Genomic DNA, 70,773 nt, shown 5'->3' with positions numbered 1-70,773 from the left:
AGAAACATTATTATGAGGATAAAACTAGATAATGCATGTAAAGGGTCTTAGTACAGGGCCTGACATAGAGTAAACATTTCACAAATGACTGTTGTTGTTAATACTGTAACTAGTGTGCCCACTGGGGATAAGGAGCTGGGGACAGTGCAGCTCTGTCTAATGTCAAAGCTGCTCGCTATCATGATGGTCAACTGATTTGCCCACTGGCAGTGGGGACCCTGGAACAATTTTGGGAGGGGGAGATTCTGGGATCCACTGGAGGAACAGGAAAAGTCACTGAGGCAGGGAGGTATGGATGGGAATTGAGATTCATTGAACACTTTAGACACAAGGCCTAAACTCAGTCATTTTGCACAGGAACCAAAAGAATATTCTGAGACCACTTTCTGGCCAGAGGATTTTGGTTCCAAAGACAGATATCCAGGAGGCTCAGTGGGTGGGAAGCCCAAACACAGCATTGGAGCTGTACTTTGAATTGGTGGATTCCCAGCAGAAGGTGTGGTCCTGGGAAGGATGGGTGTTCACACACTTGCTCTTTGTTCCTGGGAGTCACCAAAGGCAGGTGCTAATATCCATAATGCAAATTCTCCTGCCAGTATAGAGGCAGATTTCTGGGAAATGCGGTTCCAAACCCAGAGGGGTTTGAGTGTCTCTGGTGAAAATCTTCCTCTCTTAAATATGTCACTCAGAACCACCCCAATGAGTCCTTCATTTCCACTCAAGACCAAGTTTATCTTTTATGTCTCCATGTTCCCACATTGCATACCCAGGTCACACAAGAGAGAAAATAATCTTTCTAAACAAACATACAGACTCTCAGGAAAAGAAAATTCTCTGTTGTGTGATATACGACTGCTCATTTTATTGTTACTGGGCATTTATTTGAGTAGCTTCAAGTTTTTGCATTTGGGGCTATTACAAATAATGCTGATATTATTGCTCTTGTAAATGTTGCTTTGGGAGCATGTGCGTGCATTTGCGTGGTGTGTGTATCCAGGAGTGAAGTGCTGGGTCATCGGTGGGTGTCGCTCAGCTCTAGTAGAAATTGCCACTCTGTTTTCTAAGATGTCCGTCCCACCTCCACACCCACTAGCCACAGATGTGAGTTCTGGGTGCCCAAGGCCTCTCCGGCACCTGGTATTGTCAGTCTGAGAATTGACAGCCACAGCTCCACGCAGCAGTACGGCAGATCTCATAAACATGACATAGAGTGAAAAAAAAAGCCAGACATAAAGAAAACATGCATTCTGATTCCATTTGTGTAAAACTCTGAAACAGGCAAAAATAACCTAAGCTGTTAGGAGTTGAGGTAGTGGCCCCCATGGGAAGCGTGAGGACGGCGGGGCAGAGGGCTCTGCGGTGCAGGTAATGTTTCGTTTCTTAGTCTGGGTGCCCGTGACACAGGTTTATTTATTCACTTTGTGAAAATTCATCAGGCTGTATAGGTACGATTTGTGCACTTTTGCACTTTTACATGTTATACTCAAATTAAAATTTAAAAAATATTCTCTTTCAATCTTCCTCTGCCCCTTTTTCCGTCACCGTTCCTCGCAGCACGTGCCCCGCATGGCTGTGCAGCCGGCACAAGCGGCACAGGGCCGCTCTCAGCAGGGCCTGTGACTGGTTTCCTGCTCCGCCATCTCTGTCTCAAAGTCCTTCACACTTTTTGAACAAGGGGCCCTTCCTTTTCATTTGGCTCTGGGCTGCGCACATCATGCAGCCAGCCCTGGCCACAGGCCAAGTGTCTCCGCACAGATCCCTGCCGAGGCTTGGTCTTTGACGGTCAACTGGAAAGGGCCAGGCTGCCCCTCTGCCTGGTTAAGGCCCACGATGGCCCCAGGATGGCTCTCCCTCCTGTGAGCACCTGTGGATGGTATGGCTGGGCCTAGGGCAGGTCCATGCACAATGCTTCCCACCGCCCCCACTGCCCCCAGTGGCTCTCTGCCCTGCCCTTCCATCTGATTTCTTTTTTTAGTTGGGGTAAAATGTGCATCACATGAAATTGACCGCTTTAGTCATGTTTAAGTCTACAGTTCAGTAGCATTAAGTGCATTCAGATTGTTGTACAACCATCTCCACCATCATCTCTAGAATTTGCCCATCTTCTTAAGCTGATCCTCTGTACCCACAGAATAGTAACTCCCCCTGACCCTCCACCGGCCTTTCTGACTTCTCTGGGTGTCTCTCCTCCAAGCCACACCATAGCCCCATGAGGGCCAGCAGGGTCTGACTAAGAAGGGCCATGTATGATGAGCATGGGGCTTGGAGGAGGTGGGTAGGAAAACAAAACTTTGCTAAATAAATGAAACTAGGGGTCTACTCTAACCCTTGTTTGAAGCCCATGTTGGCTCTTGGGCTCAGAAATTCTCTAAATTCTGTGTTGAGATGGTGTCCAACACATAGCTGGACCCAAACCTGTTTGCTGACAGAATGAATGAAGCATTAATAACTCTGCCACAAAAAAACCCACCATGTTGGCTCTTTAGGGAGCACTAACAAGATGTTAAGCACTCTGAACTCAACAGGACTTAGAAAGAGCCTGGCACTCAATACATTGTCTTCTTTTCATATAATATAGATACATATTCTTATAATATAGACAAGAGGACTCATTTTCTGAGTGAGAAACAAGCTCAGAGATACTGTGTCTCCTGCTGGAGGTCACACAGCTGGCAGACAGCTCCAGCTGTGGGCAACTCTAATGCTCAGCACCTTCAACATTTTCTTTTGAAACATTTTATAAATAAATCAGTATTAACACTCTGAAAATTATAATTTATAACGCCTCCCCATGTCAATTAACCAAAACAAAATTTCTGACTTTTTTGCTCTGGTTTAAATAAATCTAGTTCTTCTTTTCTGAATATAAACATGTATGTACTCTAAAAAAAAAAAAATTCCAGCACCACAGAAAGTGCAAATGTGATTTCTAAAAGACTCGTTAGAATGTTCTGTCAAGATTCATGACAATGCTACCCAGGGTAGCAGGATTTATCAACTCCTGCTGAGATTTTTTTCCAGGTTAAGTAACATTTGTGTTCCATTTAATGACCTTTCTTTCTAGATCCTTCTTTCTTTGGCGTGCTTCAGAGAGAACTGAGGGTGTGGAGATGATAAAACTACGTCCTCACTCTTCCCCCAACCTGAGTTTCAGTAAGTGCTTGTTTTTCATTCTGAGGACTGGCCTCCAGCCAGGCCAGTGTTGTTTTCTGAGCGTCAGTTTCTCGTTGGGTTTGAGTGTAATAAGGAAGTTGTCCAGTGAAACTGTTTTTCCCGGGGTAGCTGAGGTAAGCCTCCTATCTTTGGCGGAGTGAGAAGCAGTCTGGGGACAGGTCAGGCGGGACAAGGCGCAGTGGGCGGGCCCTGGGTTGGCTGCCCATGAGCTCAGCTCCTGGGAGCCACTACATATGACTGTGACCAAAGCATCTTCTGAGACACTCTGGACATTGGCAGTCGCAAGAGCAGCATCTTCTCTGGGAGAGCTGGGCCTACTCTTCCTCATTGGATACAACTTCTGGCAGACAGGGCAGTGCTCAGCCTCTCAGCATCCCAACAGAACCTCCTGGTCCGGAGTTCCTGGCCAGCGGTGCCCTGGGACAGGAGCGACTTCCGTGGTCCAAGGTTAGTTGAACAATACTCTTTCCTCAGTGGGGTGGAGCTGTTAGTAAGTATCTTGGGGTCCTGAAAGGCGTGTAGGCCCAGGAGTCAGATCCTGAGTCCAGTCCCAATACTGCTTCTAACTCCCCAGGCCCTCCCTAGGCCTCAGTTTCTTCTTCTCTAGAAAGACAGAGTAGGGTTCAGTGATGTGACCTCAATCGGGTGTCATGTGAAGTACTCTGAGTAAATCTGGACCTATAAGCTCTGGACTCAGGTCCTAGCCCTGCTGCTTACTAGCCCAGCAACCCCGAGCAAGGAACATTACTTTCTTGGGACTCAGTTTTCTCGTGTGCAGAATGGGACGGCATTCCATACTTCACTTGCTCATTTTTCTATAGGATGTTGTATAGGTCAAATTATAGACTTTCTGTGAAGATACTTAGTAAAGGGAAACTCTATATAAATGGGAGGTGATGTTATTATATATGGTTGGATTAAGATTTAGATTTTAAGGTTTTAGAAGTTAGTTCAAGGACAGGGAGATCTTATGAAAAGAATCCTGATGGCCTACTGCTCTGACTGGGATTGGAGGGGGACCATCACATCGACTGGAATCTTGATAGAAGACAAAAGCAGGTGGGGATGGGGTGTGGGCACCCCCGGAGCACAAACTGCAGTGTCGGGTTGGGGGGCGGTGGTTGTTGCTGACATTCTCCGGCTTTGTGAATGACACCCCGCTGCCCCACTCCGGGTCTGCCCACTGCTGTCATAGTGCCTTACATTCTACCATTAGGAAGGGAGTTCATCCTTTGGAGTTTTGAAAAATCCTCAAAAGATGCAAATTCCCGACCTTCTGGAAACTAGGCACCAGGTGGGTGATTGTTTTATGATGACAATAAAGAATAGGCAGAGCTGACACCCTCAGTGGTGCCATGTGGCTGCTCAAATGACTGTGACCTGAGGCTTCGTGTGCAGAGCCCAGTGGGATCTGGAGGCCTCCCTCTGGACCTCAGTTTTTAAGTGGAAAAGGACCCAGGAAAGGGTGACATGTCTAGAAGCAATGTGACTCGAGAGACCTGGACAATCAGGGCTTAAGGACGGGAACAGGGAGGACGCAAGGGGTGATGAGACCTCTCCTCAGGGGTGTGAGGACTTCAGCTCAGTCTGCGGGGGATTTTCCGTAAAACCCACGCTGGTGGACAGTGCAATGTTCTGTCTCCAAGGGTGCTGAGTTCTCATCGCAGGAGGTGCTCCAACAGGGGTCGCACATCTTCCTTCCAGGGATGTGGCAGAAAGGAGTCCTACGCTGCGGGAGGTGGGGCTGGATACCTGTCAGGTCCTCTAAGAGCCTGTTAGTGGTTCCGCAAAGGAGAAGGGATACGTCAGATTGTTACCATCTAACACCTGGGAGCTGGGCGTGGGGGCAGGACGGGTCCAGTGTTGAAGGAAGAGATGACTACCTTGTCCCCCACGAGAGTCAGGCCAGTGGAGGCTGAGTGTCTCCTCTGCACGTGGGGAGGTGTGACATGTGAGGGGATCCACGCCACTGAGGGAGCCCAGGTTGAAGGCTTTGAGCTCCAAAGAGAATGGCTTTCACTCTAGGGATGTGGAGTGTTCTGGGGCCGCCTGTGCTGAAGAGAAGTAAACATGAGCTCAGGGTGCAGCCTTGACCCTCCAGCCCAATGATTGGCCTCCCGCCCAGGAGTCTGTGAGCCCCACCCTGTGTTGACAATGTCTGTCTCTGGGGCACAGGTGTGTCTATATCTGGGCACGTGTGGCGTGTGAGTCGGTGTGTGCAGGTCACAGCAGGTGTGTGTGTAGATGTAGTTATCTCCATCAGTGTAAAATAGCAGATTTGCTCACGTCTAAGTCTGTGTGTCTGTATTTACTGGAGGTCCCTTGGTGTCGGAGAGAGAATAAAGAATTTAGAATCCAGAGAAGTGGGTTCAAGTCCCAACTCTCTCCACTTCCGGGCTGTGGGACCTTGGGCAAGTCCCTTAACCCTTTGGAGGCTACATTCCCCACGCCGCCCGTCTGACTGACAGGGCAGGGCCAGGATGGAATGGTATAACCCAGATGAAGGGGCATTCTGGATGCCGTGTGGCAGCACACGGGTGAGCTGGTCACATCTGTGCCTGTGTGTGTATCATTCATTTGTTTCTCAAACACCGAGAACCTCCCAGGCAGTGTGGACGTGGCAGGGGACCACGCAGGCTCAGGTCCTCTCTCAGGGACTTGGAGTGAGGAGGGTAGACGGCAAATAGATGCTCAGATAATTAGTTCCTTGAACTTGGGGCAGGGAAAATAGAAGGTGCTATGATATGAGTCCTTGTAGGTTTACGGTGTGTGTTGAGTGTGTTTCAGTGACACATGAGTGTCCTCCCCCACTCGGGCTGCTATTGAAAATGACCACAGACTGGGCGGCTTATAAACAACAAAAATTTACTTCTCACAGTTCTGGAGGCTGGAAGATTGAGAGTGAGGTGCTGGCAGGTTCAGTGTTCAGTGACAGTTTCCTGGTTCATAGACAGTCAGCTTCTCTGTGTCCCCACATGATGTAAGGAGCGAGGGGGCCCTCTGGGGTGTCTTTTATAAGGACACTAACCTGGTTCAGCAGGGCTCTGCTCTAATGACCTAGTCATGTCCCCAAGGCCCACCGCCTAACACCATCTCACTGGGCATTAGGATTTAGCAATGAATTTGGGGGAGACACAAACATTCAGTCTATAGCAATGACTGTCTGTGGGTGTTGATGCTGGGCCCACACGTGTGTGCCACACACACAGCAGCTGGTTATTTCATTGTGTGGAGTCTAGGGGTGGAGAAGGCAGTGGCAAATCTACGAAACACACCTGGTGCCCGAGCAGTTACAGAGTAACCCAGCCAGGTGAATAAATGAGAGAGTCCTATATATAATAGATGAGGTCAGTGTATACTAAGGTAATAAACCAAAAATGGTAGCATGCTTGGGAAAAGTTGGCAAACTTTGGTTCCATGGTAACTCAACATTAGCTTTGTGTACATGACTTATCAGAGGGCCCGTGATCTGTAGATCACTTGGGTATTTCTCAGCAGACTTGGACTTTGCTCTGAAACCACTTTGTGCAAAGGTGATAAACAAGTTCACAAGAGCAGCTGGGTTTCCATGCAGCGAGGGACTGCTGCTGGTCTGGAAGCACTTACTTCCTTGGCAGCCAGGTGGCAGGTAGGTGGACCCCCAGGCAAAACAGGGGCGCAGATCAGGAAAATAAAAGGAAGGAAAGAGAAAGTCTCATGTTGATGAATTCTGGACAGGTAGCATTTACAATCAAGAGTCTGGAAAGGCTTCATTTTAGCACACATAGAATTTGGTGTGTGTGTGAGAGAAAACACCATCTTCTCAGGGCTTGGAGACGTTCAAAGTCTGAGGACACATGGACCAAAGAGGGACTCTTCAAAGTGTGTACCTGGGGCGGGGAGGGGGGTGTTGCCCTCCAGCCACCTGCTCTTAACCTGGGGGGTCCAATACTGGAAGGCAGGCTCTTTGAAACTTTAAGGAGGAGGAGCTGTCAGACAGGTGGGTGGGGAACCAGGCTGAGCTCAGTCCCAGCTGCCCAGAGAGGAAAGGGTTTGCAGGAAGAAGGGAGTGGGTGGCCGTGGTAGCAAATGCTGCCGCAGCTTAAAGAAGGAGGGGGCATGGATTTGGAATTAGGAAGCTGTGGGGAATCCTGGAGTCTCTCTTCACCCTGGAAACACTCTTGTACGGCTAGGGCCTCACATCGCCTGTCCTGCCTCCCCTGCCTCTGGGGCTGCAGCTGCTCCTTCCCTCACCCCCTCCTCCCTCTGGGCTCAGAGCACTGCTGTTTCAGGGAGGGGGTGGCCACATCAAGACAGTCTTCTTGAAGAAATATCACTGTCTGGGACAGACTGATGCCCTGATTAGAAGCAACAGCGTGTCCTTCGAATGCAGCAGGACACTGCCACCATCGGAACTGGTAAAAACGGTTTCCAGAGCAAGGACAGGTTTTGAAAAGATTACTGCGGCTCTTTTCCCATTAGCTGGGAAGGATGCTCCAGCGCTTCACACCACAGGCCCCCTCAAGCCGAGTTAGTGCAGGAAGCAGAGGTGCTGAGCACAGGAGCATACGGGAAAATCAGAGAGGACCCTGACACCATTCAGTAAGCATTTCTGGCCCAGGTTACTTAGATTTTAAAGTCAAACAGAGCTTTGACCTAAACTTTTCTTCTCTTTAGACTATGTGTTACTAAAGAGAGAGTGGGTCAGGGAAAGGGAGGATTCCTGTCACCCCCACTCACTCACACCCCCACTCCCGCCCACGTGGAGGACACAGAGCTAATGGAGGGAGCCGCCTGCCTCTTGTTCACTATTATTTCCCTAGCACTGAGCATAGTGCCTGGGACATAGTAGGTGCTTACTAAATGTTTGTTGAAAGAAATAAATGAGAAGAAAAAAACATTTTTGTTCTCTGATTTCTTCTCCTTGTCCCACTCCACTCTGTATTTCGGAAGCGCACCCTAAGGCAGGCTCTGAGACTCTCAAGAACATTACGCTCAGATGTGTATTGTTACAAGTGTTTGTGTAACTCAGAGGTTTCTTTTAAGGGACATTAAGCAACAGATAAAGCCTTCCAAATCGCCTGCCTTCTCCCTGGCCCACGTTGTCATTTCCTCCAATGCTGTCCACATGTGGACGCCCAGCAGTGCCCGTGGTAGCTGCTGGCCTCCGGCCACCCTCCCTAGCCCTTCCTCCCCAGACCTGTGCTTGAAGGAGGGAAGAAGGCATCTGAATGTCACTCTCACCTTCAAACCTCCCTTTGTTTCCCCATGCCTTTTCTTCTCTTTCTTTATGTATCTTCCTCACATTCGCATGAATTCCTCCACATCTGAAATCACAATTACAGATTCTTATACTTATCTCTAAGCTGGACTTGGTAAGAGAGTACATTTTAAAATAAATGAACCAGTAAGTGCAGGAGAGAAGATGTAAATACATAATACATACATAACATATAATACAAATGCACTAAACTATACTTAGTAAATGCATGATAAGTCTATAATTACAAATCAGAGCAGGCAATCCATTAATCTAAACTCCACAGGAATCTCTGGGAGCTCGGGTTTGGGATTCAAAACCATGTTTTATTTTTTGTTTATCATCCACCAAAGGACAAATGGTTTCTAAACAACTTTGGAAAAGCTGGAAACCCCAGGAGTTTCAGATTAAAGACATACAAGTGAACTGCCCACGCCCGGGCTGCTTGATGTGCTGCCAGGAGGAGCTGGTCCCTTTGTCTTTCCGTGGGCAGTGCATTCTGGGTGGAGACCAGAAGGGCTCCTGCTGCTCTAAGACGGGACAGGTCCAGATGCATGTATTGTATGTCACCACACAACCAGAGATACCCTATGTGTTGTACAGCTTGCAGTTTGTGGTATACAGTTACTCGTTTGTTTAATAGGTGTTTACTGCATGCCACTGATGTATGGGCATTGTTCTAGGCACTCAGGATACAAGACCTAGTACAACAGACAAAGGGGAGGGTGAGAGACTCACACAACAAACAATTAAACATTGGGTGATAAGGTTAGGGGGGAGAGGATGTGCTAATAGGGGGGTGCGTGGGAAGGATCTCTTATGGGAAGGTGACATTTGAGCAGAGCCCTGAAGGAAGGGAAGGAGCAAATTATAAGGCCATCTAGGGGAAGAATGAATGTTCTAGAAAGAGGCAGAGTGGGTCTGAGGAGGAATGGTGAACAGGGCTGTCTGATTGGAGTGGAGAGAGTGAGAGGTGACTGTAGAGGTAATGAGACCAGGTCATGAGGTCTTGCCAGCCATTGTGAGGACTTTGACTTTGACTCTGAGCAAAAGGGGAGCCATCAGAGGTGGGAGAGTTACCTTCTCTAACCTATGTTGGAAAAGCCCAGTGGCGCTGAGAGAAGAAATCACTGTAAGGAGGACAAGAGTGGAGCAGGAGACCAGTTAGGAGATGGTTGAAACAGTCCAGGTGAGTGGAGGTGGAGGAGCTGAGGTCTGGACATGGTTGAAAGTGGAGCCAACAAGCTTTTCTGGTGGGTCAGATGTGGCGAGTGAGAAGGAAAGGAGTCAGGGATGACTTCAATTTTTTGCCTTGAGCAACTAGAAGAACAGAATTGCCATTTACTGAGCTGTCTTGAGAACTATTCTTAGCAGATAATGAGATAGTCAGGCAGGTTTCAGGCCCAGTACAGATGAGGATATTGGGCCAGAAAACCTGTGTGAGCTGCCCAAGTGCAGAGGCTGGTCAGGAGCAGCTGTGTTCCTCTCCTGTGGCCGCTGTAACAAAACACCACAGACTCAGCGCTTTGGAGCAAAATGCATTATCTTACAGTTCTGGAGGGCTGAAGTGTGAAATCCGTCTCAATGGACTAAAATCAAGGCATTGGCAGGGCTGCATTCCTTCTGCGCACTCAGGGGTGGGAGGGGGAGGGCACTGTGAGTCCCGGGGCATGACCTCCTGGGGCTCATTGTCCTCCTCTGGAAAACGGGGGCGAGGACACTCCTCCCTCCTAGGGTTGTTGAAGAATGAAAATGGGACAGCAGCTTTGCGAGTTGAGATCCCTCGAGTTTGTGGGTAGGGAGTATGGGCACGCTGGGCAGCCTGTTGGCCACCTGGCGGTCTCTAGCAGGCCTCTTCTAAGGGAGCTGTTTGTTTTGGTTGTAGCACATGGAGGGTCCCCAGGGCCCCAGGAAGCCTCTGTCGAAGAGAAGAGCCAGGTCTCTGGATAGATCTCAGAACCACAGGAAGGACTCAGAGTTGTGGGACAGCCAGTGCCTTTCCCTGCCTGCCACCCCCTCCGGGCAGGCGCTTCCAGGGAACGCCAGTGAGCGGAGCAGGCATTCCAAGAGCCCAGGGTCTTCGGAGGCTCCAGGCACCCCAGGCGTAGCCCACAGCCTGGAGGGGACCAAGGAGTTTCTCCCCAGGGAGCAGTGGCCTCTGCAGGACACCAAGAAGGACAAGACCCAGAGTCGGGCCCAGCAGGGGTTGCTGAAGACTGTGCTGAACTTCTTCCTGAGGACAGGCCCCGAGGAGACCAAAGAAAAGGCCAACAGGAGGGTCAAGGGGAAGGAGGGCCTCCCTCAGCCCGTGGAAACCTCTGAGTCACCGGGGGAGCCAGCTCCCAAAAAGAAAGCCCACGACAAGAAGGCCAGCCGCAAGAAACATGGTCACAAGAAACATGTTGATGAGGAGACCAGGGGTGTCCGAGATCAGGAAGCTGAAGGCCAAGAGGCAGCGCTACCCAAGATGGCTGCTGCCTCACGCTCCAAGGAGGCTGACCTGGGCCCAGGACCCCGGGGTGAGCAGACCATGCCCATTTCTATGGTAACCTCATTGCCTCACCCCTAAGGGATAGGGTGCTCTAAGCCAGCTGCTCAAACCTCTCAACAGAGGGGACATGGAAGGTAGGACAACTATCAGGAACTGTGAAACTTCTTTGGCTGAGAGCTTGATGCCTAACCTTGGTTCCCCCGCCAATTAGCTGTGTGGCCTGGGGCTGGCGACTTCCCTCTCTGAGCCTTAATTTGTGGGGGGAGGCCATGGCGCAGAGCTGGCATGTGGAAAGTGCTCTATAAATGATAGCTGTTGTTGTTAATTATTCTAAACAAGGGCCAGGGAGAAATGGGAGGGCAGGGATGGAAGTGAGGATGGAAGCCCCACCCTCCACACGAGTCCACAAGTGAGGCCTGGGGCTGGGTGTCAGGGAAGCAGGCAGAGCCAGCTGCTGGGTGCTGGTTCTAGACCTGGCTCCATCAGGAATAAGCTTGCTGTGTGATCTTAAGCAAGTTGCTGCCCCTCTCTGGAACTTTTGATTCCTCATTTGTGAAAAGAGGGAGCTGGTCCCTGCTGCGCCTTCCTTTTCTGACTCCTAATGCCCTGGCCCTGGAGTTGAGCACCCACAGGCACCTGGAGGGAGACGGAGCTTTGCCCTGTAGCATTCAAAAGGGACCGTGCTTTAATGGAGAGAAGAGACTCAAGGAAGATCCAGGATATTTTCAGGGGTGGAGGGAAGGAGGTCTGGGTTGAGGCAGCCTCTTTTCAAACGGAAACCTTGGTAGGTTTCTGGACTTTTCCTTAGGACTAGAGCTGGCTACAGCAGTGCCCTCCTGCTGGGAATTCTGGGCTGTTTCCTTGTGTCCATTAACAAAGTCAGAAGAATGTCACTGGTATACCCCCTTGCCCCCAACACCCACACTTGCTTTCATCTTTATTCCAGGCGGGGAGGATTCTGATCTCCACCAGTCCTTGCTCATTGAAGGCCGGGATGCTGGCACCTCGGCAACTTCTTCCCAAGCCACAGGCCGCTGTCAGGAAGAGGAGCTCAAAAAGCTTGACCGTGAGTCAGAACCTATTGTGCCCTCTTTGCCTAATGAAGTGGACTGCTCTGGATGACCACTTCGGTCTTAAATGGTCATCTTCAAAACACATGTGCTGATCTTGCCCCTGCTGGTGCTTCTGGACACATTTACTTATTTTAGAGTTTGACAGAACGGAGTCTCGGGAATTAGAATGGCTGCTAAGCAAATGCTCCCGCTTGTGTGTTAATAAGCATGGGACTTTTTTAAAAGTTTCTTTACATTTATAAAAAGAATTTAGAATAGAGATATATAGAATTTATATACATTTAAATACACTGAAGAGTGGAAAGAATAGATCTATGTACAGTCACATACTCACAGTTGTTAACAGTTGGCCATATTGGCTTTGCTTTGTGCACATGCGTATATACTTTTGTTGCTGAACCATTTTTAGTAATAAGACACTTCATTCTTAAATACTTAAGCATGGGTCATCAAGGAATAAGGAGAGTCTCATACACAACCACAGTCCTGTTATTGCCCCCAATAAAATTAATAATGCTCCATTAATCTAATTCCCTGTAAAGAATGGGCATATTTTTAAAGATATGAAACAGAGGATCTATCTGTCTGTCAAAGAATAACTAAAAGGCATTCAGTTGGTTATTGGGAAGGATGTTTATTTTACATGCTATTTTCTCACATGAGAGGGAATCAACAGGTAGACTAATTCAAGGAGTAAAAGCAAGCAGGATTTATAAATGAGAGAGAAGTGAGGGAGGCAAGTGAGGGGTGAAACAGTTTGCGGACACCCTGGGACACGGAATCTTATGTGAACTTCCTTCCATGTAAACTCATCAGCTAGCTGGCAGCTAGCAGAGGCCATTCTGGGCACATTGTCTTTGCAGAGGTGGACTGAGGTATCAAAGAAAACCGCTGATGTTGCTTGTGGCTTCTCTGTCAAGACTTGGTAGTATGGTTGAGGCATCCACGTGGGAGGTTGTCTGTGTCCTGTAGGCTAGAGTGCCTCTCTCCTCTAACCTCACCTTAGGCCAGGCTTCCACCATTTCTCCAGCTGGCATTTTGCAGATTGGAAAGTCAGCATTAGCTTTGCAAAGTGTTTCCAAGCACAGCCCCTTATTTGATGGCCGGATAGTCTTCTGGGGGAAGCAGAACAGGGATTATGATCCACAGTTCACAGAGGAAGAGATGAAGGCCCAGAGAGATTAAGAAATTTACCCAGCATCACACAGCTTGCTAAGCCCAAAGCAGATATTCACAGACCTGTAGAATTCTAAGAAAATGGTGGGGCATAAGTTTAATGTCTGAAGGACTGACCTGAAATTTCCTGCATGAAATTTTCTGCTTTTGCCCAGTACCCTTCCCTGACCTTCCAACCCTCTCTACAACTAGTCCCTGGAATGTAGTATTTCTGCCACCTCTGCGGCCTAAGGAGCTGTTTCAGGAGGACCCTCATTAACACAGAAGGCCCCAGTTGGTCTCAGAAGTCCAAGACAGTCTTCAGAAAGCATTCTCTGTGCATCTAGAACGATTAACCGATACGTTCACTTTCTTCCAGAGGAAACTATCATCCGGATGATAGTGCAAGTGCTCCGAGAAGCGGGAGACCGGTGGGAAGAAGAGGTGAGGGGCCAACTTCCTGTTAAGGTCCCCAGGGGCTTGTTTCCTCCCTGCTCCCTCTCCCCCTCCTCCCGCTCAAGCCCTACCTGTCCTTCCGGACCTCCCAGCTCCCCTGCTGGGGGCTCTGTCACCTCCCTTGCCTGGGCCCACCCTGAAGCATTTGCTGGCTATTGAGTTGCTTCTCAGGGAGCTTTTCTCTCTCAAGGTTGGGTCCTGACTCAGTTTCTCTCATCTCCCCCGCAGCAATTTCTAGCCTCTCATCCAGAGATGGCTCCACAAAACCCAGCACCAGTCTGCAGGAAGAAATCACAGGAGAAAAAGTCTAACCTCAGGAAAACCTCTTCTCATAAGAAACATGGTTCTGCGGAGCCCAAGAGAGCGGGGGCTGCAGATGTTTCCAGCCCGGAGTCCCGGCCGTCCAAGAGGCCCAGCTTTCTGTACCTGTGTGTTGGGGGCCATCGGCCCTCCACCTCCAGCAGCCTTGGTGAGCAGACTCACAGTTACCATAGCAACACTGTAGCAGCCTCCAACTCTGGAAGCTTCCCCAGGGCTGGGATTGGCCAATTGAAGAGCAGCCAGTCCAGCTGACTTTTGCTCTTCCCTGAGCAATACGGGGAGGGTCATGGGGAGGAGAAAAGGGACGCCAGCAGGCCACTGCCACACATGAAACCGCACTGTCTTGACAACCCAGCAAAGCCCCAGTGGAAATTGTATTCAGGGATCCCCATCGTCCTCATGTCTCTGCAACCTCAGCTTCCACACCCTGGCAGTGGGGAGCGCGCACAGGAAGGAACTGGAGACGGGGAGGCAGGAGACCTGGGCTCTGCATTGTGCTCTCTACGTTATTCTCCATCCCTGTGCCTCAGTCTCCTCGCCTGTGAAATCATCTCCATTTTACAGAAGAAGAAACTGATACTTAGGGAGGTAAAACAATGTATTCAAGGTCATGGTCCATCAGTGATGGAGCCAGAGACAGAGGGAGAAAGGATGTCCTGAGTGTCAGGGAGGAACAGCCTAGCAGACCATCCTGGGCAGGGTAATTTACATTTTAAAAAGGAGGGGGCAACACTTTATACCAAATAGTGGATTTTCATGCAGGGGACTCTGTCCAATGTGTTACATTATCCTGTGTCATTTACTCTCCACCTAGTGGATCAAACCAAGATGGTGGAGGGGTGAGGCTGTGAGGGGAGGGAGGCAAGGGAGCAGGTGTGTTGTTGTGCAAAGGCTTCACCTCCTCCCCGGCTCACTCCACCATGATCTGGCCGCGGAGTAGGTGGTGGAGGCGGTACTCACGTCTGTGCAGTAGTTAACAGACTCCGACTAACAAAACACACCACTTCCTTTTTCTTCTCAGATTTGGAAGAACCTGAAGTTCAAGAGACCTTGTCTACAGATCCTGGGGGTCCAAGTCCCTTCGAGCTTTCCACCCAGGCAGGAAGCCGGGGACCCAGAGAGGACGTGCTGCCAGACAGAGCCTCAGAATGCAGTCAGTACCCCTCTTTTTCCCAGAATCCCTTGGAAAATGTCTGACCTGGTCACTCCACTTGCTGAGGAGAAACAAGCAGAGAGAGGCTGAGACTTGCCCTGACCTCCCTCTGAGCACAGCGTGGGGTCCCCAGCACAGGAGCCAGCCAGACGGATGTTACTCATGCTGTCTGAGCCTCTGTGAGAGATGCCCTCCTTGGTGGGGCTGACATACGGCGCTGGAGGAAGGCACTGGCCCGTAGCATGGGCTTGGTAGATGGCGTGGTTTAGGGCCTGGGTTTGAATTTGGGCTCTGACCTCTTCCAGCTGCATTCACTTGGACAAATTGCTTCATCTCTGGTCTCAGTTTCCTCATCAGTATAATGGGGATAATAATAGTATCAACTTCACAGAGCAGTTGGAGGCGCTAAATGAGTTAATGTAGATAAAGCATTTAGAGCAGTACCGGTTATCAGCTAGTAAATGTTAGCTGTCAATTATTGTTATTATTATTGTTGTGTTTGTTCAGAGCTCCAGTAGGGGTAAAGAGGATAGGAAGGGGTAGGGGCCACAGAAGAGAAGCCCAGCAAATGATAGCTGGCATCATTATTGTTTTATCACTGGCAGAGCTGAGCTTACAATCATAATCACTGTCAGTTCCATGTGTCTGAAGATACTCTTAAAGATCTGCTTCCTCCCTGGCTGGGCAGCCCAGTTGGTTAGAGTGTTGGCCCCATGCGCCAAGTTTGTGGGTTCAATCCCCAGTCAGAGCACAAACAAAAATTAACCAATGAATGCATAAATAAGTGGAACAACAAATTGATACCTCTCTCTCTCCTTCAGATCAATTAAAAAAAAAAAAAAAATCTGTTTCCCACCCTGCCCCTTTCTGCCTTGTTTGCTTTTCACAAAAAATGTGCCTTGAAGGGGAATCGAGAAGGGCCCCTGTGCTGTTCCTTACACCTAAGGGTGGCACATCTGCGCCCTCACTGGGAATGGATACATGAATATGTTCCCTTGAAACCAGCTCTGCCCTCAGGCCAGGTGTGAGGAATCTGTGGGTCCCCAGTGGGCCAGGACTGGGACAGTCGCAAATGCAAGTCATTAGCAATCAGCCACCCAGAGCCTTAGGAAATGAAGACTGACCACAGAAAAGCTTTTCTCTTACCAGAGTGTAAGCAACTACTTTTCTTTTTTAGAGGAATTTATTCAGAAGATCATCGCCCTACTCCAAGATGAGGAGGAATTGGAGGGAGAGAAGGTGAGCGTGACATTCTGCCCTGACCCTCACTACGGCCACCCCCTGCCCCTGCCTGGCATAATAACTCCCCCCCCCCCCGCCCCCCAGTTCTACCTCTTGCCAGAGCCCCACTCCCAACGCTCCTCCCTGAAGCCTTCCTTGAGGCTGCAGGACTCTTGGTTTCCCATCTCTGAGCACCAAAGGCTCTTTTTTCTGGGCCACACCCTCTAGGCCACAGTGGGGCTCTCTTGTTTCAAGGGTTGCTTTCCCCAGATCACTTGTGATTTTCTCAAAATCAAGGGCCCTGACTCAATCTCTTTCATCCGGTCCACAGCAACTTCAAGTCCAGGAGCCAGAGGTGATTGTAGAAAACCTGGCCCAACCCCGCAGGAAGAAATCCCAAGAGAAAAAGTCCAGCTTCAGAAAAGCCTTTTCTCATAAGAAACATGGCTCCAAGGAGCCCAAGAGAGGGGGTGCTGCAGGTGCTGCCAGCCCGGAGCCCCGGGTGCTCAGGAGACCCAGCTATCTGCCTCTGTGTGCTGGGGGCCATCGACCCTCCATCTCCAGCAGCCTTGGTGAGTAGGGCTAGTGTTGCCATGGTAACAGGCTGCCTCTGACCTCAGGCTTCCTCCGGGGCAGGGGTTGGCCAGCTGTGTGGCCTCTTTTTCAGTCTTGACTTTTGTTCTCTGCTCTGAGCAGAGTGGGGAGGCAGGAGAGGATGAGGAGGAGGAGAGGAGCGGGTTGCTGGCAGGACCCACCACTCATAACACACTCCCCTGTCCCACCACACACACACACACACACTTAAAAACAAATGTGATATGAGAACAGTGCGCTGTATGTTAGACAAGTGCATCGGAAGTGCCTGGAAAGCTAATAGCAGAACACAGACGCAGGTCTGAGGAGGGAGCATGTGCCCTGGGCTGTCCTTTCCCTGCACCCAAGTGTGAGGCCCACTGGTTTACAGTGGTTACCCTGACATTTATGGAATGCCCACTCCCTGCCACTTTCACACATATTATCTAATTTAATCGGCTCACAAACCCGAGAGGCCAGTCTTATGACTCCCATTGGACAGATGGAGAAAGTGAGGTTCCGACAGGCTAGGTGACTCGGCAGAGCCTCGCAGTTAAAGGGAAAGCCTGCTTGCTTTCCTTCTGAGCGGAGAGGAGGCAGAGGGGGTTGGCGGGAGAAAGAAAGAGATTTCTGGAGGGGGCAAATAGGAGTCCTGTAAACTCCTCTGAGGAGGGGCCAGGGGAGCTGGGGGCTTCCCAGGAGCCTGGAAAACCAGAACACCTGTTGTGCCAGAGCCCACGGACAGCTGCTTGTCAGGACCTGGGCGCAGCGATGTGCTTGTGGACTTGAGACAGGTGCAAACACACTCACGCCAGCTTCTCTTTGCCCTCAGATCTAGAGGATCTTGAGTTCCAGGAGTCTTCACTTGCAGAAGGGGGACGGGTTGGAGCCTCAGAAGCACCCTCCCAGGTCAGAAGCCACAAGCCGGAGGGGAGACTTCTGCCGGATGCAGCGTGTGCGTCTAGTTAGTATCACCTGCTCTCACCTGGGTTGGTGCCCCACGGATTTCACAGGCCAAACCAGAGGCCCTGACTGGTGTGGCTCCATGGGTTGGGCATGTCCCACAAAGCGAAAGGTTGCTGTTTCGACTTCCAGTCAGGGCACATGCCTGGGTTGTGGGCCAGGTCCTCGGTGGGAGGCATGCGAGAGGCAACTGATTGGTGTTTCTCTCACAGGCCAAACCCGAGTAGGGAACTGGGAGGGCAGGGAGGAGATAGGGTTGGCCTTCCAACTGGGGCTGTTGGGACAGGGGTGGAGGTGAGGAGCCTTTCTCAGGTAGAGGACATCTGTCTGTGCTATGGGATGTAACTTCACCCCACCTCACCTCATTGGTTTGTTTCAATGTCTCATTAAGTTCCTCGCTTGCTCTGGGTCTCATAATCAGTGGCATACAGGCAAACAAGTTCTCGCGGGGGGCGGGGGTGTCAAGCAGGGAAGCCCCTATTTATCTGTAGCCCTTGCAGACTTCTGCGGCAAAAACATCCTCAGTGTGGCCAGTTTCAACTGCCAACAGTTGATAACAATAGGTCCACAATTTCCCTGAACATTTACAATTAACCTTTTGTACGAGCAGCTACCTGCACAGCACTGTTAATAGCCCCTGCTGATGGGCACGTTCCTGCTCCATCGGTAGGCATAGAGGTCCCCTCCCTGCGTTCTGATGAGCTGCCCCTGGTTCCAACTCCCACCCCTGACCGTTTGCAGCCTGGATGAGGGACAGCGGGAGTCTCCGTTTTCCCATCTGTCTCACGGTTACAGGTGAAGCGCAGCAGCCCAAAGGCCCTTCTGTTTCGATAAAGCAAACCTGAGAAAGCTCTCATGCTGCAGCTCTAGCTTAGGGAAGACTTTTCTTTGCCCTTCATGACCGTGTGCTGTGTTTAAGAGACAAACTAGTCTGTAACCCATGGGTGTGTTACTGCAGAACTTGTCAACAGTCTCAATTCTTCTCTATTTTCCTTAGAGGAGCTGCTCATCCAGAAGCTGGTGGCCCTTCTCCAAGTAGTGGATGGTCACCTGGGGAAGCAGGTAAGAACTACTTAGTTCTCCCAAGGTCTACCCCAGGGCCCTCATCAACCCACAGCTGAGACCTGAGTTCAATCCCCGTTTCTGTATCGGGGTGACCTTGGGCGTGCCCTTTAACCTCTCTGAGCCTTGTTTTCCTCTTGCAAAATGGGGGATAAATACCTACTTGACAAAGGTTAGTGCATATATATTTAGAAAATGCCACACATGTAGCAGAAGCGATAAATGTTAGTTTAAAATGATATAAAGCCCATGTGGCTCCCTGGCCAGCCAGGACCTCCCCCAATCCAAATCCTCCTTAAAGTTTTCCTCATGTCCCACCTCCCTGGAAGCCTCCTTCCCTGAGTCTGCATGGATTTGAATTGGGGGAGGTCCTGGCACACTCTTCAGCATCTGTACAGTTTCTGATTCTTTCAAGCTTTCAGATTTTCCTCCTCTGCTAGATAGCCTATAACAGACGGTTCCCTGCCCCTGAAAATCTCACAGTCTACTTGGAGAGACACACACATGTTGCATAGGAAGCGGTCACCAGGTGTGAGTGCAGGTGACAGATGAGTGATCAGGGTGGCAGACCTGTAGGTACCTTACAGTGTTTGGCCCAACTCCCCTGGGCCGGTGCCTGAACCCTTTTGCCTGAGGACTGACCCCCGAGCCGCTTTGCCACACACCTGGTAGGTTAGAACGAACACCCTCCTCCTCTCCTGGAGTAGCCATCAACCAGTGGCTGACAGGAGCTGGCAGACACACCCCGGCTCCTTGCCCTGGCGTCAGGGAGGACTTTGAGGAGCTGGGTCCTGGAGTGCCCTGTGGGGTCTGGGCTCCAGGTGCCAGCCTGTGTGGCTGCTTTCCCGTCCTTGTCCCAGGTCTGCATTTCCTATCAGTGTTCCTGGGTCACTTTCAACATACAGGAGCTGCGCCTCAGACCTTGGCTCTGGGTCGGCCTCAAGGGGAACCCAACCTAAGACATTTAAGTATTAAGACGAGGAGGCTTAGGGTGGAAACTAAAATTCATCCACTTCTACGGTGACAAAACATTTTACGTAAGTCACCTCACTTAATCCTCTCCCCCAACGATAATGTGGAGGGTGGGATATTATTCTTCCCATTTTTGACGTGACCAAGCAGAGGCTCAGAGAGGCCACACAGCTAGTAGTTGCGATTTAACCACAGTTGTCCGAGTCCGAAGACCTGCACTTTTTCCCCACTTTGTCCTGCTACTTGCAGCTGGAGATTGCAGGACAGATTCTCAACGGCTGTGGGTGGTGGAGGAGATGAACCTGGGAGCTCATACCAGGGACAATGAGGCGCCCCCAGCCTGGCCGTGGGTGGGAGGGTCATCTGCCAGCAGCACTGATGGCCTCATTTCTGCTTTCAGATCAGGCGACACCCCAGCTTTAAGAATGTTTTTTACCAGCTCCCAGACTCATCCCTCATAAAATTGACAGCCACCCTGCGCAGACAGGGCGCCTGCTCCTCTGACTCCAACAGGAACCCCTCTGAGAGGTCCTACCAGTTTGCCTTCGGCTTGCCTAACAAGTTTGCTGGCAACAGTCGTCACACTGCCCTCAGCCTGATGGGTCTGCGCTACCCCCACTTCCCATACAGGGAGGCCCAGCAGGTGAGAAATGGCAATGCTGCACAGGTGAGGGCAAGGCCATGGTCACAACAGGATCTGCTTCCTGTCCCCTCCCCTGCGTAGTTCAGGACTTGTGGGGTCCAGCTCAAGTGCCACCTCCTTGCTGAGGCCTTTTGAGACAGTTCTACACCACGGGGACCTTTTTCCTTCCCCAAACCTCACTGGTTTTACTTGCATCTTCTTTATGGGCTCTGGAGTCTGTGTGCATTTCACACTTTCTGACATCAGTATGGAATCTGGGCTGGCTGCTAGCTAAGCTCACCCTCTTGTTATTTCATGGGTTCTGCTGCTTGGCTTCCCAATTTGCGACTGTCATAAAACTTAAATAACAAAGCAAAGTTAAGATTACACTTGAATAGTGAGGTGTGGTGGAGGAAGATGAGAAGGCTCCATGGGCTCAGCTGTTTGCTTTAGGGGCTTCCCAGAGGTGGAGGTGCTCCACCACAGAACCACAGACCTCAGCTGATGGGTTAACAGCCTCTCTCTCCTCTGCCATTGCTCTCACTCTTCTGATTGCTTTCATGCTGTTCCTCTCCCCCAGGCTCTGAGATGTTCCCTTGGGAAATAATACTTACCACTGATTTTATATTTTAATCTGAGATTTCACATGTTTTCTGGAGGACCCTGATGAACAGTTTTCCCCACCCCTTTCAAATCCACATAAGATAACCTGCTTCCCAACAATGGACCCCGATCTCTAGAGCAGAAGCTACTGAATGAGGGTGTGACCTCAGAGGAAAGGAATGTGGTTTGTTGGTGCTGGGCGTGCAGAACCAGAACTTCTGTGTCCCTGGGAAACCAGAGCATTATTGCAGTGGTGTCACCACTCAAACCTGGTCTTCCCCTCCTGGAGGGACCTTTACAAGAAAGCTGGTCTTATTTCATGGTACTTGTACCTTGTTATTCTAATGCTCTGCACAACATTGGCTTGTTTTTCTACTGAGAATCCTGTGACCTTAGACCTCTCTTTTCTCAGCCCCATGGTCTCCTCCTGGAGAATAGGGATATTACCGATAATTTGCCCCCTAAAATAGATTAGGTCATAGTTTATCGGGCGATTTGAATTATTTGTGAAAGAAAGTACAGAAACATGAGTTCTGACATCCTCAGTAGCCCTAACTGTATCCTCTGGTTTCATTCATTCATTCATTCATTCATTCATTCATTCAATTAATAGATAGTGTACAAGGCACTGTGAGGGCCTGTGGAAAGTTCTGCTAGTGGAAAAGACAGAATATTTACTGATGACAAAATTAAATATCAGTTAAATGCCCAGTTAGTGGTAATTGAGGCCAATAAAGCAAATTGGTGTCCAGGAGGTGGCAGGCATTGATTTTGAGGATGGAGAGGCTGTAGCTGGGGGGGAAAGGACACTGTCGGAAGAAGGTGCTGTGTGAGCAAAGAACCAGGGGAGGGGTGAATTAGTGTGGTGTGTTGATGGGTTCATGAGAAGTCTGTTGTTATCAGAGTGGAACCCACAAATAATCAGGCCCTGGCTAAACTTCTGTTCTTTTTTTCCTCCCAGAACATCACAAGTCCTGAGATCCAAAGTCCAGATTGAAAGCTGTGCTTTGCATTCAAGCGCCCTTGAACAAGCCAAGCAATTGGTGGCTTCAGCCAGGACACCCTGAGGATGCTTCATGATTGTCCCAATCCAGGGCTTCACAGACACGGCCACAGACAAAAGAGGGCTGCTATTCTGCATCCTCACATCATCGTGGGCTTATTGAAACTGAGAATACACAAAGCATTCTTCCACAGAACGAGAGGCAGAGACTGTGAAGGGAGAAATAAGCACTGGACTGGGAGTCAGGAGACTCAGGAATCCAACTACTGACCTGCTTCAAACCTGTTGCAAGACCCTGTGTACCCTCGTCCTCGCCAGACCTTGAATTCTGGGTTGGAGTAGGTGCCCCACTATATCCCTTCCAGTTCTGTACTGCTGAAGTGTGTCTAAAAAGAGGTAGTGCATGTTTTTACTCTGTGGCTATATATACACTCCACACTGAGCTGGAGGCACTCAATGAAAGAATGAGTGCATGAATGAATGAATGAAAAGGTGGAGAACTCCTAAGATCCAGACAGCTTGTTAGGCATTCACAGGAGACCTTGCTCCTCAGCTGGAATTGTCCAACCAGTGATTCTATCTCTAAATTGTGGGTTAGGGAGAAAATGGGGGAGCTACCTTGACAAGCATTGGTTCGGGGTTTTGGACCAGGAGTCGAAGCCCTTACATTCTGCTGACAACACTAATGCCGACTTAATGTGCCCTTGGGTTTTTACTTTCATTTAAGAGTTACTAAATCCTTAATCTTATTTTTTATTGGCATATATTTGCTTGATTCACAGAGCTAAAAACATGCCACTATTCTATAAAAGACTTGCTGACATTTTTTCAGATGTTAGTTTTAAATGACTCTTAGTTTGAAAAGTAAATTTTTGTTTAATCTCTCACCAGAACATCCAGATGCATTTAAACAGATGTGCCTCTATGCACAACACATAATTTATTCAGTTGACAGTGCTTATCGCCCATCTCGACTTGTAGATGCCTCCCAGGAACTCTGCAGGCCTAACGAGGGAAGACCTATGGATTGGGGAGCATTGGTCTCAGAAACCTTCCAATGCTGTGTCCTATAATTCTATGATCAGAGAAAGGAAGCTGATGCCTTGCGGCTCTCCCATCTCATGGGGACTTGCCGAGAGTCAGTGAGAATATGAATGTGAAGTGTTCTGAAAATTACACAGTGCCATTCCATGTATGTCATTTTTATTATAGACACAATCCGGGAGTTTTCAGGAAGTTGGGGGAGGGCTTCACGCTGGATGACCCTGGATGGCTGCACAGGCGTGTCCTGCCCGAGAGTCCCGTGGCCCAGGAAGTGCTTAGTCACTCACTAGACATTGTGGATTTGTAGATTTACGATAACAATTTTCCAGCTGATGGCAGTAAAGTGTCTTGAGAAAGGGCCTCCTTCTGGTTTCTGTTCAAAGATGAGGTGTGGGCTATTAAGGGCTCTGCCTTCTACACAGCTGAGCAGTTGCAACAACTTGGCTCCAGTGACCCATTTGCCACGTCTGTTACCTCCAAGCAGGCCCCGCAGGGCGGGCGAGGAGCACGGCCCTTGTTCATGCCTGGAACACATGGCCACAGGGGAGAGGGTGTTAACACCCGGATGGCAAACTCAGTCTTGTCACCCTCCATGGACATTGTGCAGCTGTGGTGAACCTGTGACGAGTACCACCGTGGGGTGGGACTGGGGCGAGATCGGGGGCGGGGGCGGCGGCCGGGGCAGGAAGAAGCCCAGGGCAGAGAGGCCTGAGGCAAAGTTTAGGAATTTCAACTAAGGATATCCAAAAGTCATTTAGTGTTACTGCTTCTAAGAAGTTGGGGGTGGGGGGCGCTATTTATGGATTTATTTTAGGCAGTGTTTAGGAATACAGCACCAAAATGTGAAGGATAGGAATCAGTTTTAAATGGGGGTGAGGAACCTTCTGTATGTAGTTTCTTATTTGGAGTGATGTTCTTTAAGCTGCTTGAGTATTTGGTATGAGCTCCCGATGCTGGCATCTAAGTCTCATTTTTGTACTAAGCTATTTAAACAAATAAAGAAACTGACTTGCACAAAGGTCTCACCTGGATTATTCACAATGGGACAAGGTGGGGGTTAGCCTCCTGGGCCCTGCCTGGGGACCCTCTCTGGATGCTTTCCAGGTGTCCCATCCTTGGGGAGCCAACCTGCTGAGGCAGTAAAACAAATGCTCTGGACTAAGTATCAGGAGTCCCTGCCCGTAGGTTGAAGACTTTGGAGGCAAGATGTTTGCCCTCCAGAGCTGACATTCTACAACTCTGTGACTCTTAAGGTGACAATTAATTGTATGTCCAGGAAAATGTGGGCCAGTCCTGATTCTATATCATCTGTTTTATTACTCCCCAAATTCTGGTACCTAAATTCTGTCACTCAGGACCAGGATAGAATTGACAGAATACAGTGCCTGGTTTCTGGTCTAGAAAATGTGGTCTCCATTGAAAGGCACTAAAGGCCTCCTTTTCCCTGTCTCAGATAACACGTGAGTTCTTCCAGTGGCTCCCTGGGGAAGGTGACCCTTTCGGGTGGTAGCTTGTCTTCTTTTCCAACCAGGTTTCCACTACCCAGGCCTTGAGGGCTCACTGTAATGCTCTGAGGAGGACAGCAGAGGGCAGTGTTATTACCCTCATCTCCCAGAGGAGGGCGCTAAGGCTCAGAGTGGGGCCGTGCCTTGTTCAGGGTCACACAGTCACCTACAGACAGAACAGGCCAGTACACAGCTCTGAGAACCCCTGTTTGTTTGTTTTGTTGTTTCACATATTTTATTTTTTTAAAAGAAGGGAAGGGAGGGAGAAAGAGAGGGAAAGAAACATCAATGTGTGGCTGACTCTCACATGCCCCTATGTGGGGACCCGGCCCGCAACCCAGGCCTGTGCCCTAACTGTGAAGTGAACCAGAGACCCTTTGGTTCACAGGCCGGAGCTCAATCCACTGAGCCACACCAGTCAGTGTGTGCGAGAACCCCTGTTTTAATGTTCCCCATTACTGTCTAATCCATTCAACCAATATTTATTGAGAATGTACCATATGCCAGGTCTGATGTAAAAGACACGATCCCACCCTCAGGTGCTGATGGGCCTCACTGGTTATGGGAATTTTGTGCCAATGGGAATATGGGGTGGTGGACACCATGTGAGGGTGGGCCTTCCTCAGTCACACCATGGAGACTTTCAAGAACACTGGGGTTCATGGCAGACCTTGCTGCTTTGACAGGCTTTTAAAAGGTGGACAAGTAACATCAGGACGTAGTGAACCTACCTTCTCACCCTAAGACATCAGGAGACTAAGTGGGTGAATCAGAGATAATGGGGTCAGTTGAGAGCTGGTTGAGTTCAGGGTGTTAGCAGGGTCACAGCAAGGGCCGCACGTAGCTGTCGTTCAGACACACGTGTCTAGAAAACCTGAGAGGGTGCTGGCCTTGGCCTTGGCACCAGTGAGACCTCCCAATTTCAAAACATAGTGACTGTGGCATCAAAAAACAATCCAATATCCCTGGCTGGTGCAGCTCCATTGGCTGAGTGTTGGCCTGTGAACAGAAAGGTGGCCAGTTTGATTCCCAGTCAGGGCACATGTCTGGGTTGTGAGTTCAGTCCCCCATTAGGGCACATGTGAGAGGCAAGAGATTGATGATTCTCTCCCTCACGGTCTCCCTTCCCCCCTCTCAATAAATAAATAAATATTTAAAAAACCAAAACCAAAATAATCCGTTTGTGTTTTTTTAAGCATAAAAAAGAGAAAGGAACTAATTAGGGGTTGCCAAATTTAGCAAGTAAAGATATGGGGGCCCAGTTAAATTTAAATTTCAGATATAAAAAATAATAATTGTAATATTGGAGACATACTTATACTAAGTCATTATGCATTGCTTATCTGAAATTCATGCTTAACAAAGGTTCTGGTATTTCATCTGGCAACTCTGGAACTAATGCAAGAACAATCTTCTTGATTGCCTCAAAGTGGGGAAATAGGAAATTAAGCAAAATGAAGGAGAATATATAAGGGGATTTATTGATACTTATAACTAACATAAGAGCAGCTGGGCTCTGAATACAGGCTTTGGGTTAAAACAGCAGTTAATATCACGGTCAGCTCTCCCTTGCATACCAGGGAACACGCACTCCTGAGTTGTGCAAAACTGATACCTTCCCTCCCATGGTTCCCATGCCTCAGGCCTCTGGGCACACAGGCACCTGCCAAAGGCAAGACGACTCCTGGAGGGAAGGCCTGTGGCCAAGTGGAACACTCCACAGAACCAGTGTGCTTCCCTTGACTGGCCTGGGCCACAGATCAGAGTAGGCAAGGGGGTCCAAGGACACCTGAGACTTGATTCTGCTCAGGCCTCTTAAAGTTACATTCAGGTTCTTCTAGGCAGAAGCTTCTGAAGGGGGCTTGCATAGACTTGTGTTCCCTGACTTGGTCCTCTTAAAAGTAGGCTCCACTGGGGCCTCCTTGCCATAATAGCCCCACCCTCCATGGCTACATTTGCAAGTGTCCTCCCAGGTGTCCCAGCCCAGTTCAGGGCTCTCTTCCAGCCAGTCCTCTGGGATTTTCATCCCAGGATTTGTTAGGCAAATGCACCCGAGGCCTGGGGACAGCCTGGGCCCCTTTACTGGGTCTGGCAGGGGCTGGAGGGTACGTACACTCCGGGGAGCAGAGGGGTTAAATTTTTTCTGACAGGCTGGAAAAAAAATTGAGGCAGAAGGTCTTTCTCAGGGAATATTTTCCCTTCGGTGTGAACAGCAGAGTCCGCCTTCATTCGGGCTGCAGGACCAGCAGGGCAGGGACGTTTGACCCCCCAGTTTCCTCTACAGCCACACCAGGACTCAGGGAAGTCCAGGCCGCCAGCTGGACACGGCTGCCCCATGCGGCCCCTGGGGAGCTCGGGAAGGCTGGAGCAGCTCGGCTCTGTCAGGGGGTTCCAGCATTTGGCTGAGGCAGAGTCCAGTGGTTCCAAGTCAAGCCTTTAGTACACTATGTGAATTAAGAACAAAACACAAGAAGAACCTGGTTTCTTGACACCACAGGAAACAGGAAAGTGTCCATGTTCAGCCCAGCCTGACCCCCCCAGAGTTTTGCCCTGCGGACAAGATCCTGTGGGCTAAGACTGATCTGGAAGGGCTCTGGGCCTTCCTCTCAACCCCAGCCTGAGTTTGCTCCTTGGAGATGGGCCAGATGTCTGTCCTTGTCCATCCATCTGTCCAGAGCAGGATAGTGGAAGGGTTGGTAAGCCCAGAGGTAAGCTGAGAGGATGTTTAGACAAGAAGTTGCTTGCCTGGGGGAAGCAGGACCCTCTACACCAACAGGCTTGATCGTGGATGTCACCCTGGTCCCCAAAAGACCAAGGTGAGGGGTCGGCAACTGAGAACAGGGGAGAAGCCTCGGCCTCAGGCTCATCAAGTTCTCTCTGGTTCCAGCTCAAGTTTTCTCTCTTGGCTCACAGCGTCCTAGAGAAAGACACGGATTCATCATTTCTAAGTCCCTCACCTGGGACTTCCTGCCCCTTGTCTCCAGCTGAGAACATTCCTCACAGAGTCACACCCTTTGGGTAGCCCTGAGCAAGCAGGCAGCCCAGCAATCGCCGACCTGATGCGTCCAAATTGGAACATTCCTTTTTTACCCAAAGCCAGTCAGAAGGTTCACTTGTTATCCAAGGGTCTTTCGCAAATGGAGAATCCTATTTTCACAGCAGGAGTTGATAAAATAGTGTTTGAAGCATTATTAAGTATAGATAAGTCTGGTTAATATTTGGGTTTCCAGAAAAGGGGGAGGTGGAGTGGCTGTGGGGTGCCGAGTGCCGCTGTGCAGACTGCGCCCTGTGAGGGACACACTGCCAACACGAGGGGTAGGCACTTCGTGGACACACGTGCTATTGCACCGCTTTCTGTGTGGTATTGACACGGTTTTGTAGCTTTGTACTTCTTTCATGCAGATTTATAGCAGTTAACTCTCCATTGTTTGAACAAAATTAGTGTATTAAAACAATCTTCTAGCAGCTGGCAGTCAAGTTCTCAAGGAAAGGGTGCTGTTTTCTTAGAGCACAAGGCATTACATGTGCTAGTGTTGGCCTTGACTGTGACCAGGAAGAGGCAGGGGAGGGCAGAAAGGACACTGGGTTGATGGTACTCAGGGGTCAGCACAGCAACCGGGACAGGGAAGGCAGTGCCCAGCCTCCAGGAACACCCTGGGGAGTCCCACACCTCAGGGCGGCTGTGTTCCTGGATCCTGCTGGGGTGAGGCCTATCGGTAACCCAAAAAGTTTTGGGAGCAGACAGCCCAGAGAGAGCGAGTGGGTAGGGAGCAGACCTGGATGTGAAAAGTCAAGGAAGCACACATGAGGAGAAGGGAGACAAAAGCTGGGGATGGGAAGACCTGAGTTCCAAGCCTTTCTCTACCTGCTGTGTGACCCTGGGCAAGTCACTTGCCCTCTCTGGGAAATAGCAGGAAGACACCTACTGAACCCACCTTGGAAAAATGCTGGGATGAGAATTTGCATATTACCAGGTAGTTTTCAAATCTGACTATGTCATTCTGTTGTTTAAACTCCATAATGACTCCCCAGCACCACAGGCAAAGTCCAGCCTCCTTTGCATGGGAGCCTGACTTATCTGCCTTGTCTCCCTGGGCACCTCTCAGTGTGACTCCAGGCCTCTCGCTGCCCAAACAGAGAAACGAGGACTAGACCCTGTGACTTCTGACTCTTGCTCCAGCTCTGGTGACTGCTTTGGGTGGTTGTGTCGCTCTGTGGTCGACATCTAGATGCTGGTGACAGACCCTGGATTTGGATCCTAGTTCCACCTGCCAACTGAGCATGTTACTTAACTCCCCAGTGCCACCATGCTTAGGACATAATAACTACCACATAAGTTTTAGCTGTTACTATTACATTCACATCAGAATAGGTGTAAATTCCATAGTAACTCAAAGAAGAGGCTCTCAAGTGGTGGATATTTGGAAAGTCTGACAATTAGGAGGGTCTGAGTAGTAAGATGGACCTCCTTCCTTTCCATGCGTAGCCTGCAGGCAGTCTCTCAATTTCTCCTTTTCCCACTTCAGTCGCCAGTGAGATGACCACTGAACTCTATTGAAGGACACACAGGCTAGCAGAGGAAACCTATGCTGATACATGTGCCTAGCCATGCCCCTAAGAAGGGCATTTCTGGCATAATTGCTGGTCCTGGAATGAAAGGGCCAGGGAGCAGACCTGACCCCAGACTGTAGCCTAAGTAGAGCTATCCCATGCAACTCATAGACTCAGGAAGAGAAAAAAAAAATGTTTGTTTTGTAATGCACTAATTTCTGGGGTGAAGGGAGGTTGTTTGTTTTGAAGCATTATCATAGCAGCAATCACTGACTAATACAACCTGCATCAGAGTATGAACTGAACATCTGATTTAAAGTGTGTGCACCTGCATGTGCACACTCACACACATGTTAATGTATGTAATACCTACACTGTAGCTTTCATTCTAGCCTCTCTCATCTATGTTGGGAAGGACATCAGCTAGGGACCAGGATTTTACACAGGATATGGATGTAACTGTGTCTCTGTGACTGTAGTTTGGGAGGAAATGAGCAGCTCACTCCTTCTTCTCTAGGACTAACATTTTTGAGCTTCTCTTTTCTGCATCCTACCCTGGCCTTTGAAGCTCAGAGCTGTAAATCTGTATGGAATTGCTTAGGATCATCAATGGTGAATTGCCTCCAGGCAGTTTCACAATCTGTTCTATAAAGGAGCACTGCAGACAACATGTGTGACCCATTACAAACAGTGTCTCTCACAGCTTATGAATGTTGTTTTATTTGTTTTTATCACAGTCTGCTTTTTATAAAGCGTCTTGATTCCTAGAAGTTAGTTACCCGTGGTGGCTCTGGTTGAACCGCATAGTTCCCACTGCTCTGATGTGTGGGAAGAGGCCTGGCCCGGGAATCAAGGGACCCGAATCAGTCCCTGGCTCCCAGATGGCACTCCCAGTCAGGGAGGCTTCCCCACACCCATTGCAGACCAGCCTGTATTCTCATGACCTAGGGACAGAGATATGGACACCCAAAGGTCAAATAAGTCTTGGAGTTGGTCACCAAGGAACAGAGTGAGAATAATCTCAGATTGCACTGAAACAGTGACCATCAAGGACCCGCAACTGCCTGCTGGGTCCTGCATGCTCCCTGCCCATCCTTTAATCCAGAAAGTGCCTGTGGGTCTGCCCTACTTCCTGTGGCAGCTCTGAGAATCTCCTTCCTACCACACTGCTTCCCACCACCCATCAAATGCCTACCTGCTCCAGGCGAGCCTCTGACCCTTGTCTACCTAACACACCCTTCTGCCTGCCCACGGACCTCCACCCAGGATAGGGGCAACCTGGAAGGATGTCCCTTAGAATGATGTAGGGATTTTTCTGAGAGATAAAGCCTTGAAGCAAATTAAATAGTAGGGTGGGTCTGTTCCTTTCAGAGAATACTTTGATAATCCAGTAAAATAATTATAGATGATACCCGCTTGGTTTGTGTTTGAAGCTGGCATTTTGAATTTGCGAGTGTGTATGTATGTAGGCATGTGCCTTCAACACTGTTACGTTTCAGTAAAAAAAGAAAGAATAAATAAATAAATAAATAAATAAATAAATAAATAAATAAATAAATAAATTAAGGCTTGTCTTATATGGGGCTCATAGTTCCTCAAATTAGTAGGTTTTATTCTTGTGTTTGGTCTGAAGTTCAAAGCTCAAGATAAACTCTTGAAAGTTGGGGATCAAGTTTAATTCATCTTTAATTTCCCCAGAGCCTAGAAGAGTGCTTGGCACTTATTAGATAACATATGTTGATTGATTAAATCAATGACAATATAATATAGTAAAAAAGCTATAAGAAGCTGCCCTATGTTGATTAGGGCTTTTAGTTGTAGGATGGAAACAGTTAGGAGCGCTATTGAGGGTCACATGTGTACCAACGTCTCTGGTTTGGTTTTCTAGTGCAGTTCTCTTCAGAAGCTGAGAGGTCACTAGTCAACCTCCGGGAGTTATATAACCAAGGTATCTAGCAATTACTGAGTGCCATTTTACATCTTGCTCCCTGCGAAGCGACGTCCATAGTTGACTTCACTAAGCACAACACCTTTCTGAGCTGGTGTTATCTCTGTTTTACAGATCAGGATAGAGGTTCAGAAAGGCCACGTGTCCTAAGCAGGCTCACTGAGGAGACTGTGGCAGACCACGGATTTAATGTTAGGTGCGTCCTATTCCAAAGCTCAGCTCCTAGCTCCCACTCCTGACTGCCTCCGTTCCTTGTAACCTCCCTGCAGACCATTCCCAAAGCTGCTTCTAGCTGTGCAATTTAAGAAACATCAGTCATACTCACTGCACTTTGCTGCCTGTTTTTTTGGGTGTTGGTTGTCTTGGGAAGCCTTTTCTGATGCCACTTGTCTTTGGTTTGTTCTTCTTGAATACTTTGCTCACCCAATGGGAGTCTTCAGCAGGGCTCGTCCTGTGCGGAGAGAGGTAGTAAGTGGTTTGCTAATGGCCCGTCCTGCATCCTCTGCTGTCAGGGCCCTGCTCCTCCTCAGAAGGCATCGGACACACCGGTGCTGTGGTTCTTAGAGCTGGGGGCATTGGAGCTCCCCACTGACCTTTATTATGTAATCAATGAATATTTATCTGAGTAACATTAGGCCAACTAGTCAACAGAAACTCAAACTCTTATGTAGGTATTTGTCAATGCAAAAAGTTCTAAATCATGTGAACAAAAAGCATAATTTATGCCCAAGCACAAAATTATTAAATTTATGCAAACTCTTTCAGAAAGTTTTATAATTAAAATTATACTAAGTAAAAGAATCAGGTATATTTCAATGCATTTGATATGACATGATATGAGTGGGAACCTCAAAAGTAGTAGGCCCTGCTCTCCCCATCTCTGTAGCTGCAGTCACAGTGGGACCCAGACACTGCCAGAGCTGCACAGGCAGGGAGGGGATGAGGTTTGCAGCAGTAAGCCCTTTGACCCAGCCTCTGATCTCCTGCTGGGCCTTCCACTGACTAATCCAGCTGATGTCCAGCCAGTAAGGGAGGCTGGGAACTCAAAAACATAGAGATCCTCAGGCCTTCTCGTTATGACTGCAAAGATAATCATGATGTACATTACACAACCCAGACAATGAATGTGCATTATAAGAATGATTTTCCTGGGGACTGTCTACAACACAGGAATATTAGCCTCCTGATCATGCTGATAAAAAATCTTTTGGATTAATGGAGGCCCTCCACTCAAAGCATGAGGTGGCTACCTAGGGCCAGCATGTGGCAGTCTGCTTGCTCCCTTGAACTGAGGCACGACCTGGCTGTCCCACTGCACTCCGAGAAGGTGGGGTCCCCAGTGTGCACCCAGGAAGCGGAGGAGAATGGCATTGTCAGCGTGAATAGGCCCATTTTTCTCACACTGTCCCCACTGGAGAAAACATGAGAGGGCTGGTAGTCTGTGATCACACAATCTAGAAAAGAAGCCCAGTGATCCTAGGGCAGCTGGCAAGATGGGATATGTCACTTAGCTGCCCCCACCCCCATCAAAGGAAAGAAGGCGTAACCCGTGAAGGAGAAACTCACGTGGTGTCCGGCTTGCGGGTGGATTCCTTCACATTCAGCAGAGGCGCCATGCTTTGGGGACTCAAAGGGGCCAGGGGAACTATAGCCAAAAGTAAAAACAGGAGACAGGAGTGAGATGACGTGGAGCAGGGGTACTTAGTCATTTTTGATAAAACAGCAGGAAGTAAGTGACAGTGTTCAGAAAGAGTGAAGAACTGTCTCATTCTCAAACTCTCACATTTAGAACCAAACGATATTGTTGGATTTGAGGAGAACACCGTGGCCTCTGTGGAAGGACTGACTCTGGCCCCCCGTGTAACATTGTCAATGGTCCCCTCACAGAAAGCAGCCGTGTTAGGGAACGCTTCCGGAAAAACCCCACAGGGGCTGGGCCCTTCCATCACCTGCTTTATCTGATGCATTTTTCTTTTGTTGTTGTTGGAATAGAAAATATTAATAGTTTTATGACCTTTGTTCTTAAGTCAGCTCTTTGCATGTTTTCAGAGTACAGGGATATATAATATAGGAAGGTTACTATATAGTCATGTACTACATGCAAATAAAAATAATATGGACTCCTACCTGAAGTTCTGTCATTTGAAGGCCTGGTAGATATCTCAAATCTATTTGCTGTTCCTTTGTTTACCGATTTTCCTAGCATCTTTTGCAACACTCCACCCCTGACCACATGGCCATCCCATATGACCAATAACACTAGTCCTCGCTGCCCAACTCCCACAGCTGGCTTAGGAAGAGGCTCAGCTGGAGGCGATAATAGGGTTTCTCACCCTCAGCACTACTGACATTAGGGGCCAGATAATTCATTGTTGTGGATCTGTCCTGTGCATTGTAGGATATTTAGCAGCATCTCTGGCCTCCAGATATTGCCAGCTGTCTCCTGGGGGTAACACCACCCCTAGTTGCACTCTCTGTGGCCTCTGTCCACCCCCAGTGGGAGTGAGGATTGCTCAGGCCCCTGAAGATGGCTACCTTTAGGCACAGGTGTGATAACATAAAATAAATGCATTTTATTTAACAGGAAATAAGAAGGCATGTGAATACTCTGACTGATTTTCTGAGTCTTAATGTCGTATTGTTGTCTCATTGTGATGAAAAGAATCAGAGTAAACCTATTCCAGAGACAGGGTCACCCCACAACCTGGTTTCATTCCCTCTCCTTTGCCCCACCCTGACTGTCCACGGTGGCCAAACAGGTATCTTCCTCACCCTGAATGTACCTTGCACTTTTCTTCCTTGCACTCGAGCTTCTAGAATAAACAAAACCTGAAATGCCTTTTTACTCCGTCCAATCCCACCCCACAGCCCATGGTTGTCAATATCCTGCCCATTTCAGCTCACCTGTCATCTCCAGAAGCCTTCCTTTTCCCCCAGAGAGAAGTGATCTCGCTCTCCATGAACACCCCCAATATGTTTTTTGTTAGTTATACAGAACTTAATGATTTATGTCATATTTTTGAGGCTGGTATTCATGTCACTCCCTCTGTACAGGGGAGGTTTCCTGAGAAAAACGAACTGAGAACTATGCATCTTTACAGCCCCTAGAATGGTGCTTCTCAAACCATCTGCAGCACCGAACCTGTTTTTTAAAACTCTTATTTACAATCCATAATGCAGTAGTACTTTTGAGGAATACAATAAAATGAATTAGGAGAATTCTTTGACACCTTGGCAATATCTAATTGCTATAAACATTTCTAACTGCTCACTCTCCACCCTCGCCCTCATTTCATTGTGAATTAGCCACAAATATTAAGGGGCCTGGCGGTGCTGCATGACCCCATTTGAGTAGCACTGCCCTGGCACAGTGGCTTTCACAATAAAAATTTATCAGAGCAGCAATTCTCGGACATATGCATGCGAAAGAATCGCCTGGAGGGCTTGTAAAAAAGACAGCTGGGTCCCACCCCCACAGTGTGTGATTTAGTCCATCTGCAGGAGGGCCCAAAAATTCTCATTTCTATGGTGATCTCAGGTTGGAGACCACACTTTGAGAATCCCTGGGCTAAAGAAATAACCAAAAGTCAATTACACTGTCCCCTTGTGGTTGTCTGTCCTCATTCCAGGTAGAGCCACTGCCGCTGACGCTAACTCCGTCAGTGCAGCCCTCTAAAGCAATGGTTATCAGCCACCACGTTGTCATACACTAGCCGAAAGGACCCAGACATGAGAAAGCCACGAGAAGCCAGGGGGTCCATACCTTGGGGCTGTTCTGAGTCCAGTTCCTCCACAGGTGACTGTGCAGGTGACGTTGAAGAACATGGAGGCAATGTTTGAGGTGTCCCCACGGCTGACGGCCCCGGAGGTGGCCTGAGTGACATAGATGACTGAGAGGGTGGGGATCCAGTCAGTTGTACCTGATGCTGTAGTGACACAGGTGACAGACCAATGACTGAGCTGGATGGTGAGGGCACAGCTGGGAGTGATGCAGGTGGCGAGCCAGTTGGAGAATGTGATGATGAAGAGGCAAGTGGCGATGCAGGTGACTGCTCAAATGAAGAGACCGGTGGTGAAACGGGCAACTCCACAGGCCACTCATGTGTGGGTTCAGGTGTTTGTACAGGTGGGGACACAGGTGGATCATGGCCACCGCTTCCTTCCCCTTTGGGAGCCCACTGAGTGTGAAGTTGTATGGGTTCTTCCAGACTGGCCTGCTCACTTTGGTGACTTGGTTTACTGCGTTCAGGACACTCATTGCCAAGGGCGAGTTCTATCTGGCAGTACACCTCTACCCGGGGGAAAATCACTCTCTTGGAGGGAGAATTAAGGTAAGCAGCATCTAGAAGAAACGACAGCGTGGGTCACAGGTGGCATTACTAACCTCTGACATCTGCATGGTGTTTGCAAAATACTACTTTTTCCAAATCATTTTTATAAACAGGATTAGTTCTCAACAATGACCTTTCTTTACTTACTTGAATTTATATGGAGTATTTGTGGATTTATTTGCTTATTTAGTGAATATTTATTGAGCATCTCTATGTGCCAGATATTATACCAGGCACTGATGAGGTGAAGGAGACAAAAACGGGCATGATGGATCCTGGCTTCCTGGAGCTTACTGTTCAGTGTCGGGGCTGGCACTGACTTCTGAAATAATCTCAAGTTTTAATCAAGACAAGTGTTAGGCAAGGGAGGAACATGGTACTAGGAGAGAGGGAGGCAGGGAGGACTTAACTAGGAGGTTTCCCTGAGGAGCTCAGATCTGAAGGGTGAGTGGTCCAGGGGATGGTCAGGGTGGGATGGGAGGAGCATTTCAGATGAAGGGAACAGCACACACAGAGGCCACAGGTTCGAAGGAGCACCGGGATGTTGAGGGCCTGAAAGGCAGTGTGGCTGGAGCTGGGGTGGGGCACTGTGGCAGGACAGGGCTGAGGAGGCCCAGGGACCAGATCATGTGAGGCCTTGTAGACAGCACTGAGGACCCTTGGTTTTCATGGACGCCATGGAGCCTTCCAGGCAGACAGGTGCTGACCTGACTCTGGCTTTGAAAAGGTCACATGGCTGCTGTGTGGGGACTCATTGACAAGGGCATAGGGGACCCAGGGAAACCTGTCAGGGTGCTGCGGATAGGTGTTTAGGGTTTGTACTAGGGAGATGGTAGAAAGAGTGGGAGATTCTGTTTAGCAGGTAAATGAATGAGACTTGGTGATGGATTGCTTCATGGGGAGGTAGGTGGCCTGCACAATCAGATGGGTGCTGCTGCCATCTGCTGAGAATATGACCATGGGAGGGATGAGTCTGGGGGAGGGGAGCGGGGCGAGCATTGGTCATGAGCTTGTTAGGGGACATGTTGAGTTTAGGAGACCTTGGAGATGCCCAAGGAGATGACAAGTAGGCAGTTGTGTGTATGGGTCTGGATCTCAGAGAAGGAAGAGGGGTAGAGATACGTATATTTGGGAACCCCAGTCACCATGGGCAGTAAACAAAGCTGCAATGGTGGCTGTGGAGGAGGATCCCTAGGGCGCAAAGCAGAGTGAGAAGAGGGAGGGGCCAGGATTGAGTCAGGAGACAGGAGGGAGAGGGGGCCCAGGGCAAGTTTGCTAAGATAGACAAGACTGGGGTAGATGTAAAAGTTGCTGGTAAGAGAATCGGCAATCTGGGAGAAGATATTCACAAATAATATTTCTGACAAAGGGTATTTATCTACAAAACATAAAAATTCTTAAATAAAGCACTGAATAATTCAGGTTTTTTTTAATGTGCAAAAGAGTCAACTGAAAGAACTCTCAATGGCCAAAACTGCAACAATTTAGTAAAAATAAATAAGTATCCATGAGTTCATATATATATATATGACTGAATAAATAATGGGAAAGAAGAGACAAATCGTCCTTGCAGAAGAAGTCCAAATAATTTATGTAGACATCCTGACCTTAAGGAAATGGAGAATAAGTCTTTCCTTTTTCAGTGTAAGCTATGCATAGTGACTTCCTTCCAAAAAGCATAGAATGGAAAGAGGAGAAAGAGCAGCTTAACAGATGCCACTGCAGCCTGGTGATCAAGGTCAGCATCATCAGTGATATTCATGAAGGTAGTATGCACCTTTGATATCATGTGATGACAGTGGCACTTTGCCTCTGTGGCCTTCCTCACTCAAACCCATAACCTGCTGTAATCATGGGAAAAACATCAGACAAACCCCAGCTGAGGGACATTCTCAAATATCTGGCCAGGACTAAAACCTGCCAAAGTCATTAAAGACAAGGAGAGTCAGAGAAACTGTCACAAACAAGAGGCGTGTAAGGAGACGTGACAACTAAATGTAATGTGCTCTCTGAATCAGAAAAAGAACATTAGGTAAAACTTAAGGAAATCCAAATAAAGTATAGATTATTTAATAATAATTTGTCAATATTGGTTAATTATAAACAACATACCACACTGTGTACTATATTACAACATCTAACCAATGTGAGACACAATAGCAGGGAAACCTGAATGTACTGTTTTCACATTTTTTTCTGTAAATCTAAAACCATTCTAAAAAAATAAAGCTCATTAAATGTTTAGGGGGAAGTGGGCAAAAGAGTTGAACAGACACGTCACCAAAGAAGCTATCTAGACAACTAATAAACAAATGAGCAGATGCTCAACATTAGTAGTCATTAAGGAAAGACAAATTCAAACCACATATAAGGTGTGCCTATAGGCACACCTATAAGAATGGCTAAAATTAAAAAGACCTGCCATACCAAGTGTTGGTGAAAATTGGGGGAAACTGGAACTTTCATACACCACTGGTGAGAATGTAAAATGATACAACCACTTTGGAAAACAATTTTGTGGTTTCTTAAAACCACAAAAGAATTGAAAATTGAATCTCAAAGAGATATTTGCACACCCATGTCCACTGCAGCATTATTTACAGAGCCAAGAGGTGGAAGCAATCCGTATGTCCACTGCTGAGTAAATGGATAAGGAACCAGTGGTATATACACATGTTGGAATATTATTCAGCCTGAAAAATGAAGAAAATCCTGTCACATGCTACAACATGGGTGAACCTTGGGAACACTACAAGTGAATTAAACCAGTCACAAAAAAACAAATACTGTATGTATGCTTCGCTTATGTGAGGTATCTAAAGTAGTCAGACTCAAAGAAATACAATGTAGAATGGCGGTTGCTAGGGGTTGAGGGAGGGAAAAATGGGGACTTGTTGGCCAATGCGTAAGAGTTTCAGTTTTGCAAGATGAAAAGTTGTGGAAGTTACAACAATGTAAATGTGCTTAACACTACTGAACTGTACACTTAAAATGGTTAAGATGGTAAATTTTATGTTAGATGCTTTTATCATAATTTTATATATACAAATTATATATAATTACATAATATAATCACACATAATTATATATAACTTTATTTATATATATAACACATCTACCATATGATCTAATCATTCCACTACTAGGTATTTACCCAAGAGAAATAAAAGCATTATATCCATACAAAAACACATACATTAGTGTTTATAGCAGCTTTATTCATAATAGCCTGAAGTGGATACAACTTAAATGTCCATTAACAGGGAGACAAATAGCTAAATGAACTGTGGTATATTCATTCAATAGAATGGAATATAAAAAGGAATGAACTAGTTATACCATGCTATAATAACATGGATGAATCTTAGAATAATTATGTCAAGTAGAAGAATGCAGACAAAAAAAGATTTCATACTATCAGATTTCATTTATCAAAACTCTAGAAAATGCAATTAATCTGTAATGACAGAAGGTAGATCAGGGGTTGCTTGGGAGTCGGTGAGGGAATGTGGGAGAGTCACTGAGGGGCATGAGGAAACTTCAGCCATGAGAGATCGTTCACTATCCTGACTGTGGTGCTGCTTCACAGGGTGTGTGTGTGTGTGTGTGTGTGTGTGTGTGTGTGTGTGTGTGTATGTGAAAATTTATTAAATTGTGAGAGGTAGAAAGGGAGAGAAAGAAGGAGGAATGGCAGGAAGGCAGGAAGGAAGGGAAGAAGGAAGGTAGGTAGGTTTGGCTGGAGGTGCCTGGATGCCAAATGGCTATTTTTAACATGGCATCATCTGAGTGCCAACCTCACTCAAAACTCACATGCACACCTATGTGTGGGGAATGATGGTTTTCAAGCACACCAGCAAGCATGCCCTTCCCTTTGGCAGAGGGCTGCTGCCAGAGAGGCCAGAGTGGACAGGGAGACTTGCCCCGCGCCCCCTCCAGAAAGCAGTTGGGCGGGAGGCTGGAGTAGACTCTACTTTTCTGTGCCTAGATGTCAGGTAGGGATTAAAACTGCACTTACGCAGATTGTGTTGGTACTTCGTGCTCGCGTCTGGTGATGAGAGACAAATGTAGCCCAACCGAACCCAAGAGGCTTTAGGTGGTGGCACTGAAACTTTCACTAGAAAGCCACGCACATCCTGGCAACTGGAAGAGGAAGCAAAACTAACTGATCTCCCTTATGAGTTGTGTTCATTCCTACCTGGAGTGGTTCGAGGGCCATTGGGAAATCCCACCATCCTCCTTACACTGCCCCAAGTCAGGAGTGGATGCCTGAAATGCTACTACTAGAGTTTCATCCTTGGGTTGAGGACCACCATTCCTACCTGTGAAAATCTTCACACCAGCTGAGGGTGGAAGAGGGGCGAGGGTGCTGTGTTCCTCCTAGAGATGGAAGGGTGGAAGAAGGAACTACCGAGAAACGGGGGGTGGGACTAGAGATGCTTTACCACCCCCTTGGTTCTCTCCCCAGGGTTTTCCCTGAGAGAAAGCAAAAGGAAAAGTCCTAGGGGAGAGACTGGAATGGAGTAGCCAGTAGCCAGGCTGTAACATGGGGTGTAGAGGGGTCTCCTGGGGCAGGGAATTGGTGTCTGCTTCAAGATCTCAGCCCCAAATCAGGGGATCTACCAAATCCTGAGTCTCCAGCCTACACTGCCACTGAGGAAAGTGTGGAGGGGCTCCCTAACTGGTGGCAAAAGGACTCTAGGCCCCAGCCAGCCCCTCCTATCCCTGAAGCCCTATCTCTACCCACCCTACAGTGACACCCCTCAAGTTGTTCACCTCTTGGATGCCTGGGACTCACTTTTCACAGCTTTAATGTCACCTGTGTAAATGTGGAGGATCGGGGAGTTGTCAGAGGAGAGTATGGTTAGAAGGAGCCTTTCCTGCAGAGAGGTGAGAGGAGGGGCCTGGCTCCGAGATTACAGGGAGCAGTGGACTGGACTGACCATGGAAAAGACACGTCCTCAGTAAGAACTACCGGTTATTTGAGCATTGTGCTAAGGGCTGTACATGGCTTCGCTCCTTTAACTTTCACAGTAACCTCTGAGGTAGGTTCCATGATCAGATAAGAAAACTGAGGCCCCAGAATGTTAATTACCTGCTCAAGGTCACACAGTTGGTAGGTGTCAGGAACCAGGTTCTAAACTCTTTCACAGGTTAGGAAGCCAAGGCTCAGAGAGGGGGAATGATTTCCCTGAGCTCAAACAGCTGGAGGGACGGGTATCCTGGCACAGGTCACTCGCCTCTGGTGCCCACATTCTCTCCATCCTGCTCTCATGCTCCCCAGCCCCGACCCTTGTTGGGAGAAAGGGCCCAGAACAAAATAAAGGGTCAAAACAAGGGGAGCTTGGAAAAGCAGGAAGCAATTTTGAAAGAAAAAAAAAAGTGAATATACCCTAGGAAAAAACCTCATTCAACCCCTTAATCTCACTCCCAAAATATTTTTTAAAACCATATACACAAAAAGCACACCACAGCATTGCTTTTTGAACATTCAGAAACTCAAAGGGATGATCAGGCAAAGTTTTCTGTACAACTGTGATGGAATATTATACAACATACCCCAAAACGGTTCTATGAAGACCAACAGCAATGTGGAAAAAACATGACAGAACATCGGTAAACAACCTTTGATCCAGGAATCCTTTTCTTTTTCTTTTTTGAAATATCTTCTATGGAATTAACTCTAAATATGGAAAAGCATTTTTTCTTTCCTTTTAACAAAGATGTTTGCCATGACCTTCATCATGTTAAAGTGTGTAATACATGCCATTAGAATCTTCCTTCTATCCAATGATGTGCAAATGTGGGGACCATGATTTCTTTCTCTTCTCTTTCAGTTTATTTTTTATTGTTATTTTCTCCATTACCATTCACAATTTCCAAACCAGCATAGGGCAAGGGCTCCTCTCTCTCATTTGTTGATCAATACATCATTCAAAGTCTTATCCAAATATAAATATAAATTAGTCACGTCTATTTCTACATTAACAATATGGTTCTATTAGAAAGCAAATAAAAACAGAAGAGGATGAAATGACATGAAAATAGAAGATATGAGTCATGTATTTCCTAAATACAGTTTTTAAATCCGGAAATGTATTTGTACAAAGCCCTAGACACTGTCCCATCGGTTAACCTAAAAGCTGCTTTCACACGGAAATCCAAACTTCTGGCCACAGTGGCCTATCCTGCACAATGCAGGCTGCCAGGCGGCTGAACCCATTTCCAGCTCTCCTGGGTGAAGGGCACCTCCAGGTCACAAATTTGGGGGGAACATTCCTTTACTCACCCTTTCTACTTTCCGTCTTTTCCCACCCTCCCGCCCTGCCTCCTCGAGACTCTACATGGTACTTACTCAGTCGCCTCAAGTACAAAACAGCATCTTCGTACCCTCGGTAGTAGTAATTGTGCAGGACCTGCAGGGGGCACACGGCGACAAAACTCAGGCTGCAGTGACAGCAACAGCCATGGCCCCCTCACCCAGAGCAGATGCTTTCATCGTTCTTGGGCTTTATTTGATGGGCTCTTCAAAGTGTACCCATCTAGTGTTCCATCCTTCACTCTCTGCTAAGGACTGGGAGCAGTTCCTAGTCTTGCATCCATAGTGATGCTGCGTTAAGTGTTAAGCCATTCACAGCCAACCATCAGCTTCCGCTGGTGGGAGATGGGGAGATGTTTATAGCAGAAGCAGAGAAGATGCATTTTGGGCCATATGAAGAGCAAAGTGTGGAGACTGGGTTCAAATCCCAGTACTGCCATGAATTGGCTGTGTCGCTGTGTGGATATAACCTCACACGAGAGTGCCCACACAAAGCCTTTTCCCTAAAGGGCCAGGTAGTAAATATTTGGGGCTTTGCAGGCCACATACAGTCTCTGTCATTTCTTCTTCTCTTTTTTATAGCCCTTTGAAACTGAAAAGCCCATTCTTAGCTCACAGGTTGTACAAAAAGAAGCCATGGGTTGGATTTGGCCCATGCGCCATAGTTTGCTGACCCAACTTTGCACGTCAGAGTTCAGTTAACATTCCTGTGAGCGATTCAGATATCACCTCATTTTACAGGGGAGAAAACTGGGGCTGGGAGCCCTTAGGGGACTTGTTGAAGGTCACAGAGCTCATTAGCCCAAAGGCCAGGACACAAGTCTAGGAGGAAGTTTAAGGGATCTTTTGAGGGGAGGAGACAGAGGAAACTGAGGGTACCCCATGGGCTCCCCATTGCACTCCAGCCCCCGCCACCTTCCCCATCCCCTACCCTTCCATGTCCCTCTCTCTCACCATCAGGTCTGGGGGGAACAGGGCATGGGTCATCCTGGCGATGTTCTCCAGGGAGAACTGGAAGGAGTAGTTGAACATACGGAAGTCATGGAAGATGGCGGGGCAGTCCCGGGGGCAGATGTCCTGCTGCCCGCTGAAGGTGGAGATGGTGATGGAGTCAGTCCAGAAAGAGCAAGGCTGCATGCCTGTGAAGCCCCCATCAATGTACCGCTGTAGGAGGCAGAGTGAGAAATGCTCATGCGGGGTCGGAGTTCTCTCCCCATGCAGGGAGGACACCGAGAAAATGGGTCCCTCAGGACAAACCTTGAGACCAAGGTCGGGGGGGGGGGCAGTGAGTGGCGTGCCCATGACCACTCAGTGAGCCCACGGTGGCCTCTGGTCTCTAGTCCAGTGTTCTGTTCCTGCACAGGCTCCCCTCAGCCACCTTACTGGTGCTGAGACAGGGCTCCTAGGCCTCTGTAGGGAGGAAGCATCCACACACTGGATAAAGCAGGGGCAGGGGCTCCCTGTCACAGTTATCCGTCTCAGACTATTCCTCCTGGGGTCACTCAACTGCTGAGGGAAGGCTTAGGGAATGGCATTTGTCCCATGGCCTTTTGAGAAGGAGTACACATGGGGGATAGTCCCACTCCAGACTGCCACAGGTCCAAGCAGTCTCCCGCTGTAGAGGTCAGGCACCTTTGACACTCTCCAGAGCCCCCCTGACTGGCCACCATGTGTCCACCATCAAGTCCCTTTCCCTCTGGGGCTTCCATTTCCTCAGCTATGAAAAAAGGACCACAAATACTGAGGCTCTAACTCTCTGGGGGTGACGGAAAAGACAAGGCAGACATGCAAGCTGGGCTCCATCTGCTATCTGAATCATCATCTCTGGTTCTCACTTTCTTTATATATAAAATGAGGAGGAGCATGGACAGCGACCAGCAAGGGACCAGCAGCACTGACATCAGGTGGAGTTTGTTAGAGGAACAGAGTCTCAGGCCCTACTCCAGACTGACTGGATCAGAATTTGCATTATTTTACAAGACTTCCAAGTGATTCATGGGCACATTAAAGTTTGGGAGTCACTAGCCTAGATGACCTCAAAGGTCTCCATCATTCACGGTTTCAGGTGCCAACATTACAGGGTCTGTATTTTTTTATTTTTTATTAAAAAAAAAATGTTTTTTTAATCTTCACCTGAGGACATTTTCATTTGCTTTTTTAGAGAGAGAGAGGAAGGGAGAGAGAGAAACATCAATGAGAGAGAACCATCGATTGGTTGCCTTCTTACCCAGGGCATCTGCGCCAGGACCAGGGATCCTATGCACTGAGACCAAGGGTCACACAGGCCCACATCCAGACTGGGGATGAAGCCGCAACCTAGGTATGTGCCTTGACTGGAAATTGAACTCCCAACCTTTCAGTTACAGAATGCTCCAACCACTGTGCAACACTGGCCAAGGCGGGGTCTGTATTTTATACTCTCTGTTGAGTCTGAGAAAATCTGGAAAGCCTGTGGCACCTTGATTTGCCAGGTTCAGTAATCGATTAGTGTGTCGAGAGAGAAGCCCAACTTAGTTGGGAAAGTTCATCCTAAAGCTCCAGAAATTCATCTGTGCTGGGAATTCTGAGTTAGAAAAACATAGGAACCTTTCCAACTCTTGGTCTTCCCACTGAATTCTGAGACTACCCCTCTGCTCTCCCCGATGTGGGTCACAGGGGCCCCGAGGCACCCCTGGATCCTGGCTCACCGCCCTCCCACACTGAAGCACTCACCACACCGCGGTAAGTCGGGGGGATGAGACCACAGTACACAGGGACAAAGCAGCTGCAGTACAGGGCCTGTGGGGGGAGAACAGGGCTGAGATGCCTATGGCCATGGGCCCCTGGGACACCACCAGCATGGCCTTCCTCACAGCCCAGGTGGGGGCACTGCTCCCTCCCAAATTCAGTCCCTGTCCTGGCCCTAACTAGCTGGGTCTTCGGTAACTAAGCTGGTCAGTCTGGGCCTGATGTCCCAGCTTTAAAGGGAGAGGGTGACTTCATTGATCTCCGGGGTCCCTTCTAGCACCGAATTTTCATAAACCCAATGGGCTTGGGTCAGGCCCTGGCATCAAAGGAGGGTGAGATGCCCCCACTCTTGGGAATGCCGAAAGAGGAGGAGTAGGCAAGTAGGGGTGACAGGTGCTGTGATGGAGTGCGCATGGGTATTGTGGCCCCAAAAGAAGCGCACCCAACGGAGGGGGCTGTGGGGCAAGCAGATGGTGAAGGGAAGTTCCCTGGCAGGAGTGGCTGGAGTCTTCTCAAGTGGGTGCAGGGGAGTGAGAAGGAGAGCAGGTCATCCCAGGCAGGGGTGCAGCAGGCACAAAGGTTTGCTCTGGTGGGCACGGGTAGAAGTGGAAGGTGGTGGAACAAGGCTGGAGAGAAAAGTCTTGAAGAGCTGGTGCTAACAAACCGAGATGGACATGGGTGGATGACGTATCTGTGCTCATTGCCTATTCACCCTCCACCACCAGGCCAGTGTGGGGATGTGAGGATGGATGGCAAGGGCCTTGTATTCAGAGGAGGGGAGGGGAATAAAAATCTAGGGCAGAGGGTCACGCAGCTTAACCCCTTTATCATGAAAGAAAATTGGGTATATACACAGCATTCTCCAGGAACAGTAATTCATAGCTAAAATTTATATTAATGAGGTTAGAACAGTTCACTGTTAGAGTGCACTTTCCTAAGTGATAACCCATCTAGTGATAATTCAATTCTTCTTTCAAGGACCATTGGAAGAGGGGGGTAGAGGGGAGGGCTGTACACAAAAACTGGGAGTAATTCAAACTGGGAGGCCCTAAAGGAGACATGGGGCCTTTGCTGGTAACACTGGGCCTCTGAGAAGCTCCAGGATTAGCACCAGGGCAGGGCAGAGGCAAAGGAGGGGCTAAGCCCCTGGGGACTATGAGCGCTGAAGTCTTGAGGATAGTAACCAAGTTAGGTTTATCTTGCACTTCTCTCTGTCCATCTCCTCTAACAGTGTGCCTGACACAGAGAGATGCCAGGAGGGTGAATGAAGGGAGGGACTAGGAAAGCAGAAAATACAAGGAAGGGAGGAAGACAAGTAGACCATCCCAGGGACCAGTCAAGAGAAGCAGGACCAGCTAGCCCTCCAATCTCTTTCCCCACAGGATTCCGCGGCTCCGCCCCCTCCCTCCAACCCCGCCCCACTCTGGGACTCCGCCCACTTCCCAGCCCCGCCCCCTTGCCTCGATGAGTTCTTCTTTGGACCTATAATCTGAGACCACAACGCTCTCTCCATCTGTGACCCGGGTGAGGCAGACGTGGAGCTTCCCGGTGGCAGCCTTGTAGGAGTCCTCAGGCAGGGCCTGGTACAGAAACTGCCTCATCATCTGCACCATCTTGCAGGAGGGCGCCAGGGGCCCCAGGAAGTATTTCTTCACCTCGGCCACACCCACATTGAGGACTCGGAGGTACTCTTCTGTGGAGGAAGCAGAGAGGCGTGTGAGGTCAGCACCCCTGGCCAAGAGAGGTCAACAGCGATTTTCCATCTAATCCTGCATCCAACTAATGGGAAAACGTAGAATTCTAAAGCAGAGAAGGGCTCGGAAACCCACCTGTCGTTCTGCACAGGAGGACAGCAAGGCACTGAAAAATCAGTCACTGGCTCCAGAGATCCCACAGCTCGTCAATGGCAGAACTAGACCCAGGCATCCCGGCTCCATTCACATTGAGGCAAAGACCACTTTCCCAGCCCCAAAAGAGCTTTCCCCAAATTCGCTTCACCTCGCCTGGCAGTCCACCGCCAGACAACATTCTTCTGGAGTCCTAGAGGCTTTTTTGCCCTGTATGAGATTCCTACCAAAACACTGACACCCTGGGAGACAGGTTTAGTGCCAACTAGACGTGGGTGCTGGCCTTGAGGCAGATGAATTACAGGGAGGGGAGAACTTTGTCCTGAAACTACAGCATCATCTTCCCTTTCTGGCCCCTGGAACAGGCCTGACCCATGGAAGACCGCTGTGCTGCAGGAGCCCCAGGAGGGGGAGACAAACCTTCTCCCTCCCTTTCAGAGGAGCACAGCCAGGGCACATGCACCAGATGGAGCTCAGAGGCCATATGTGTTGTTTCAGGGGTGTGGCAGAGGAAGGTGTACGCTACACCCTCCCCCAAACAATCCCCAGAATCTACCAGAGAAGTCTGGGTTGTAGGCTTACTAAGAAGTACTATGAGGTAGGTATTTCCTCACTTTACTGATCAGGAAACTGAGGTTCAGAGCGGTAATATAACCTGCCCAAGGTCAATTATCTAGGAAGTGGACAAAGTGGGATTTTAACCTAGAGTGTGTGACCCTGGAACCCATACTCCTTCCACTCAACTAAGCCCCAAGCTTCCAGAGCTAGGCCTATTACTGCTTCTTGACGATTGCTGCTAATTTCTACCTTATGGGAGGTCTCTGGTAAAATCAAGACTGGAAATAGGTCTAAAAAAAAAAAAACTGCTATTTTTCAAAACAAATATTTAATTGTAAAACATCTATACAGAAGAACTTTCTTAAAGTCAGTATCAGGTAGCAATGGCTATTGGGAAGTTGTGCAATCATGAGCTCTCTGTCACTAGAGGTAATCAAGCAGAGGCAGGACAAGCACCTCAGTCAGAGAACTTATCAAAGAGATTCCTGGATGGGCAGTTAGGATTAAGATTCCTTCAAATTTTGAGATTTTTTGGATTTGCACGGGAGCCTGACAATATATCTGGGAAGTTATCACAGTGAACATTGTTTTCCTATTTATAAATAGAGCAGCTGAGGCATAGAGAGGTTAAGTGATTTGCCCAAAGTCGCATACAGCAATTTGGGGACAAACCAAAGCTAGTGATGCTCTACTCCTCCTGTGTTTTATAGTTCAAGGTTATTCCTCATTAATTCTGGAGGTGGATAGGATAAGGAGCTTCCACATCATTTTGCAGATAATAGAAACTGAGTCAGAAAATTACTATGCGTCCTTCCTGAGGTGAGACAGCCCGGCAGTGTTTGTTCTGACTCCCACCCCACCTTCTTTCCCTGGATGTTGGACTGATCCCAGAGGCTGGGTGAGCTTGAGTTGCCATGGTGACAGTCTTTCTCACCACATTTAGAGTCACAGCTGCATATGTGTAGCAGGGACTGATCTGTCACCCGCTTAGAGGGGAGGTGCTCCTGAGAGGTGGGAAGCCTCTGCAGTTCCAGCGAGGTTAGCTTCACCATGTGCCAACTTGTACAAACAGCGCTTTTCCCCAAGGGAAGGTGGTGGCCAACCCACCAGCAGGTTATGAAACAACCGGGCATTTGGATACCGAGGTGCTGGGTCACTGAGTTCTCGCCTACAAGACCAGCTGGGATGCAGAGTCGAACTAGGGTGGGGACTTGCTGTTTTTGGCATTCTTAATGAGCAATTTGAGGTGATCACATAAGGATTGGTGGCTTCTCTCCTCTACCTCTCTCTCCCTCCCGCCCTGAGGGGAAAGCAACTAATCTGGTTAGCACGACTCTGTTGGTAGAAAGTCAAGTGTTAAGCATAGCAATTGCTGGGTGCTGTGAGGTGGGGTAAATTTAGCTTGCTTCTTTGTGCGTCTCTGTACTTTCCAGCACCTTCTCCCATTTAAAGGCCTCCTTCCAAACTAGAGGCTGCTGGCCTCTGAGCCAGTGTCGCACACCAACCACAGCAAGGCAGGATTTCAAAGCAGCACGGCAGGAAACTCAAGATCGGCTACTCCCGCCCCCAACCCGCACTCACCATGTCCTTTCACACCTTTGTATTATCTAAAGGTGGCAAGTTTGTATCCCAAGCCAAGAAGGACACTCTCTGAGGGCTGGCCCTTGTGGTCCTCCTCTCCCTATATGGCCTTTCATGGTGCTTTGCCCATAGAAGGCCCTTCAGAAGCCTTTGCTATGAGCTGGGAATTCCTCAAGGGCAGGAATGAGCCATACTCACCTATGCCCACCACGCCTTGCATGACACGTGGTGGGTGCTCAATGTTTGTTCAGTGTATGAACAAAGGAAAATAAAAACCCGACAGGGAGGCAATGCAAATAATGTAGATGTTCACAAGGAAGAGTTACTTGACTTAATTACCCAATAAAAGCTTGAAGGCAAGGTCATCCCAGACAGATGGATAGATAACAGAGTTAACTATGTTGGTAAGTGTGGCCAATTCACCAGGTTTTATGAGTCTACAGTACTACAAACTCCAGTAGGAAAATAAATAAAATCCTGGGACTGGGAGATTTTGAGGTCATTTGGAAGCTGCTCCAAATCTCAGCCACTGAAGGAGTCTTTTACTCTTTCCTATAACCAGATCCATTTCTTGGAAAGAGCTCAGGCTTTGGAGCCACACAGATTTGGTTCAAATCCTAGCTTTGCCACCTACTATCTGGGCCATCACTGGCAAGTGATGTAACTTCTTCCAGTCTCAGTTTGCCACCTATAAAATGGGACTACTTACCATACGGGTTGTTATGAGACAGGTGGTTTTTTTAATGCCCACACATAGTAAGTGCTCGATATTGGTATGCCAGCGATTCCCCATGTGACCATGGAAAAGTCTTCTTACTGTTTCTGCCTATCAGCTTTCTCAGCTGAACAGGAGACAATGATCCCTGCCCCACACCTTTATCAAGGTGTGCTCAGGCGCACGAGTGGGGGTGAAAGAGCAGAGTGGAAGCACTGTGGAGATGAGAGTATGTGCGTCTGTTTCAGAGCATGGGATAGTGTGGTGTAGAACAGGGAGAGCTGGCTGCAGCATTTCTCCCCTGTCAACTTGGGAGATCCTACAGATCTAGTAAGGAAAAGGGGGACGTGTAGAAAAATCATTGAAGGGAAAGGAAAGGGATAATTAGATATGTGTTTATCTTCTTTATTCGCTTAAGTGCCTAATGTTTCTCCCTTTGTGAGGGCAAGGATGGTCTCTGCCTTTTTCATCCCTTTGTCCCTAGCACCTGATAGAGCGCCTGGAACATGATAGACATTTAATAAACATGAATGCATACATGAATAATGAATAAATGAGTGAGCCACAGCAATGGAAGGAGGGCACTGAGGTCCAGACAGAGAAGCAGCTATTCAAGGTGACTCAGAATAAAAACGGTTTCTCTTTCCATCCTCCACAAGGCCTCTTGCTAAGTCAAAAATCCTAGAAAGATAGGCATTTGGCAGCTGACAATTTAAATGGCTGGGGATCCCGTTCACAGGGTGCCCGAATTAGGTCGCTGTGTGGGATGGATCTGCTCTGGAGGATGGGACTCTGGGGCCTCAGTCTCCCGCGGACTGGTAGCCTAGCAACAACCTCCGGCTCCGCCAATCGCAGCGAGGCGCCTCCCGCCCTGTGAGCGCAGCTCCCCCAGCAGCAAGTACAGTGGGTACCGGGGAAGCAGCGACGCAGCAGCCCCTGGGGAGGCGCCGGCGAGCTGAGCTCCGTTCCCAGGAAAGCCCCACGATTCTCACAGCCCCTGAAATCCTCAGACCTAGAAGTCTGCTGCTCCCACCGGTCCCTAGTTGTAACCTGAATTAGAGGCTGCATTTCTCTGTGGGTATATCTTGACTGTCTGACTCCATCTAATGATGATTATTATCTTAACAACAGTCGTTTGTTCAAGCAGGTTTTCAGACTTATAATCTCAGTTTATCCTCGCAGTGACAGCGAGCCCCTGCGGGGCAGTGACCTTGGTTTATTCACCATTTTATTTCTATACTCCGCACTGCAGGGCCACTGATTGAAAACAACTTGGCTTCCAGCTGCAGCATTGCCACTGCAAGGTCTACAAAGACCCTCGGAGGCAGGGATTTTTCAGTTGGAGAACCTTTGTTCAAAAATCTTAAGTGGAAATCCAATATACAGAACAGCAAAAAACGGCTGTTCTGGACTGCAACCAAGCAGAGTCTCAGACCTGTCTGATTGTTCTGTCGCACCCTAGGAAGGAAGCCCCTGAAATTCCTAAGTTCTAGGAGCCTAGGCCAAACCAAAAACACTACACTAGACTAATTCTCTCATTTTACAGGCAAGAAATCCAGCTCGGAATGAAGGTTAAGCTCAGGAACTATGGCTGAATGGCTGGCTTGCAGGCTGGCAAAATGAATAAAGAATGGATAGACCGTAGGTCTCACAGTCTATCTTAGCATAGGACAGAATTCGAATGTATGAGAAAATTCATTTTTTCAACTTGGTTCTGAATGCATTTTAGGCTTTTGCCAAAAGCAAAACAACTCTGACCCAGTACGCACTAAAAAAAAAAAAAAGCAAACAAAAAAACCCCACTATTTTTTATGAGTAGTAACAATCTTCCACACATACCTTTTTCTAACCCTCAGAGTTTACTAAAGAACTAGCTTTAAAAGTTCAGATTGTCTTAGATCATGTTGCCATGGAAACAGTAGTGCCTCCCACTGGTTCATCACCTGGATTCCTAACAAAGCACCCTTTCCTAGGTAGGACCTGGGCCCTGTCCCTGTCCCTGTGTGCCTCTCTCCCAGAATCTAGGAACGATCTCCCAGCTTTCGACAGAAGGATCTACCAATCATCTTGAGATAAAACAGACAGAGAAGAAATGTACCTAGAACGTTCTCTGGAACCTCACAATGCTCTCAGGGCCATTGCCCCTATTTTTTTCTTTCTGACTATGTATTTTCTTTGGTGGACCCAGAATTCCCTTGGGGATTCTGCTTCAAGGTAGAAACCAATATCCCCCTTCCAGGCTGTGGCCCACCCTGCCACCCTATAGATGTTCCCTGCACTGCTGAGGGGACACTGAGCCAATGCAGAAGCTGTGAACTAGTCACCCTCCACCCTTAAGAGTTGTTTTTGGTGTGTGTGTGTGTGTGTGTGTGTGTGTGTGTGTGTGTGTGATCAGGGGACCTCCAGTGGGGCTCTGCTGTACAGAAAAAAGGCCACCTCAGAGCACCTCCTTATTGGAGATTTGCTCAAAGCAGGACAGCACTGCAGAGGAGCACCCATGCCTTCCTCTTTCAAAACCGTGATAATTAAATTCATTTCTGCTGCCTGTGGTTATTCACTGTTCCATCTGTCTAAGACTTCAGTTGGTTGGGTCTGCCACTTGCATCTCTGTGTTACATGAGTCTCGAAGTTCTCATGAACTGCCCCCCCCCCCCCCATTCTTTACTGCTCTTACTAGCTAACTACCATTGTTTTGTTCCTCCTTGGTGTTAGGCACTGTGACAGGTTCGGAGGCCTCATTGTCTATTTAATCTTAAGGACACTCCTTTGAGGCAGCTGCTATGTTTATCTCCTCTTTACAGATGAGAAAACTGAGACTTAACCAGTAACTTGCTCACGGTCACGCAGCTGGAAACTGGTAGACCCCAGCCTCAAAGTCCTGAGGGTCCCAAAGCCAGTGTTCTTTGTACCATAGCTCACTGCCTCCACTAGGGGGAACATGCTCTCCGTCCCTCAGAGCCTTGGTTCCCCGCTGTGAGGCAAGGAGATCGACCTTTCTAAGATTTAGTTTAGGCATACTTCCTAGGGGCTCAGACATCCCCGGAAACAGAAAGACTGTTAGAGCAATGGAACCCAAATCCTGGGACCCAAAGCCCCTTCTCAGGCCAGGTCTGTCTCTTCTCTCACAGTAAACGCATAGCGCACAATCCTGCTTTTCTACCCCCTACTCACACTTATTTTTTAACCATCTATGCAGGCCTCACCCTAAAGCCCAGCTTAAGATCTGGGCCTCCTCCTGAAAGCCTTCCCTGATAACCAGCTGTTAGCTTTCTCCCCTCTTCCTGTCTGTACCAGTTACCTCAGGCTCTCTGGTCAGCTGCATTCTTTGAGGACAGGGCCTGTATCAAGAACACCCTTCCCCCTTATTATTGCCTAGCTCAGTGGTGAACACTTAGTAGGTATCCAAGAATGAATAATTTAACTATTTAATGTTCCATAAGCAGGGACTATTTGCTTTATAGCCCATTATGCCCCCAGCATTTAATTGAATACGTGGCACACTAGAGACCTAATAAATGTTTGCTGAATAGCCTTGGCCAGGTAGCTCAACTGGTTAGATCATCATCCCGATTCACTGAGGTTGCAGGTTTGATCTCCAGTCAGGGCACATACAAGAATTAACCAACGAATACATCCGTAAGTGGAACCACAAATTGTTGTCTCTCTCTCTCTCTCTCTCACTCTCAAATCAATAAATTGAAAAATATTTTTTAAAATGTTTGTTGAATAAATTAATAATAAGTGGTAAAAAGATGAACGAATGAACAAACTGAAAGGAGATGGAAGAGTGTCTCCTATCTCGGGCTGATAGGGATCTTTCTAACTAATGGTTAGGAGGATGGGCCTCTTCAGTGACTCAGCCCGACTTGGGGTTGTGATGGGCAAACCACAGAGCAGTTTGCTCTGTCAAGCCTGGTCCTAACTCTTGTTCTCACATAGATGGACACAAGACCCTGAGCTGGGGCTGAGGAGGAGATTCTCTCTTATGTGGTGTTCTCACAAGGATGGAGTTGGTTACCCTCAGGACCCATGGGTCAGCTGAAAGACCTGTGTACTGTTCGTTTGCCTGGATTCCCTATAGCACTGGGAGTGCAGCTCAACTGTCTTTGCTGAATTTGATCCCAAAGTGAAGCAAAGAAAACACTATTTTAATACTCTCTGAGTGAGCTGGTTTAAAAATGGATCTAGCAAATACTGTGCAGGATCCTGGATTGGATTCTAGGACAAAAAAAGAACATTAGTAGAAAAGCTGGTGGAATCTATAGTTAATAGTAATGTAGAAATGATGATATCTTAGTGCTGACAAAGGTACTATGGTTATGTAAGATGTTAACATTAGGGGAACCTGGCTGAGGGATACATGGATCTGTACTATATCAGCAAATTTTCTCTAAATCTATTATTCCAGAATAACAAGAAAAATAAAAAGCAGACTGAGCAAAGCTATCAGACACACAGTGCCTGCCACTCAGCAGGGGCTCAGTGACCTCCTACTGATGTTGGGGGAAGGGATCCACGTATGTCACCTGCATGATTGCTTTCCAGTAGTTAGATGTTTCTACTGTGCAAATGACAAATTCAGAGCTTTGCCAGATTTTCCATTGAAGTTTCTTCTATTTAAGAGTCCAAAGGATTGTTTGGAGAAGAAAAAAATCTTTATCTACTTGGTTGTAGAGGCTAAACCTGTAAAATGCAAGTAACTTAGAATTGAAAGATACCGATTCCATCATGGAATCACAACCACACAGTGACAACATTTCTATAACACATTATAAAAAGTCTATTCTGTATATATCATGTCATTTGATCTTACTTTCTTAATCAGTGTGCAAATGACCGCTTGACCCATGGAGTTTGGCAGGAAAACTATTGTGCTTGCAAAGCAACTCCTGAAATCCTGATTATGGAGGACGTAGGGTGGAGACATTAAGAGAGGTTCCAGGCCTGGCTCTGTTGTAGAAACCTGGGAAAGTTGTCTAATCGTTCTCAATACCTGTTTCTTCCTTGAGTATAAACATAGTATCCACTTGATGGAGTTGTGAAAAGGTTAAAGTGAATGATGCGTGCAATGCCTTGAGCACAGAGCCTGGCGCATGGAAAGTGCTTGATAAATAGCTCTACCAGCGTGACACTAAGATGAGAATCAGAGCAGAGCATCTTTAACAGAAAACGCCACCATCTCAGGCAGAAAAATAACTCTGGGAACAATATATTTATTTTAATCCTCGTCTGAGGATATGTTTACTGATGAGAGAGAAAGAGAGAAACATCAATGTGAGAAATGTCGATTGGTTGCTTCCCCGAATGGGGATCAAACCTGAAACCTAGCTATCTACCCTGACCAGGAATTGAACCCACAACCTTCTGCTGCATGGGCTACACTCCAACCAACTGAGCCATCCGACCAGGGCTAAGAATGATTTTTTTAAGTTTTTTTTCTTGTATTTTTTCATTACCATGTATCTCCCTTATACCCTCTTCTGCCTCCACCACTCCTTCCCCACTCCCACAATCACCATACTGTTCTCTGTGTCCATGAGTGGGAATGATTTTTGATGAATACATTTTTGATTTTGAAAGTGCACCCAGCAGCCAGGACTGAATTCCAGGCTTTGTCTGGGCAACACACACACACACACACACACACACACACACACACACACACACATCCTTGTAACATGAAAAAATGGAGGTTCCATGTACATCTTAAATTACTATGGAGAGACTTCCATCTTGAGCAATAGAGCTAAACAAAAAAGGAACCTCCTCAGCTTCAAGAACAACAGCTATGACAAAAAGCCTGATAAAATAAAACAGAACAGAACCAAACAAAACAGTGAGACTGGCAACAAGAAGAAGAAGGGACTAAAAGCCAGCGCCCTGGGGGACAAAGCTGCCGATGTAGTTTTTAAACCAGAATCAGGAGCTGGGGAGCTGAACAAGAGCCCTGCTAAAGCCAGGACCCCTCCACTGGCTGCTGGACCAGGGGAAGACGCCAGTGGCTTATCTCTATCCAGGGCTCTGGATGAAAAAACAGTCTCCCATAAAAACTCAAAGCCCCAAGCCTGCCTCACTAGGGGTTTAGAGCTTGAACTGGCACAATCTACAAGGTAATTACCATGAAAATCGGTCTCCAGTTGGTGATAACTCTGGGGTGCCTGGCCCTGTCCACTGCAAAGCAGCTCAGGTGGGTTCTTCCTCTGCCCAGGCTACACAGAATTCCCATAGAAATACCAAAAATCATGTGCAGATTAAAGCTCATAATTAAAGTATTAAAAATATTTATCAGACCAGATTGGAGTCCAGTGATCTTTGCTTTAATAAGCTTAGTAAGTTCTATAGGACATTCTTAGTTAAGTTTGAAAAATGCTGCTTTACCTATGCTTTCCTATTTCAAGATAATTTTCTTTTCACTTATTCATCCATTCATTCAACATTCATTAATCAAAGACTTATTTTGTGACTAACATTTGCTAAGCACTGTGCCAGGAACATCCACGACTTCTTGTGGCCTTCACCATAATGTCCAAGGGATGTGTTCCCACTCCAAGTTACAGGTGGGAAAATGAGGGTGAGGCAGGTCACTGGCTGCTCAAGTACCCACAGTGATTATTGGCAGAGCCATTTCCTGTCCAGAAGGACAGCTGCTTTCCTTCCTGAGAGTGCAAGCACATTTGCTCTGCAGGAATGTTACACCTGCTGATCTCCAGCCCAGTCCTCCTCCTTCCTGGGAACTTCATTCTCCACCAGCCCTGGAGTGTCTTATTCCTCGACTGAGTGACAAAGACAGGCACATGGGTGACTGAGGAAAAGAATGACCAGAGCCAAGGTTCTCACAGAGGTAGCCTTGTTCTGCCAGCCCTGGCTGCTGTGTCCCAATGGGCCCACCGCCCAGAACACACCTGAGTCACCTGCCAATGACAATAACTTTGGCTGCCCTTGGCTCCAGGGCCCCAGGAAGCCTTTGGTCACTGGGATGGCAGAAACTGCTTGAGGCAGCGCTGGACCAGGTGTGCAAGGCAGACAAAAACACCTGTGGCCTCCTCCGTCTCCAGGGGAGGAGTCCTGCTGGGTCCTGCTGTGCCCACGTTTGAGGGGTGGGGCCGCCACTGCTCCCTGAGCCTTTCATGTGCTTTGCAAGGTTCTTTAGAAGCCCAATCCCTGTCCAGAAGGACAGCTGCCTTCCTTTTGGAGAAGGCAACCACATTTGTGCCACAGGGCTGTTGCACCTGCTGGTCTCTCAGCCTGGAACACACTTTTCACAGAGCACACTTGGCTCTCCCTCCTTCCTTCTGCCTCAGCCTCCCCCGACAGCCCACCTGAAAATTCATCCTTTAATGATTCACCACACCCTTCTCCTGCTTTATTTTCTCCTTTGAGCCTGTATGTTGACACTTTCCTATATATTTGGTCATTTATGGCTTGATTTCACCAAGAGAATGTCAGCTTCATACAGCCAGACAGCTGTCTTGTTCACTGCTGGATCCCCAGGACCTGGAATGAATGAATGGGGTAGTCTGTTTTATCTTTGTAATTCAGCCAGGATCTGGTCCCCAGCTTCTTTGTCTGCACATTAGGTTCAAACAGGGACTTCCAAATTTAAAAAAAAAAAAAAAAATCACTGGAACACTTTCTTTAAATGAAGTTTTAGGGGGAAAAAAAAAACCCATGCATAAGACAGACAACAGCAGGGCTATACTTGCCGGCCCCAGGGCTTCAGTGTGCAGCCTCTCCCTGCTCCTCTGCTCCTACCCTCCCTGCCCCATAGAACCCTGGGGCTCCTCGGAACACAGCTTGGAAACCACTGGCCTAAGCGAGTTCCACCTCCAACTATTCACTTTCTTTCCCAAAGTCTAAATACAGTTATTTATAAAAATAAAGGAATTGGACTCACTGACCTTCCATCTATGACAGTCTAGTATTATAAGTCATGTCCATAACTGCAGAAAGTTGCCTAAGAGTCAGGTAAACCCCAGAATAGAAATTGCAAAGACATTCAGTGGCAGGCCTGCCAGCAGCCAGCAATTGTGAGGAGTTTATTGAGCTTCTCTTATTTGAAGAGCAGTTTGTGGGAGCCATGGGACCCATAAGATCTCAGACTGCTCAACCAATCTAGTTGATGAAATGAGAAACGATGCCTATAACAATTAAGACAGCATAGATAGCATCAAGTGCTAGAACAGGGGGACAGAGTCTGTGGGCAAACTGGAGACCACAGGAAGACATCGAGGGGGCCAAAACAGGAGGGCTCCTGGGAGGAGGTGATATCTCTGGAAAGGAGAACAGAAGGTCATTCTAGCTGGGGACACAATGGGTGCTGTGGCCCACTGCCCAGGCCCCTGGGCAGGACTGAGGCACTCATGCCCCCAGCTGCCAGGATGGCAGCCTACCGATGGCTCAGAGCCGAGCCCCTCTCCAGCCAACAGACTGGACTTCACTTTATGGTTATGGAGTCATGGTTTTGGTCCCCAGCAGAGAGTCTCCATCATCATCATATCACCAATTACTGTTATCGTGGCAGAGACTGCTACTTGTCCCTAATATTCTTTCTTTCCTTCTTCCGTAGTAACCAAATGGCCTCCCAGAATAAAGCTTACTTTTTCCAGCCTGCCTTGCATCAGGTGTGGCCATGTTCTGATCCATGGCTGTAAGGTGACATGATATTTGTCACCTCCAAGGCCTGCCCTTAAAAGAAAGAGGCGTGCTGCCCCCCCCCCCCCCCCCCACAGCTAGCTGGAACGAAGACATGGAGATGAGCCCTCTTGGACAGTGAGCAACACCGTGGAAGGAACCTGGGCCCTAACTCAGTGGAGCCACCACACCAGCCTTGGGGGGCTGGGGTGCAAAGGCCACAAGTAAACAGTGTTCTGTCTTATGGAAGACTCTGCTAACCCAGCCAATGCAACTACAGTATCAGCCCTTAGTGAGCAAAGCTCATGCATAGGGACCGCTTGCTGATTCCCAGAGCCAGCCAGGGGGACGGGGAGGCAGGGATTATTCTCACATGCTACAGCGGCTTGTCCAAAGTCGCTCACTGTTCCCAGGACCAACTTTGGTCTGAACCGTTCCCCCCTCCTTTCTAAGCCCCACTCTGAAAGACCATGTGACAAGAATATGTGTGGCAAGCTAGGCTCACAATCTGACTGCAGGGCGCTTTTGTAACCCTTGTTCTGAGAACTCAGAAAGCCAAATTCCGGGTCAGTGCTTTTTGCCGTAGGGATGCTGGTCTCTGAGACTGTGGGAACGCCAAGGATTTAGCGCCTGTTGGGGGTCAGGAGGGATCCAGAAGTGGTGATGTCTGAGGTTAGCCTTGGAGGATGGGGATATGTAACAGGGGGAGAGAAGAAAGGGGGCAGCATCCTTGGGGGAGAGGGGACAGCTGAAGCAAAGGCACAGAGACCCCTGTGCAGGGGAGAGAAGAGCTCCCAGTCCCAGCCCCACCCTTTTACTCTTTGATTTGGTGGTTTGGGTGTTGGGGGAGGTTGAGATTGGCATTGTTGAGAAAGCAGGGTGAGATGTATTGGAAGATAATTATTGTCAGAGGTCAAAACAAAGTCACCCAATGAGCTCAGCTGAAAGTCAGCTCAGTCCCTTGGTCCCTCCCCTTCCCCAGCACATTCTGTGCTGCGAGATCTGCCAGTCTACTCCCCCGGGCTCTCCAAGACTCACAGTTCTTACCTGCAGAGCAGGCAGGCAGGTGCTGAAAGGCCCTCCCCAAAACATGGCCAGCGAGCCTACATCCAACTTCTGTGTGAGTTTATAATGATTTCCAAATAAAACATATATATAAAAAAGCAAAACAAAGCAGGGGAGGGGTATCTAGATGAAATCCAGTACATAAGATGCTGATAACCGTTGAAGTTAGAAGATGGGTTCTTGGAGGTTCATTACATTATTCTTTCTAATGTGTTTAAAATTTTCCCTTTAAAAAAGCTATTAAAATTTGTGTTTAATGTATGTAAATAATATGGAGAAAAAAGAACCCTAGTGCATTGTTGGTGGGAATGCAGACTGGTGCAGTCACTGTGGAAAAACAGTATGGAATGTTCTCAGAAAACTAAAAATGAAACTGCCTTTTCACCCAGAAATTCCACTGCTAGGATTATACCCGAAAAATCCTGAAACCCCAGTTCAGAAGAACCTATGCACCCCTATGTTCATAGCAGCGCTATTTACAATAGCCAAGCACTGGAAACAGTCTAAGTGCCCATCAGTGGATAAGTAGGTCAAAAAACTGTGGTACATTTACACAATGGAATAATATGCAGCAGAAAGAAAGAAGGAACTCCTGCCTATTGCAACAGCCTGGATAGAACTGGGGAGTATTATGCTTAGCGAAATAAGCCAGGTGGCAAAAGACAAATACCATATGATCTCACCTATAAGAGGAACCTAATGAACAAAACAAACAAGCAAAACAGAGCCAGAGGCAAGGAAGTAAGAAACAAAATGACAGCAACCTGAGGGAAGGACGGAAAGGGAGAAGGAGGGAAAGAAGCAGAAGGGTCTTATCAAGAAACAAGTATAAAGGACCCATGGACATGGACAACGGGGTGGGGATTGACTGTGGAAGCTGGGGTGGGAGGGCGGGGCAGGGGAGAGCAATGGTGGAAAAAATGGGACAACTGTAATTGAAAAACAACAAAATTTTTAAAAATGTACATAAATGTTCACAATAGCATTATTCGTAATAGCCCAACGTAGAAACAACCCAAATGCCTGTCACCTAACGAGTGGACCATGAGAGTGGCCTGTCCACACAGTGGACTGTTACCTGGCAATGAGCGGCGAGCACTGGCATGCACTCGGCTGCCCATGGCCCCATCAATGTGCCATGTCCAGACAGGCAAACCCCCTGAGACACAAAGTCCACTAGTGGCTGCCAGGTGCTTGGGGGAATGAAGGAATTGAGAGGTGACAGCTAAGGGGTACGGGTTCCTTTGGGGGATAATTTAAATGTTCTGTAATCGATTGTGATGTTGGGTGCACAATTTCGTGAATATATTAAAGGCCATTGAATTGTATGCTTTAAATGGTGAATTGTGCGCCATGTGATTTATATTCCAAAAGCTACTTTGAAAAGCTTAAGAAAAAAAAAAGCAGAGGGTAGGGGAGAAAAACAACCAGTAGAGGCTATGGGCCCAGGGTCTCCACCCCTTCTCTGCGATGTGGATTGGCTGCGGGGGTCGGCTAAGGGGAAGAGGGGGACCAGCCCTAACCAAAGTCCGTCTTGCTCATTTATGGCCAAGACAGAGGCCTTCATAGGAAACTACTTCAGCCTAAAGCCACTATAATGAAACTAGTTTTCTCTGCCCTGGAAAAGCCATTCCCCACGAGTAATCAAGTACAGAATTCTCATTAGTCCAGGTCCGTGGTGAGCATCTTATGGGTTTCCATTGCCTGTTCATACACTCATGGCATTTTAGTTTCCCAAAGGGCACTGGGTCTCAACCATGGCTGCACATGGAAACTCCCTGGGTGCCCAGGGTCTGCCCCCGGAGATCCTGATTTAATTTGTTTTCAGAGAGACCTGGCCAATGAACATTTTAAAGCTCCCCAGGTGATTTGAATGTGCAACCAAGATTGAGGAGCATTGATTTAATGAATCTTTTTTTTCTAAACAACTAGAAAAGAATATAAAAATTCTGGCCTGGAGTATAGTAAGCATTCTATCACGAAACTTTTCACACGGACCCCTGACACCAGTGCACTCCTCCCCACCCTCCGGAGGCATCACACACCCCGCCAGTGACTGTGCTTGTTGTCATGCCCTGTCCTAGACTCCTGTCCAACCTGTCCCTACCCGTCAAACATCTACTCACCTTTCAAGCAACAGCTTGAATGCCAATTCCATGAGGCCTCCCTCCCTCTGCACTCCTGTGCCTTTTAATTTGCTAACATTCAGGTGGAACTGCCTTGTATTATGAGTACCTGGTGGCTGGCTGCCTTCGAGTTTGAGAGACTTCAAGCTCCTTGAGAGCAAGGATAGAGTTGCATTTTATATTATATCTCTGCATCCTCTGCAGGGCCTAGTATATGCTCAACAAACACTGTTAAATGAATGGATGAGTGAATAAATGAATGATTGGCTTGCTGTGCAGTTTTTTTAGAGGGGAAGGTGCCAAGAAGTAGCTTAAGTGGGGACAAGGTTTTAAGTCCTGCAAACCCCCATTCTTTGATAAAAATTTTTATTTTTTAAAAGTATGCAAGTTCCCATCCCTACTTCTGACCAGGTTGGAAATCCTGAACTCTCCTTGGATGAATGAAGGAAGGAACACACATTTACTGCATCTCTAATAAAAAATAGGCACTGTGGTAGGTGTCCTTCCACACGTTTTCACACATGTGTGAAAGAACACCTCTCCAGTTGAACCCACTGCTTCCGCCGCCTTCACAGGAACAAAACACAATCTCAGTACAGGAAAGCCCAGACTGGTAATAAGAGAAGAGAGACCCTGAGACCCATCTGTTGAAGACTTTTGTTAAAAAAAAGATACACCTCTGGTTGTATGTGTATAGTGTGATTGTTTACACATAAAATATGAGATAATACACCAACAAACTTTTAGAACTGTTAGGAGTTCAACAAGTTGCTCAAAACAAAATTAATATGCAATAGAGCCAACATTCTTTATATCAGCAATAATCGATTAGATTAGAAAATGCCATAGAAAAACTATCTCATTCTCCATAGCAGCAAAAACTAACATATCTAGTAAAAGACATACAGAATCTCTATTAAAGTACAAGAAGGCCAATATCAATAGAGAGACTATGTTTATAAATGGAAAAATGTCATTTCAATCAAAATTCCAACAGAACTTTTCATATGGAACGAGAAAGGGTCAAGAATAACAGAGGCAGTACTTGAACATGAAGTTGGAAGAGGCGGGGACAGGGACTGCCATATATGTTCTGCCCTGATTACAAGGCACTAGTGATTACAGCAGTGTGATATGGTGCAGAAGTAGATAAATGAGCCTGGGGAAGAGAGGAGAGACTTCAGGGACAGACTCTTGAGAATCTAGGAACTTGAATAAGCCAGAGGCAGCATGTCAAACAAGTGTGGAAAGGGTTGCCTCTAAATGGTGTAGGATAATTGGTTAGGTTAGCACATGGCAAAATCATTAAAAATGTGGACTTCTACCTCAAACTAGCCACAAGACAGTTTCCAGCTGGATTAACCCGAATATGAAAGAGCAAAACTTAAAAACCTTTGAAAAAAAATATAGAAGACATCATTATCACAAAGTAAAGATATTAAGAAACACAAATTGCAAAAGGAAAAGATTGATACATTTGACTTATTAAAATTAAAATTTTCTGAATGACAAGAGATGTCATAAACAAAATAACAACTAGCCATGGAGTGGAATAACATAGCTGCAATGTCTGTAACTGACAAATGATTAGTGTACAGACTATGGAAAGAACACCTACAAATTAAAGAGAAAAAGCTAGTTCTGTAGAAAAAACAGGAAAAGGTTATGAGCAGGCAAGTTACAGAAGTGGAAACACAAGTGATCAGTAAATACTCAGAGGTGCTTAACAACTCTAGTAATCAGAGTATACAGATTAAATAAAGTGAGACATAATTTCACATTCATTAAATTGAATTAAAACTTTGCTGTCTGACAGTACCAAGGGTTGATGACATTGCAGAGAAATTAGTGGCTGAATTGGTACAACCACTTTGGAGAGTAATTAAGCCAAGTCTGGTGTAGTTAACGTGATGCGTACCCCAGGGAAGCATTCCACGTGGGCAATGCAGACACAAACACAGATGCGCATGGCAGTGCTATTCATAACAACAAACACGGGCCGTGTCCATCAACAGAATGGCTGAATGAACCGTAAGATAGTCTTAAGGAAATATAAACTGAAAGAGGTAAACGGCCTCCAGGACAGTCAGGAGACCAAGTCCTGGCTCTTGTTGTGCTGCTAACTGATGACAGACGTTATACAAGTCACTTGGCCCTCTGAGTAGAGAAGACCTCTCCAGCTCCGAGTGCAAATTCCTCCTGCTAAGAGAGAATTCCCTGACCCCACTATTTATACAACCAGCATCTCCACCCTAGACACCCTTTTGTCAAGAAACAGAGTGGTTTAACAGGTGAGTGTGGAGATTCTGGCCAGACTGTTCCAATCCCAGCTTTACCGATTACTGTTTGTATGGCTGTAGGCAATTATTTAAGCTTTCTGTGACTCAGTTTCCTCCTCTGTAAAATGGAGATAATAATAGTTTTCACCTCAGAAGGTGGTTGTGTTGACTGAATGAGTTAATATCCCAAAGACTTAGAACTGTGTCTGATATAAAGGAAGCACTGGTTAATAGTGAATTACATGGCAGTTAAAAAGAATGAATAGGCTGGAGTCATACTCTTGTAAACAGGATGCAAGTCCGCCTGCATCTTACCCTTCCCTGAACTTTCCTCCTAATCAGGGGCAGCACACAGTCTAGTCCTTGGTCACAACTGTCGTCAAGTGCCCCTCTCATGGGTTTTAGTTCCTCTCTCCTACTGTCCAGGACCATCACAGCCTGGCCAAGTAGGTTTTGGGCAGTATTTATGAAATTGATGTCACTGAATTAATTCTGAAAGGTCCTTGAAAGCCAGAGAATGAGGACACCGTTGATTCTTTCATATGGTTATTTTAAGAAGTTGAAATAATGACATGGGGGCAATGGAGCAGGTGAGTGACACAGACACCCGGAAAGCTGGGAGTCCAGGATGGGTTGGGGGCTCTGACCCTTCAGAAAGTCTCACTGGCTCTACCTTCAAAGTACACCCTGAATCCAATCGTTCAATCACTCCTTACCGCCCACACTGCCCTCCACCTGCCTTGCTCATCCCTGGCCTAGTCCCACAGTAGCTTCCTTGTTTCTACACTGGGAAGTAGGCACTTTACAGATGCAGAAACTGAGGCATGGAGGGTTCAGCAATTTGCCCCAGGTGCACATTGTGAAATTCAGGGCTGGAATCCAACCCATGTGGTGTGTGTGCACTTAGCCGCCCTCACATAGCCTTCCTCACAGCCTGTGCTCCCACCTCTCAGAGAGGAATCAGAGCTTGCTACTGTGGCTGCCAGGCCCCACGTGATCTGGCCCTTTTGGGCGCCTCCAGCCTTGTCCCCACCCCGTTCCTCCTCACCTACCACTTCAGAAGCTCCCAACTGCTCCTCCACCTAGAACATTCTTTCCTTCCTGATCTTCCAATGGCTTCTTCTCTCACTTCACTCAGGTCACTTCCTCCAAGAGGTCTTCCCTGACCACCCTTTTTAAAATAGTCCCCACTTTATTCTCTGAATTTTCCTGCTGTAATCTTACTCATAGATTTTGCCCTTCCTAATGTGACATCATAAGATTACTTGTTTGATTGTTTATTTTGTGTCTCCTCTCCCTAGAATTTCTGCTCCATGAGGACAGGGACTCTGTCTCCTGTGCCTGGAACACAGCCAGGCGCAGAACTACAGCGCAGTAAATTAATAAGTGTGCCCAAGGTGGCCCATGTGGATGGACATTGTGCCTCTCTAGTGCCAGGTCTGGGGTTGCTAGGAACGTGTCCACCCCTCTACACAATGGTGCTTCTGCCCTCTGGGTCATCGGTGTCGCCCCATTCTTCCCTCTGGGGCTGCTGGACTAGCAGGGCAGAGGTGAAGTGCAAGCTTCCACACTCCTTCCCAGTGCCTCCCCGTCCTGGCGCTGCATCCACCTCCCGCCCCCGGCTTTCACCTCTCCAGCCACCTGGAAACAGGTCTGACAAATCTATCCCCTTCATGGTGATAAAGACAGGGAGTACAGCCCTTCCCAGGGATATCTGCATTTTACACAAGGCCAGCAGGAGAACACTTCACCCCTATGTCCACCCCTGCTATAACGTCTGAGACCAGTATGTGTGTAGGAGATCCTGCCTCAAACTGAGGGAGACAGGCCATCACAGGTGAAAGTGCCGAGGGAGAGGGATGGGTCCAAGCTCACCTGGTGGGTCAGTGACTGGTACCCGGCAGACTTCAGCCTTAAATGTCACAGCTGCCCAGAGTCCCACACAACCCACCTCATCCTCTCCTGTCTCCCAAAAGTCCTGGCTTTGTTCCCCAAAGCATCCCTAAGCAATCCTGAGGCTCTGCTGTGGGGAATCCTCCAGAGGCTCCCCAAGGAACCCAGAGAAAAGGCCTCACCCATCTCAATCCCGCAGATGACCAGGGCCGCAATCACTGCGCCTGCTGATGTCCCAGCAAAGCGATGGGTTGTTTCCAGCATCCGGGGGGCCAGGTCCCGCAGGGCATCCACGGCCCCAGCCTGGTAGAAGGAGAGGAAGCCGCTGCCCGAGAAGGAGATGGAATGAGGGGTATCCGGGTCCCCCTTGAACACCTGTTCTTCCATCTCCTCAGCCTGGGGCTTCCCGTGGTGGGGAGAAGTCACCCCTCAGCGCTGGCCTGCCCAAGCTGGGGCCGCCCTCCTGTTGGAACTGGCTGCCAAGCTTCCTGCCAGCCCAGAGCCCGGAATGTGGCTGGATCTCCTGGGTTGGTTGGGGCACCCACTGGTGGCTCAGGCAGCACGCCCGGGCCAGTGGAGCTCCGCCAGGACAAGGTGAAGAAGCCCCCAGATGCGCGAGCAGTGAGCGTTTGGTCCTGAGGGGCCCCCTGGCTTCATCGCGTGTCTAGATTCATCTCTGGTAGACTCCTCTGCCCATGCCAGGTACACCATGGGGCATTCGAGCTGCCACGCAGGGCCAGGCCCAAAGAGGCGGGCACTGCTCAGTCCTCAACCCAGAAGGCTTCATACGGTGTGTGGTGAAACACTTCCGCAGATGGTTATCAGAGGGTGCCTTTCTCCCTGAGGCACTGCAGCAGTAAAGGAATTACATGCTGGCCTCCCTCCAGGAGGATGGTGTCCCCTCCCCACAAGGGCAGGACTGGCAGCTTGGCTCTGGTTTTTGAAGGGGATGTTCTCCTACCTCCCATGCCCCCTACGGTGACACCCTCCCTGGGCTCCTTCTCCAGGCTCTGTGTGGTGTGTGTGGTGTGTTGCACGCTTGTTTTCATTGCTCTTCTTACACAGCTCCCTTTGCTTATTCCCTTGTTCGTTCACATGTTAGGACCGGCCACGGCAAAACTGCACAGGAAGACAAGTTGGGCTTCGGGGCCCCACCCAGCACCGCCTCTCCATTCTTAACCATCTTATTTTCTCTCCCACCCTTCGCTGACCCATTGACCCTTCGTCAGCACCCTCTCACCAAACCCCAAACCCTCATGCTGTCTCGTAAGTGTCCAGGAACAAAATCAACCTGAAATCCAGATCACTCCAAGTATGTGGGGCTTCATATTACACACTCTTCTTCCTACTTTGGAATGAGAAGTTTGAGATTATACCATTTAACCCCAAGAATGAAGAGCTTGAGAGGACAAATATGGGGACATCAGGGTCAGAACAGAGATGTTTTGAAGCCCAGAGGGTTGGGAGGGTGGCACCCGGGGGCACCTTTTATACCCCCTCTGAAGTTGTGCAGCGTGGCTCTGGAGAGGGGAGTCTTCCTCACAACCTGAAAATTTCACATCAAACCCCTCCCACCGATTCCCAGACCATCCAGAGGCAGGACCAGAATTAGAATTGAGGCACTAAGGATCCTGCCCAGTGGCCAGTCCAGCTGCATGCTCTGTTGGGATGTGATACCAAAGCTTCACCTTTCCCGGGGAGCTGCCACCAGCCCTGCCAGCCCCACTGACCCGCGCTGGATTTCCAGTGAGGGCGACTCCCAGTATTCAGGTAGGAGGCGTTCTCTCTCTTGGGTAGGTAGTTCCAGGTATAAAATAGCCTCCCTCTGGAAAAAGACCTTTTGATTGAATATGTGTATACAAACAGAGAAAGTGTGTGTGTGTGTGTGTGCAGAGATGTGAAGCTTACTGCTGGGGTGGAGGTGGGTGTGCCAGGGTGGAGTCCATTCAGCTACTGGGGCATCCTGACCCTGCCTCCTTCCTGGGAAACAGGTTGGCTCCACTGAGTATTTGCACCCAGCTCTGTGTTGGGCCCTTGGGGACAAGAGTGAGTGGAAGTCCCATCTCTGAACTCAGACACTTTTAGGCTTCCTGGGAGTAAGACAGGGAAATGTGAAGTACCCAGACAGGCAGTGTATAATTAAGTACCGAATTGTGCAGGCTGAGATTCCTGCCAGAAAAGTTGAGAGACGGGGGTAAGCCGCGTGGGCTGGAACCATCAGGGAAGCTATGTGGCAGAGCTGTGGGTTGCGGGATTTGAAGAAGCTGTGGGGAGGAGGGAGGGCATTGTGACAGGGAACAGCACCAGCTCCACACGGAGTAGGGGATGGGTGGGGTGGTGGGCAGTGGCCCAGGATGAAGGGCTTCAGATCAGACAGACGTGGGTTGAATCTCAGCTCTGCTGTTTACAGGCAGCCTGACCTGTGTAACCTCTCCAGGCCTCAGTTTTTCTCATCTGTAAAAGGGACAATAAAACCTATGCTGCACAGTAGTTTAAAGATTAAAGCTATGGCTATAAAATGCCTGGCATGTGGTGTGTCTATTATTATCAAAGGGTAGAAGGGCCAAGGCTCCTGGAACAGACGGGCCGGGGAGACACGGTGGAACAGAAAGGTGTCATTGCCGACATCGAGGAGGAGCTGGGAGGGTTCAGGCAGGAGAGTCCTGCAGGGGCAATGAGACCAGGGCTGGAGGGCAAGGGAGGAGGACCACGCTGCATCCTCCTGGTGGGTGGGCAGCCAGGCCAGGGTGGGGGTTGGAGGAAGAGGAGTTAATGAAGCCATTGCTGAAGAGACTGGCAGGGCTAGGGGACGGGCTGGCTGGGCAGGATGAGTCAAGGCCTTTGCCTTGGGCGCTGGGAGGAGTGAGGCTGCCTTTTGCTGACTTGGGAAAACTGGGTGGAGGTTGAGTTAACTTTAAGATGAGTCTGAGAAGACAGTAGGACATTGGAACTGGGAGGTGGGGAGGTGACTTCAGAGAGGGGGACAGATGCCTCTGTCATTGGGGCCATAGAGCAGGATAGGCAGCTGGCGGTGGCACAGGGTCAACTTGAAGAAAGACAGCCTGGGACCCTTCTGTGTCATCTCGCAATGCTCCGTGAAACAGGAAGTGAGCCCACCTTGCTCTACATGGACTGTTGAAGCTCAAGAAGGCTCGAGGCCCCACACCCTTTCAAGGACAGCACCTTGTCCTGATACAGCCACTGGCGTTCCCACTGATCAGGCCTGGCTGTCGGATTAGGCTCCTGTCTTCATTGGGAAAACATATTCTTCAGTTCCACAGAGACAGGACAGTGGAGACCACGGCAGGTGCAAACGAGCAAACAAGAAGTTCACGACTGCGTATGCAAAGGTCCCACAGGAGCTGCTAACGTGTTCACCAAGCACTGACATTGGCTCAGCGCTCTGCACGTCTGACCACAGGCCACAGGGCTCACCTGTCTTGTGCCTCGGTGTTAAACAGTTGAGAAGGTTCGTCTCATTTCCCCTTGTTTCTGACATTATACCTAAAGCCCTACAAACTTCAGGGGCATGACATCATCAAAGGACCCCATTTCAACATTTCTGCATTTAATTTTTAAAGTCAGCTCATAATCTCTCAGTTGTTTTAAATCAAGTTAACACTGCCCGTGTGACTCATCAGCCCCGAGATAACATGTAATTAACTGAGACTGTTTATCACACAGAATTCCCACAACACAACCCAAAATGAATTTATAGACAAACGGAGTTTCCACAAGTATAAGTGAAGCTGCCTAGGATACAGCTCCTCCGAATTCTCAGTTAACCTTTCATTGAAGGTACACCACCCTCTGCTTAAATCTTGTAAAATGTTTATGTAATGAAGATCCTCTTTGCTTCCTGATGTGAGAGAGTATGAAGGTCACAGCATCACCTGTGAGTATTCTTACCAATAATGTTTAACCTGAGTCTAATTGAGGCCTAACTTCCAGTTTACAGTGAATACAGTATGATGCAACCAGTAAAACAATCCCAGGTGAAAACAACCAGACACAGTGAAACTGCAGGAAGTGCTGGTAGAGGCTATTGCAACAGAGTAGCCATTCCCAGCCTGTTCGCTCCATGCGCATTTCCCCACAACACAGCTGAAAGACCCAAGTGGTTTGTTTTGTTTTTCAATTACAGTTTACATTCAATGTTATTTTGTATTAGTTTCAGGTAATTAGACAGTCACGAACTTTACCAAGTGTTCCCCCCAATATGTCCAGTACCCACCTGGTACCACACATAGTCATCACACTATTGTTGATTTCCCAGCCTCCCTTGCAGCTAGAGACTATCAGAGCTCAGTTCTGGCCAATGAGAAGTAAGAGGGAATCTGCTGGGTGGCTTCTAAGAGAGATTGCCCTCCACGATGAAAGGAGTAAGGAATATAAGGTGAGCCCTTTTAGCCCCATCACCCTTTCTTCCTGCCTGAGAGGCTGTCCTGTGAGAACATGGTGCTGGGAGAAAAGGCAGCCATCTTTAGGGGAACATGGCAGACACTGTCCCACAAATTACGTAAAAACTAATGCTTTAAAATAACAAACATTTATTACATCACACAATTACAGTGGATTAGGAACCCAGAGATGACTTAGCTGGGTAGTCATGGCTCAGGGTTTCTCAGCGGTCAAGCTGATAGCAAGTGTTGCAGTAATTTTACGAGTTACTTGGGTGGAAGAACCTACGTCCAAACACACTGTCACAGTCATCAGTAGGTATCAGTTATTTGCTGGCCGTCAATGACAAGCTTCAGCGCCTCACCATGGGGCCTCTCCATTGGGCTGCTCACAAGACAACAGCTTACTTTTCCCAGAATAAGAGAAAGAGAGAGAGAGAGAGAGAGAGAGAGAGCCCAAGATGGAAGCCATAGTCTTTTTATAACCTAATCTCAGAAGTGACACCATCCCTTCTGCCACATTCACATCCCTCCCATATTTTACCAGGGCCAAGGCCACACAGATGACCCTGGTAAAAAGTGGGGGGAGGGATATGAATACCAGAAGGTAGAGATCATCAAGGGCCGATTTGGACGAAGGCTGCTACAACTTCTGAGGATGGCAGAAGTGAAAGAGCGAGCCTGGGTCCTGGGTCCTGGGTCCCCAAACCATTCGTCCTCTTCCTGTTAATGTCAGTTAATTGAATGTCTTTATTGTTTTAAGGACTGTTCATTAGCTATTTGCTGCTGAAAACCTCATGACTAATGCAAGGACTATTAAATGTTTCTGGTAACATGTGGAACTGTTATCTTGAGAAAAACAAAATATGCCCTTTGCTTTTAGTAAAAACAGAAGAAATACTTTAAGGTATAGATAGTTTGTTACTGTAGGTGGGATAATTCTGATTCATGAAGATTCTAAAAAATTTAGTCAGAAAACTTCAGAAAATTTTTATTATACCTTTTAGAAATTGTTTAACAACTATTACTTTTGTTAGAAGAAAAAGAATATTTTTCTCTTTCTTATTCCTCCCAAAAAATAAAGTAAGGTTCTGCTGATTAATTGAACTTGCCTTTTGAGGTGTGATGTCATTTTGAATTCTTGATCAACATATAGGTATATCCTTTGTGGGGTG

At 48.1% G+C, this 70,773-nt stretch overlaps 2 protein-coding genes across 2 annotated transcripts; one reads left to right on the top strand and one right to left on the bottom strand.

Annotated features, from left to right (window-relative positions):
• The first annotated feature begins 10,279 nt into the window (after nt 1-10,279).
• BNIP5 (BCL2 interacting protein 5) lies at nt 10,280-22,161 on the top strand. Its single transcript, XM_090280423.1, has 11 exons — nt 10,280-10,932; nt 11,851-11,970; nt 13,512-13,576; nt 13,817-14,057; nt 14,931-15,062; nt 16,240-16,301; nt 16,615-16,855; nt 17,689-17,820; nt 18,817-18,881; nt 20,254-20,496; nt 22,040-22,161. Exons 1-11 carry the CDS (start codon nt 10,302-10,304, stop codon nt 22,073-22,075), a joined length of 1,968 nt encoding a protein of 655 aa, XP_090136549.1. The 5' UTR covers nt 10,280-10,301; the 3' UTR covers nt 22,076-22,161.
• A 9,289-nt stretch (nt 22,162-31,450) lies between these two features.
• On the bottom strand, nt 31,451-66,050 carry PNPLA1 (patatin like domain 1, omega-hydroxyceramide transacylase). The gene is made up of 8 exons (XM_090282301.1): nt 65,381-66,050; nt 45,964-46,196; nt 44,489-44,554; nt 42,731-42,940; nt 41,813-41,873; nt 34,853-35,471; nt 32,696-32,755; nt 31,451-31,580 (listed from the first exon to the last, which is right to left on the bottom strand). Exons 1-8 carry the CDS (start codon nt 65,583-65,585, stop codon nt 31,451-31,453), a joined length of 1,584 nt encoding a protein of 527 aa, XP_090138427.1. The 5' UTR covers nt 65,586-66,050.
• Between the last annotated feature and the right edge of the window lie 4,723 nt (nt 66,051-70,773).

This window comes from Furipterus horrens, unplaced genomic scaffold (genome assembly GCF_987537825.1).
Source record: "Furipterus horrens unplaced genomic scaffold, mFurHor1.1.pri manual_scaffold_6, whole genome shotgun sequence".
Classification (NCBI taxonomy): Eukaryota; Metazoa; Chordata; class Mammalia; order Chiroptera; family Furipteridae; genus Furipterus; species Furipterus horrens.
The sequence above is the reverse complement of the archived record's forward strand: the minus strand, read 5'-3'. Positions and strand labels throughout refer to the sequence as shown.

What these genes read in the sequence shown, in the direction of transcription:
- BNIP5 (XM_090280423.1), top strand. Translation starts at nt 10,302, where the DNA reads ATGGAGGGTCCCCAGGGCCCCAGGAAGCCTCTGTCGAAGAGAAGAGCC. An exon ending in GGAGCTCAAAAAGCTTGACC is followed by an intron (nt 11,971 to 13,511) that starts GTGAGTCAGAAC and finishes ACTTTCTTCCAG; the next exon opens with AGGAAACTATCATCCGGATG. An exon ending in ATGGTCACCTGGGGAAGCAG is followed by an intron (nt 18,882 to 20,253) that starts GTAAGAACTACT and finishes TTCTGCTTTCAG; the next exon opens with ATCAGGCGACACCCCAGCTT.
- PNPLA1 (XM_090282301.1), bottom strand. Translation starts at nt 65,585, where the DNA reads ATGGAAGAACAGGTGTTCAAGGGGGACCCGGATACCCCTCATTCCATC. An exon ending in CCCCGACTTACCGCGGTGTG is followed by an intron (nt 42,941 to 44,488) that starts GTGAGTGCTTCA and finishes TGCCTCCTACAG; the next exon opens with CGGTACATTGATGGGGGCTT. An exon ending in TGTTCCCCCCAGACCTGATG is followed by an intron (nt 41,874 to 42,730) that starts GTGAGAGAGAGG and finishes TGCCCCCTGCAG; the next exon opens with GTCCTGCACAATTACTACTA.